The 63,095-nt window shown below is 41.1% G+C and overlaps 1 protein-coding gene across 1 annotated transcript; it reads left to right on the top strand.

Moving 5' to 3' along the window:
• Positions 14,970 to 47,283, top strand: LOC109844600 (VHS domain-containing protein At3g16270-like). The gene is made up of 5 exons (XM_020413704.1): positions 14,970 to 15,352; positions 35,595 to 36,329; positions 39,853 to 40,008; positions 45,364 to 46,266; positions 46,969 to 47,283. The coding sequence occupies exons 1-5, from the start codon at positions 15,146 to 15,148 to the stop codon at positions 47,008 to 47,010; spliced, it is 2,043 nt and encodes a 680-aa protein (XP_020269293.1). The 5' UTR covers positions 14,970 to 15,145; the 3' UTR covers positions 47,011 to 47,283.

The following is a 63,095-nucleotide window of genomic DNA, read 5'->3' as shown; positions in this document are numbered from 1 at the left end:
TAACAATTACCTCTGATAGTCAAACTCATTAGATAATGGCCTACCAGGTGATGTGCCTCTATTCCGACTACATGGATAGTGCCCCACTAGGTGATGTGCCTTGTCTACCTCTTTTTCTTTCCCTGCTAAGTCTTCATCAAGACTGGGGGTTGGTTACTTGGAATCCATTGGATTAAGAGTAACGAATCTTTCACATCGTCAAGTTAACATTACACTTCTGACGATCATCATCCCCACAGAGTATGCATTCAATTTGCATCACTCCCAATTTGTCACGTTAACAATACCCCTCTGACAAAAATCAACATTACACTTCTGACGATCATCATCCCCACAGAGTATGCATTCAATTTGCATCACTCCCAATTTGTCACGTTAACAATACACCTCTGACAAAACCCACTTATCAATCCTCGTCAATAGGATGATAAGTCCTCCACGTTGCTCCAATTGCAACACAAATCCTGTCACGTTAACACTACACCTCTGACAAAATCCGCTTATCGACTCTCTTCAATGGAGCGATAGGTCCACAAACTAGTCAAGTTAACACTACACCTCTGACAAAAATCCACTTATCGACTCTCTCCAATAGAGCGATAAGTCCTCAAAATTGCTTCCATAGCAATATTCTTCTTGTCACGTTAACACTACACCTCTGACAAAAATCCACTTATCGACTCTCTCCAATAGAGCGATAAGTCCTCAAAATTGCTTCCATAGCAATATTCTTCTTGTCACGTTAACACTACACCTCTGACAAAATCCGCTTATCGACTCTCTTCAATGGAGCGATAGGTCCACAAACTCGTCAAGTTAACACCACACCTCTGACGACCAAATCAACTTATCGACTCTCTTCAATAGAGCGATAGGTCCATAAAATACTGTTATGTTAACATAACACCTCTAACAGTCAACCCCCCAATGAACTGTTAATTCTTTCGGTGTTTCAAGCTACACAGGAAGAAATGACACCAAAAATCCATGCCTTCACGCATGGGGGACTTTATCTCGATCCCTAATTAGAGATAAGTCTGCATCTAACACATGCTGCCGGGTAGCCTATTCCCGTAATAATAGCAAAGCCTACGTATTCAATATCGTAGCAGGTCGTTATTAATAACGCCAAAATCCATGCCTTACACGCATGGGGAATTTTATCCTGAATCCTAAGTAGGGATAAGTCAATGTCTAACACACGTTGCCGGTTAGTCTTTTACCGTGAAAAGGACATCAAAATCCATGCCTCACACGCATGGGGGACTTTATCTCGATCCCTAATTAGAGATAAGTCTGCATCTAACACATGCTGCCGGGTAGCCTATTCCCGCAATAATAGCAAAGCCTACGTATTCAATATCGTAGCAGGTCGTTATTAATAACGCCAAAATCCATGCCTTACACGCATGGGGAATTTTATCCTGAATCCTAAGTAGGGATAAGTCAATGTCTAACACACGTTGCCGGTTAGTCTTTTACCGTGAAAAGGACATCAAAATCCATGCCTCACACGCATGGGGGACTTTATCTCGATCCCTAATTAGAGATAAGCCTACGCCTAATACGCGTTGCCGATTAGTCTTTTCCCGTCAAAATGACAAAGTCTATGTATTCAAAATCATAGCATCAAGACTAAGAGAGTTCATTCTCTTAGCACAACGTTACATGTGGAACGGACCTAGATAATTCACATGCTAGCCCGACTCAAACGGTAATCGGTAAAGGCTTATCAAATCCGTTGATGGCTGAGGGTTTGCCAAAAATCCTACGCACATTTGCAGGCCCATCAGCTTAATAGATGTGAGTCGAGACTTAAAACAGATGCGCCAAAGACAAGTCTCAAAGACTTAGTCAAAAATGCACGGAAGCCACTTCCATGTCTTAAGTCAAAATGTTGACCCGCGATGCAAAAAACCAAACGCCGAGGTCACACCTGTGTTCCAAATTCAACATGCAACGGTGAAACCCGCATCTCAAGTTCAAAATGCAGGGTCCACCCCCACATTCCAGAAGCAGGATTATGGCACATACCTTCACACAGGTCCTGCATGGAAAATCCGTTCAACCAAGCTGCTTTCGAAGCGAGTGCAGAGAACAACTCCTTTGTGACAAGGAATCAACAGCTCCAAGATCAGAGTTGAGATCCAAAGTATTCCGAAAATTCGTCCCAGTCAACCGCGAACTTTCGAAAACTTTGGAGGGGGTTCTGTAGGCTGTCTAAAAATCACAATAGATAGTTGATCCCCCATCAAACACCGATGATGGAAGTTACAATCTGACGACTTCCAGAAGGCTACAATTTGAGGACTTTCACGTAGAAGGTTACAATCTGACGACCTTCACAACAACTAATGAAAGCCCCAATTCAACAGCCTTCACAATCAACATCGGGAGTTACAATCTGACGACTCTCATATTTACAAGAAGCCAAGACGAAGATCACAAGAGGACGATCTGTGCAAAGTTCTAGCAAAAGAGACTACAAATTGACGGTCTCTTCATATTAGAATGCAGATATCTCTCAAACCGTGAGGAATTTGGCAAAACGGAGAAAGCGAACCGAAGCCTTTGGCTTGGTTCGGATGGCCCCGTCTCGTCGAGATAGCCGATTTTCATATGTAATTCGTCCAATTCCGACGTACGGTTTGAAAGTTATGACCTGTTCTTCGTAGCAAGTAATGTTCTGAAGTCCGTCTGCAAGACTGGACTTCGTCAGAACATTGGACTTAGCCTGAAGCCCGCCAAGCCCGCCTAAGGTTCGCCTCTGCATTACAGAGTCAAAGCGCACATGCTCAACTCTGCGTTTTCAACATCAAAACGCAGAGTTAATCTCTAAAACAGCACGAACTGTGCGTTTTCAGCCTAAAACAGGCTCAACTCTGCGTTTTCAGCCTAAAACGCAGAGTTCATCTCTAAAACAGCACAAAACTGTGCGTTTTCAGCCTTTAAACGGCTCAACTGTGCGTTTTCCGCTCCAGCTGTGCGTTTTCAGCTCCAGCTGTGCGTTTTCAGCCCAGCTGTGCGTTTTCAGCTCCAGCTGTGCGTTTTCAGCCCAGCTGTGCGTTTTCAGCTCCAGCTGTGCGTTTTCAGCCCAGCTGTGCGTTTTCAGCTCCAGCTGTGCGTTTTCAGCCCAGCTGTGCGTTTTCAGCTCCAGCTGTGCGTTTTCAGCCCAGCTGTGCGTTTTCAGCTCCAGCTGTGCGTTTTCAGCCTCAACTGTGCGTTTTCAGCCCAGCTGTGCGTTTTTCAGCTCCAGCTGTGCGTTTTCAGCCCCAGCTGTGCGTTTTTCAACCTCAACTGTGCGTTTCAGGTCCAGAAACGCACAGTTCGAGCCCAGAACGCTGTTTTCAGCGTTTAACTCGTTCAAGCACGATTTGAACGGTTCCAGAACCGTTTTCTCCCCAAGATTTTAGGGGATCACTACCCTATCATGGAGAGATTTATGGGGAGCAGTTAGACCCCATTAAACCCTCATTAAGGAGATATTTAAGGGGGCGGTTATACCCTTAACCCCCTATAAATACCTCAAAACTCAACTGAGTTCGGATCCTTTTTTTTGGAGGGGGGGAGCTGACTTTTTGGGGATCCTTGATCGAGCATCTTGCCGCGTTCTGCAGCAACAAGGAGTTTTGGAGACCAGCAACAGGAGCTTCTTCCTTGGCTTATTAACCGAACTTTCGGTTCAAATCAACTCTTTTTCAAGAGTTCAAACTCGTTCAGAGTTATCAACTCGATCAGAGTTCAAAACTTGCTCTGCAAGTTCTTCTAAAACTCGTCAGAGTTATCAACTCGATCAGAGTTCAAAACTTACTCTACGAGTTCTTCTAAAACTGCAATTTTCCAACAAACAAAAGATGGCGACTCCGCTGGGGACTAGCTTCTCTGACGAAGAAGTGGTGGCGCAATCCGACGTTCATCTCATTGGAACGACCGTTGAAACTCTGATCATCGAGTTCGATCAAGCCAAGTTTGAGAAGGCCCTCTCCTCCGGATCCTTTAGCCCCAAGGCTATGCGCAAGATCCACAAAGTTTCCGAGGAGACTAAAGCTCCAGTTGCGGCCAACTTATCTAAAGACTATCTCCCATGGGGGTTGCACTGTTCATACAGTCCCCTCGCTAAAGGAGAAGACTCGACTTCGGCACGACTCCAAAGCCGATCCTCCAATCAACGCGAACTCCGCGTTTGCGAGCCTCAACATGAGCTCTGCATAGGCCAAGCTAGACGCAACCCTCAGAGGTGCGTTTCCCAGATAGAACGCTGGCTGAACGCAACCCTCAAAACTGCGTTGATCTGGCTAAACGCAACTCTCAGGAGTGCGTCCCAGAACTAAAACGCAACTCTCAGGAGTGCGTTCCAAAATTTAAACGCAGACATCAAACCTGCGTTGATCTGGCTGAACGCAACTCTCAAGAGTGCGTCCCAGAACCAAAACGCAACTCTCAGGAGTGCGTCTCACAAACTGAACGCAACTCTCAGGAGTGCATTTCACAAACTGAACGCAACTCTCAGGAGTGCGTTTCAGAATTCGAACGCAGATCGCAGGACTGCGTTTCACTAGCAAAACGCAGACTTTGGTCTTGCGTTAATCAAGCTAAACACGACCCCCGTGTTCCTTCTTTGGAACACGATGTGATTCGTCGTGTTAAAAATGATCAACATGGATTTAAATTCCAACACGATGTGATTCGTCGTGTTCAAAATGATCAACATGGATTTAAATTCCATGTTTACCAAGAACCAGTCCCATCCTTTAACGGACAGGGGGTTCCATCTTTACCCTCACTCTCTGTGAGAGGTTCATCACAAGTCTCTGACTTGCGGGAATTGCTGTCGATGTTCAACCGACCGACGAATGTCGTTTTGCTCAATAATCGACGACATCCTCACAGGAATAAGACTTTAGAGGATGAATACCTTGGAGTCACTTCTAACATGGTTGGTAAAGGGAGATCATCAACCCTTAGTTCTGACGAGTCAGAGATAGATCGTTCTCCAAGCGTCAGAGAAATCACTAACGAGTTTGAAGGAATCTACCAACGTACTCGGACTCGAACAGGAGCCATTCCCCCTGTCAACTATCGGAGTTTGGCCAGAGAAACTAATTCCGATGACGAACACTCAGCCATTGCAGAGTCCCAGTCATCAAGCTCTTTTGTTGAACATAAGAGCTTCGCTTACATGACGGGAAACCATGAAGATCTCGCGAAGAGACTTGATGAGCAGAAGGCCATGCTCAAATCACAGCAGGAGGCCATCAATGAACTTATGGCCATGTTGACTCAAATCGTCGCAGACAAGGCCAAATCTCAAGAGACAGATCCGTCGCTTAGGCAAGAATCTTCACGGAGAGGAAAAGCGTCTTCATCCCGACCTCACACAAGCAAAGGGAAGGAAAAAGTGGTTGATGATGCGGCTTCTGACCAAGAAGCCCACAGCCTGGAATCTTCCTCTGATGAAGGAAGAGAGACTGAGAACGAGCAGAATCTTCAGTCTGCCAAAATGGAAGAATTGGAAGCCCGCCTCAAAGCCATTGCTAACAGAAGCGAGCTCCAAGATGAGGGAGTTATCAGACCCTATCCTGCCGAATGGGATGCAGCCCCTTATCCTCCAAAGTTCGAGGTCCCGACGCTACAAACTTTTGACGGCACGGGATCACCGAACCAACATATTTATCATTTCAAGTCACAGACTGGAAATATAATATCGAACGATGCCATACTGGCTCGATTGTTCATTGGCACCCTCAAGGGAATTGCCTTTGAATGGTTCAGGAAACTGCCTGCGGGCTGTATCCAAAAGTGGGCGGATCTAGAGAGACTCTTCCTGTCAAGATTCTTTGAAGAGGATACAGAAGTCTCCATCCAGACCCTTCTCTCTACTAAGCAGAAGAAGAGGGAATCAGTCAAAGCCTTCGTCAAAAGGTTTCGAAATATGGCTTTGCATTGTCCGACAGGTATGACACAGTCTACCCTAGTACAAACCTGTCGACACAATTTGCAAACCGACCTCCTAGCTCGAATAGGAGTTGCAGAATGCCGTTCTTGGAGACAACTAATCTCTCAAGGCGAGCAGGCTCAAAAAATCATTGCCAGGATCAAAGCTGAAGAACAAAGTAGGCAGGATCAGCCCGAGCAATCAGACCAAGCCCAATCATCTCCAGAGCAATCGGACCAAGTCCAATCTCATCAGTCAGAAGGGGAAGATACTACGGCCACCGGAGTCAATCCTCTTCAGTAGGATGGCGGGTCCAACAACTATCACGTTAACAGTTACCTCTGATAGTCAAACTCATCAGATAATGGCCTACCTGGTGATGTGATTCTATTCCGACTTCATGGATAGTGCCCCACTAGGTGATGTGCCTTGTCTACCTCTTTTTTTATTCCCCTGCTAAGTCTTCATCAAGACTGGGGGTTGGTTACTTGGAATCCACTGGATTAAGAGTAACGAATCTTTCACATCGTCGAGTTAACATTACACTTCTGACGATCATCATCCCCACAGAGTATGCATTCAGTTTGCATCACTCCAAATTCTTGTCACGTTAACAATACACCTCTGACAAAACCCACTTATCAATCCTCGTCAATAGGATGATAAGTCCCCAAAGTTGCTCCAATTGCAACACAAATCCTGTCACGTTAATACTACACCTCTGACAAAACCCACTTATCAATCCTCGTCAATAGGATGATAAGTCCCCAAAGTTGCTCCAATTGCAACACAAATCCTGTCACGTTAACACTACACCTCTGACAAAACCCACTTATCAATCCTCGTCAATAGGATGATAAGTCCCCAAAGTTGCTCCAATTGCAACACAAATCCTGTCACGTTAACACTACACCTCTGACAAAAATCCACTTATCGACTCTCTCCAATAGAGCGATAAGTCCTCAAAATTGCTTCCATAGCAATATTTTTCTTGTCACGTTAACACTACACCTCTGACAAAATCCGCTTATCGACTCTCTTCAATGGAGCGATAGGTCCACAAACTCGTCAAGTTAACACCACACCTCTGACGACCAAATCAACTTATCGACTCTCTTCAATAGAGCGATAGGTCCATAAAATACTGTTATGTTAACATAACACCTCTAACAGTCAACCCCCCAATGAACTTGTTAATTCTTTCGGTGTTTCAAGCTACACAGGAAGAAATGACACCAAAAATCCATGCCTTCACGCATGGGGGACTTTATCTCGATCCCTAATTAGAGATAAGTCTGCATCTAACACATGCTGCCGGGTAGCCTATTCCCGTAATAATAGCAAAAGCCTACGTATTCAATATCGTAGCAGGTCGTTATTAATAACGCCAAAATCCATGCCTTACACGCATGGGGAATTTTATCCTGAATCCTAAGTAGGGATAAGTCAATGTCTAACACACGTTGCCGGTTAGTCTTTTACCGTGAAAAGGACATCAAAATCCATGCCTCACACGCATGGGGGACTTTATCTTGATCCCTAAATAGAGATAAGTCTACGCCTAACACGCGTTGCCGGTTAGTCTTTTACCGTGAAAAGGACATCAAAATCCATGCCTCACACGCATGGGGGACTTTATCTCGATCCCTAATAAGAGATAAGTCTACGCCTAACACGCGTTGCCGGTTAGTCTTTTCCCGTCAAAATGACAAAGTCTATGTATTCAAAATCATAGCATCAAGACTAAGAGAGTTCATTCTCTTAGCACAACGTTACATGTGGAACGGACCTAGATAATTCACATGCTAGCCCGACTCAAACGGTAATCGGTAAAGGCTTATCAAATCCGTTGATGGCTGAGGGTTCTCTATTCCGACTTTATGGATAGTGCCCCACTAGGCTATGTGCCTTGTCTACCTCTTTTTTATTCCCCTGCTAAGTCTTCATCAAGACTGGGGGTTGGTTACTTGGAATCCACTGGATTAAGAGTAACGAATCTTTCACATCGTCGAGTTAACATTACACTTCTGACGATCATCATCCCCACAGAGTATGCATTCAGTTTGCATCACTCCAAATTCTTGTCACGTTAACAATACACCTCTGACAAAACCCACTTATCAATCCTCGTCAATAGGATGATAAGTCCCCAAAGTTGCTCCAATTGCAACACAAATCCTGTCACGTTAACACTACACCTCTGACAAAATCAACTTATCGACTCTCTCCAATAGAGCGATAAGTTCTCAAAATTGCTTCCATAGCAATATCTTTCTTGTCACGTTAACACTACACCTCTGACAAAAATCCACTTATCGACTCTCTCCAATAGAGCGATAAGTTCTCAAAATTGCTTCCATAGCAATATCTTTCTTGTCACGTTAACACTACACCTCTGACAAAATCCGCTTATCGACTCTCTTCAATGGAGCGATAGGTCCACAAACTCGTCAAGTTAACACCACACCTCTGACGACCAAATCAACTTATCGACTCTCTTCAATAGAGCGATAGGTCCATAAAATACTGTTATGTTAACATAACACCTCTAACAGTCAACCCCCCCAATGAACTTGTTAATTCTTTCGGTGTTTCAAGCTACACAGGAAGAAATGACACCAAAAATCCATGCCTTCACGCATGGGGGACTTTATCTCGATCCCTAATTAGAGATAAGTCTGCATCTAACACATGTTGCCGGGTAGCCTATTCTCGTAATAATAGCAAAGCCTACGTATTCAATATCGTAGCAGGTCGTTATTAATAACGCCAAAATCCATGCCTTACACGCATGGGGAATTTTATCCTGAATCCTAAGTAGGGATAAGGCAATGTCTAACACACGTTGCCGGTTAGTCTTTTACCGTGAAAAGGACATCAAAATCCATGCCTCACACGCATGGGGGACTTTATCTCGATCCCTAATTAGAGATAAGCCTACGCCTAACACGCGTTGCCGGTTAGTCATTTCCCGTCAAAATGACAAAGTCTATGTATTCAAAATCATAGCATCAAGACTAAGAGAGTTCATTCTCTTAGCACAACGTTACATGTGGAACGGACTTAGACAATCCACATGCTAGCCCGACTCAAACGGTAGTCGGTAAAGGCTTATCAAATCCGTTGATGGCTGAGGGTTAGCCAAAAATCTTATGCACGTGTGCAGGCCCATCAGCTTAATGGATGTGAGTCGAGACTTAAAATAGATGCGTCAAAGACAAGTCTCAAAGACTTAGTCAAAAATGCATGGAAGTCACTTCCATGTCTTAAGTCAAAATATTGAGATCAGACCCGCGATGCAAAAAAAACCAAACGCCGAGGTCACACCTATGTTCCAAATTCAACATGCAAGGGTGAAACCCGCATCTCAAGTTCAAAATGCAGGGTCCACCCCCACATTCCAGAAGTAGGATTATGGCGCATACCTTCACACAGGTCCTGCATGGAAAATCCCTTCAACCAAGCTACCTTCGAAGCGAGCGCTGAGAACAACTCCTTTGTGACAAGGAATCTACAGCTCCAAGATCAGAATTGAGATCCAAAGTATTCCGAAAATTCGTCCCAGTCAACCGCGAACTTTCGAAAACTTTGGAGGGGGTTCTGTAGGCTGTCTAAAAATAACAATAGATAGTTGATCCCCCATCAAACACCGATGATGGAAGTTACAATCTGACGACTTCCAGATGGTTACAATTTGAGGACTTTCACGTAGAAGGTTACAATCTGACGACCTTCACAACAACTAATGAAAGCCCAAATTCAACAGCCTTCACAATCAACATAGGGAGTTACAATCTGACGACTCTCGTATTTTCAAGGAGCCAAGACGAAGATTACAAGAGGACGATCTGTGCAAAGCTCTAGCAAAAGAGACTACAAATTGACGGTCTCTTCATATTAGAATGCAGATATCTCTCAAACCGTAAGGAATTTGGCAAAACGGAGGAAACGAACCAAAGCCTTTGGCTTGGTTCGGATGGCCCCGTCTCGTCGAGATAGCCGATTTTCATATATAATTCGTCCAATTCCGACTTAACGGTTTAAAAGTTATGATCTGTTCTTCGTAGCAAATTATGTTCTAAAGTCCATCTACAAGACTGGACTTCGTCAGAACATTGGACTTAGCCTGAAGCTCGCCAAGCCCGCCTAAGGTTCACCTCTGCATTACAGAGTCAAAGCGCACAGGTCGAACCAGCGTTATAACCTCAAAACGCAGAGGTTATCCTTGTGATATAACATCAAAACGCAGAGTTACGGCCCAACTCTGCGTTTTCAGCCTAAAACGCACAATCTAGAAACGCAGAGTTAATCTTTAAAACAGCACAACTGTGCGTTTTCAGCCTTTAAACAGGCTCAACTCTGCGTTTTCAGTCTAGAAACGCAGAGTTAATCTCTAAAACAGCACAACTGTGCGTTTTCAGCCTCAAACAGGCTTAACTCTGCGTTTTCAACATCAAAACGCAGAGTTAATCTCTAAAACAGCACAACTGTGCGTTTTCAGCCTCAAACAGGCTTAACTCTGCGTTTTCAACATCAAAACGCAGAGTTAATCTCTAAAACAGCACAACTGTGCGTTTTCAGCTTCAAACAGGCTTAACTCTGCGTTTTCAACATCAAAATGCAGAGTTAATCTCTAAAACAGCACAATTGTGCGTTTTCAGCCTTTAAACAGGTCAACTGTGCGTTTACATAAATACCTCAAAACTCAACTGAGTTCGGATCCTCTTTTTTTTTGGAGGGGGGAGCTGACTTTTTGGGGATCCTTGATCGAGCATCTTGCCGCGTTCTGCAGCAACAAGGAGTTTTGGAGACCAGCAACAGGAGCTTCTTCCTTGGCTTATTAACCGAACTTTCGGTTCAAATCAACTCTTTTTCAAGAGTTCAAACTCGTTCAGAGTTATCAACTCGATCAGAGTTCAAAACTTGCTCTGCAAGTTCTTCTAAAACTCGTCAGAGTTATCAACTCGATCAGAGTTCAAAACTTGCTCTGCAAGTTCTTCTAAAACTCGTTCAGAGTTATCAACTCGTCAAGAGTTATTTCAAAACTTGCCACGCAAGTTCTCCACAGCGTCAAATCGTGAGGAGAAGACATCGTTCCAGTGAATCAAGACGTTCGGATCGTCAACGGAGAGCAAACTCGACGCGAGCATTCGAGGGAGGCACTCCATCGCCACCGTGAAGAACCCAGAATTAAACAAAGGGGAGAATCAAATTCATTCTCCTCTCTTTTGTAATCGGAATCCAAATTGTAATTGATTTTGAGAGGAATACAAGTCAAATTTTTCTTTCATTGTCTTTTTGCATCAAATTTCCAACAAACACCTAGTAGTCGACTACACTGAGTTCAAACAGACTCTGTGAAGTTAGGATTTTTCTTAGTAGTCGACTACTCTGGTCATCAGTCGACTACTCTGTAAACACAGAAAGTCTAGAATTCAGATTCAAATCTTAGTAGTCGACTATATTGTCTAGTAGTTGACTACATTGTAATTTGACAGAAACTTAAAAAATTTAATTTAATCTTAGTAGTCGACTACATATAGTCATTAGTCGACTACACTGTATTTTTACAGAACCTTAAAAATCTGTCTAAGTCTTAAGTAGTCAACTACACTGTATATTAGTCGACTACACTGTTATTTCACAGAAACTTGAAATTATGTCTAAGGCATGAGTAGTCGACTACTATTGTCAATAGTAGACTACACTATCAAATGGCAGAAACTTAGTATTTTGATCAGTGTGCATGTAGTCGACTACAAATCTTATTGGTCGACTACTAAGGGGTAAAAATGATATGAATGAAGTATTTTAAGACTCATTCTTTAACTATAAACTCTAATGGTTAATATAGGGGATTTCTATTTTTAACCAACACACTAAGCATGTGTTAGTGTATTCTAAACACTATGTGTGTGTATGTGTTGTGAGTGATCAAAGCTTGTACAATAATTCCAAGTAAAGAAAATATAAAATTTACATTGTATATATTTAAGCACTTCATCATCTTTACTTCATATTGCCTTGAGCTCATCTTGCACTTTTGTTCACATATCTTGAGCTTATTTGAAGTTGATATCTGCATTGATATGTTAGTGCACAATAATACATATAGTGAATAAATTGTTATCATCAAAACAAGTTGATATCTGCATTGATATGTTAGTGCACAATAATACATATAGTGAATAAATTGTTATCATCAAAACTATATCTTGGGTACATGATATCCAACACAAGCGAGGTTCGCTCTCAAGTATAGTGACTATGTCCAATCCATATCTATGTCCAATCCATATCCCATTGCGAATAAAAATGTGGTCGAGTAAACTTTAATGTCCTCCAACATGCTTTTCAATAAGTAATTCCACTGAATCCTTCTCATCATTCAATATGAAGATAAAATCCATATCATAGTCACTTGAGATTTGAATGTCTCTTGTTCTATTCTCCATTATAAGTTAATTGTAAATCACATTGAGGCGATACTCATGAGGATTAGTTAATATAAGTTTGTGTAAGTTATTAACCAATCCATCAAAAGTACATGATTTGGATATAAACAATATTTTTGTCACACCTCCTTCATATGCAGGCATATTATTCTCGAGATGGTTAATCTTCCCCTCATATGAGCAAAGAATTAAGAATCGATCATCCATCATTACCTCTGAGGAGAAAAAAAGAAAGGACACTAAAAATAATATTTATAGTTAAATTTTCTAATTTTAAAATTTTACACTTAATTTTTACAATTCCCTTTTTTTACATAGGTCAAACTCTAAAATTTTTATTTCCCTAATTTTTACAATTCCCTAATTTAAATAATTATAACAATGTTCACTTTTAACATTTTAATTCACTAATTTTTACAATTTTCCCTAATTTCCCATCAAATTTCTTACAAATTTTCTTATTTTTTCTTCACAAAATTACAAAAAAATTTAAACATTGATCCAAAATCTAAACTAAAGCAAGCTATTATGATAAAATAGTTGGATTACATAGAAAATTAGGAGAAAACCCAAAAAAGTTTAAATATTTTTCTAAAAATTAGGTCAAGCCCTAAATTTGAGATCTGACGGACTCCGACAAACTTTGGCGAACTTCAACCTAATGGAGGTCAGCGACGGTGGAGATATGTGATTGGAGATGGTCAGAGTGTAAGGGGGTCAGAGTTGGTCAAGAACAGGGTGGTTGTACTAACCCTAGTTGGGGGGAGAGTGAGGAGACACACACACACACACACACACACACACACACACACACACAGAGAGAGAGAGAGAGAGAGAGAGAGACACACACACACACACACACACACACACACACACACACACACACACACACACAGAGAGAGAGAGAGAGAGAGAGAGAGAGAGAGAGAGAGAGAGAACAGAGAGAGAGAGAGAATATGTGGTATAAGTAAGTTAGGTTTGAGTAACTTCATGGGATTCTGAATCCCATGAAGTTGCAAGGTAGCTCGACAGAGAGATCGAATTCTCTGTGAGATTACCCTACAACTTCATAAGATTCAAAATCCTGTGAAGTTTGTATGGTGATCACCTCTATTGGTGGTCTAGTGCAGCTTCACGGGATTGCTAATCTCGTAAAGTTTGCAACCAAAGAAAACTTTACAGGATTGGCAATCTCGTGACGATTTTAATCTTTGTTAGCGTGGCTTAATTTTGTGCTAAACTTCATGGAATATTCTCAATCCTGTAAAGTTTTTTCCAACTTATTTAGCATTTTTGACACAGTTTCAGCCAGCTGGTTGAAACTGAGTCAAAAATGCTAATTAAAAGTGAAATGGGTCGACTTTTCTAATTAAATTTCAAAAAAGGTTGGTTTTGAAAATTTATCCTTGATATTGTAGTATTCATCTACAAGATGAATAGAAATTATTTTACTATCTTAACTAACGTGAGACTAAAGTAGACAATATATATACAATATTTAACAATAATACGAGAGGGTTCAATTCTCTCAATCCTTACCATCTATATGACTTTTAATGGATGAGATCACACCATGTAAGATATTCACTATCACAAATAGTGGTTTTGATTATAGTGGTTTTCAAGTTTATTAGTAGTTTTTAAGTTCACAATGATTTTTGAGATAATGATGAAAACCTAACGTGGTATGATCTCATCCACTAAACGTAGAATGGAGGATAAGGATAGAGAGAATAGGACCTTCTCCAATTATCACCTAATTGGAGAGGATCCGGATCCCAAACTTTACAACTAATTCTCAAGCACCAAATGTTTATTATGATCTAGATAATAGATTTTATAAAACATTATATCATGGCTAAATGGCACTTAAATATCCTATTGTTTTACTATATTTACATTTAAATTTAAATATCCTAAGTTGTAAAAAAATAGAACTCTGATAATCTTAGTTGTAAAAATGTACCACTTTAATTCCATAAGTTGTGAAAATTTGGCACTTAAATACCCAATTGTTTCACTACCTTTACATTTAAGTTTAAATACCCTAAGTTGCAAAAAGTAGCACTTACTCTATGTTGTAAAAATATAGCACTTTAATGCATTAAGTTGTAAAAATTTAGCACTTAAATACACTATTGTTTCACCATGTTTATACTTCAATATTCTAAGTTGTAAGAAAGTAGTACTTTTAATACCTCCTATTAGTTGTCAAGACATATTTTTGGGGACGTTCTCAAGACATCTAATAGAAGGTACTAATGTGTTAATTTTTTTGCAACTCAAGAAATTAAATACTACTTTCTACAACTTAGAATATTTAGTAAAGATGGTGAAACTGATAGGGTTAGCCTCTTTTTTTTAGTTATGTAATAACATATTATATGCATACACGTGCTCAAATATGCATGTTTTTTTTTATGAAAGACAAGTCATTATTCATTAGACTGAAAATCAGGTAGTTGGACATTAAATTACTTATTTATTTTTTAGGGGAGTAGATGGACATTAATAATAAACCTTTATTATTGATCTCTTTATAAGCCCTGTTCCTTGTAGCTGCCTCACACGGAAAAAAAAACGCCTTACTCGGTGGTGCTCTGTTTTTTCCCGTTAACCCAGCGCATGCCATAGTACCCTCCCCAGTTCACCTTCCCTCTCGTCTTTCTCTCTCTAGGGTTTCTCTCTCCTCAACCACGAATAGATCCAATAGGAGCGATCATATTTCTAGGGTTTTGAATCGATTGGGGTCCCCATGGATTCGAGCAGGAGAGCAGTGGAAGCGTACTGGAGATCTCGGATGATCGACGGAGTGACATCGGACGAGGACAAGGTAGCTCCTGTGTACAAATTGGAGGAGGTCTGTGGTCTTTTGAGGAGTTCTCATGTCAGCATCGTGAAAGAGGTCTCTGATTACATCCTCAAGCGCCTCGATCACAAGAGCCCCGTTGTTAAGCAAAAGGTCTGAATTTAATCAGTTAAAGCATCTCTTTTAAATTTCCCTATAGCTTATGATTTAGTAATATGAATGATGGGAATATTTCTGATTAGAGGTGGAATTTTAATTAAATAGTTGAAATATGAGTTAGGTCGACAACCTTTTAACAAAATGTGTCAGGGACAACCCCTGACCACAACCACTGCGTTCACTTCCAAACCCATTGTCCCTGACCACAGCTGTTGCGCTCGCTTCCAACCATGGTAACGACTTAAAGAGAATGGTTAATAGTAGATGAGAAAGAGGAGGTAGAAGAAATGTCATGTGTTGGTTTCAAAATATGATTGTATTGGACATGACTCGGCCTATGATGCAATCATGACCTAAGTTTTTCCCCTAGATGGCTGTATTTGCGTCTCTGGAAACATAGTGTTTATAATTTTGAGACAAATTCCATCTACAGAACATGTATTAATTCGAGTCATTAAGATACATCTATCTGAACGGAATAGATTGAAGATACATCCAAAGAAGCTACATCTATCTGAACGGAATAGATTGAAGATTCCATCTACAAAATACAAATAAGTCTCAAAGAAGCTACATCTATCTGAACGGAATAGATTGAAGATACATCCAAATTTCCAAAAATAATTGCCATGTGCGGCTGAAACATCTAACATGAAATATCTAATCTAGAGGAGAGATGAAATCTGTCAAGGAAGACTATGATTACTGCCTCTATGCCTGCTCCTGAAAGTATTCTGGGTCCTACTAAGAAAGATCAATTCTCATATCTAGGGTAAAAAAACCTCAGGGGAGTTAGAAAAGTCCCTACAAGCGTTGTAAAATGGAGGAAAAGTGCATGTGCAAGTGTGATATATATATATATATATATATATATATATAATATATATATATTATATATATATATATATAGAGAGAGAGAGAGAGAGAGAGAGATATTAATGGGTATCCTTGTCATAGGAGCGGATTTCCTCCTTGACGCCTCTAAAATCACATGATTGAGCGACATTATGGATGATCCGCTCCGTTGAACTTGATCTACATATTCTAAAACCCCAACACACCAAGTTTGGGGTGAACCCGTCGTCGTTTGACCCTTCATCCACTTGTATCAATTTTAACGGTTTTGAATGAATAGAACTTTTCCACATGGCTCGATGGAGGCGGTCAAACGACGACGGATTCACCCCAAACTTAGTGTGTTGGGGTTTTAGAATATGTAGATCAAGTTTAACGGACGGATCATCCATAATGTCGCTCAATCATGTGATTTTAGAGGCATCAAGGAGGAAATCTCCTCCTATTGACAAGGATACCCATTAATCTCTTTTAATATATATATATATATATATATATATATATATATATATATATATATATATATATATATATATATATTATATATATATATATATATATAGACAGAGGATTTCTCATGCGCACTGATGCGTACGCATCTGGCTGAGATCATCGAAAGCAAGGGTTTTTTTAGAAAAATGTCCGACAATTGCGTGATCCCATCATGAGCTCGTGACCTCGAAAGCAGGGGTTTTTAAAAAAAATTACAACGATAAAAAAAGCCCCAAAATCGTCGTCCCTCGTGACCAGTCTCATCATCAGCTTTAATCTCCTCCATTTCTCCTCAATTTCTCCTCAAAAATCCCCATCAAAAAGCCGACTTCCCCCAGATCTCCTCCTCCGTCAACAGATCGACTTTCCCAACTCGATCCCACCGCGAAAGCAGCATCACCGCCGAGGGCGGTCGATCCAGTCTTGAGCTCGAGCGCTCTCTCAAGATCCCCATTTCTCCTCCTCCATCAAGCCACCGCCTTCCCCCAACTCAGGTAAGGATCATGCCCATTCCAAGCTCGTTACAGGTTTTGATTAGGTTTTTTTTATTACAGTTGTTTCAATAGCACAAAATCTTTTAGTCTGTTAGATCTCTGGGGTTTTTGTCAGTCTTTTTTTAGGAATTATAGATTGATTACAAGAACTAGGGATTTGATGCTTGAAATGGAACAAATAGAAATAAAATCTAACTTATTTCACTTTGTGGGAAAATAGCCAACAAAAGCAGTTGGTTTGAAACTACCAAGAAAATGAGGAGGGTCAATCCCATTTCTATTTGGTTAAGAAAGCAAAATAATAAATCTATATGAGAACAAAAATTTAGCATATATGTGATGGCGGTGATGCTGCTTTCGCGGTGGGATCGAGTTGGGAAAGTCGATCTGTTGACGGAGGAGGAGAAATAGGGGAAGTCGGCTTTTTGATGGGGATTTTTGAGGAGAAATTGAGGAGAAATGGAGAAATAGAGGAGATTAAAGCTGATGAAGAGCTCGAGACTGGATCGACCGCCCTCGGCGGTGATGCTGCTTTCGCGGTGGGATCGAGTTGGGAAAGTCGATCTGTTGACGGAGGAGGAGATCTGGGGGAAGTCGGCTTTTTGATAGGGATTTTTGAGAAATTGAGGAGAAATGGAGAAATGGAGAAATGGAGGAGATTAAAGCTGATGAGGAGACTGGTCACGAGGGACGACGATTTTGGGGCTTTTTTTGTCATAATTTTTCAAAAAACCCCCTGCTTTCGAGGTCACGAGCTCGAGATGGGATCACGCAATTGTCGGACATTTTTCTAAAAAACCCTTGCTTTCGACGATCTCAGCCAGATGCGTACGTATATATATATATATATATATATCATACTCTCTTTAAAAGCACGAGTTCGGAAAAATCTTTTGGTAGACAAAAATACCCTTAAAATTCAAATACTAATTCATTAAGTAAGAGTAAGTTGATAAATTGATGAATTTTTATTGGATATACATAGTATGAGATAATAATATAGTTAAAATTAAAATACAAATTTGAATAAAATTATTAAATGTCAAATTTATAAATGTATACAAGACGAATGACTTATATGTAAAAACCAAAAAAATTAGTGAGACAAATAATGTTCGCCCCAGAGGTCGAACCCAGGAATAACACAAACCTACAAATGTACATAATATGGACGTGGTATTTGCAAAATCCACCAAATAAGTTAAAGAGACAAAATCATTCTGAAAATTATAAAAAATTTTTAAAACAAACGGCTACGATATGAGGACACAACCTGACAATTTCTCACCAACCAAAATTCAAGTAGTTCACGTTACTGCATAATTAGTTTCAAAGTTTAATTATACTATTATTATTTAAATAGAACTATATTTACAATTGTTATCCTCTCACATTCAACATCACATACCAATGTTTATAAGCCAAGAAACTATAACAAGTACCATAGCACTTTCATCTCCTTCTACATGTATATGACTTTGTTATTTTCTTCTTAGTAGATTAGATTAGATTATTTTAAAGCAATTAATTATATTGTATATTTAATCTTTTTTCATATCAAGAAATATCAATAATTTTCACAACACTTTCATCTATTTTCTTCTTATTAGATTAAATTGGATTATTTTAAAATAATTAATTATATTGTATGTTTGATCTTTTGTTTAGATATAAAATTGTAACAGCTTTCATAGCACTTTCATCTCCTTCAACAGGTACGTGTCTTTGTTATTTTCTTCTTATTAGATTAGATTAGATTGTTTAAAAATTATGAATTATAAAATTATAATAATTTTCACATCATTTTCATCTATTTTCTTCTTGTTAGACTAGATTAGATTATTTTAAAGCAATTACTTATATTGTATGTTTGTTCTTTTTTTGCAGATCACAAAGTTTAAATATACTATCATCATTTCAATAGATACTGTTTATATAAAAATCAAAGAGAATCTCACATATATTTTAGATCTCAATGTCAATTGTAATATTTACACGGGTATTGGTTCAAATAAATTTCATGTATGGGCTTAGATAATTTAATTTTTTAATACCCAAACTCTTTCACAAAATCAAAAGAGAATATCAATGCTATAGCTATATATATCCACAGGACCACATATATCTTGAAAATGAATGAAGAAAAACACACAAATAAAAATCATATTAATTATTGTTTGCGGGAAAAATGCAAAAAAAATTGAAAGGAAATGTTATTAATTCTCCTTAATCAATTTAAGAAAAGAATGAATACAATCTCTCACAGTAATCTCTCTCTAAACAACTTAGAAAAAAATTATAAATTTTCTTTATCGGTTTCCCGATTTACAAAAGAGATCAAGATCGATGAAGATCTTCCCCTTTGTTTAAAGCTAGGTTCTTCTTGGTGGGGATTGGAATTTGAATCTTGTATCCCGTTGACAATCCGAGCATCTCGCTTCGTGGAACATGGTCTATTCCTCTTGACTTGACGTTCGGAAGAACTTGCGAGACAAGTTTAAAAACTCTTAACAAGTTAAGAACTCTGAATGAGTTTAAAAATCTGTAAAAGAGTTGATTTTAGAAAGGAAATTAATCATTTTCAATTTAACCGAAATGGTTCACAAGCTAATGCACAAGCTTCGAGAAAAGCCAATTCAAGATGATCCAAAAAAGGATCCCTTTGTAACTGACTTCTCAGCTATTTATAAGGGTTTAAGGGTTGTAATCTATGATACCCCGACACTTCGTTTGAGGCCCCGTACCCGTGTCGGGTACGTTTTGGGTGCGGATCCGCACCCAAACGGCAGGGACACGGCTCGTCTCGCGCAAAAAAAAAAAATCATCGCTGAAATTTTGAAACAGGACCGATCGTCAACTATTTGAGCCCAATAGCCCAAGCCCACTTCGAAAACCCTTACCTCTGAAGCGATACTGCCTTCTCCACCTTCGACGATCCCATTCCTCGACGACGAATCTGCTCCTCGACGACGAACTCAACTCCTCGACGACGAACTCAGAGCCTCGACGAAGCAATATCAGCGCCTCGACGACGAGTCCTGCTCCGACGACGACGAACTCAACTCCTCGACAGCAAATCAGAGCCTCGACGAAGAAATTTCAGCGCCTCGACGACGAGTACTGCTCCTCCTCCGACGAAATCAACTCCTCGACGAAGCGATTTCAGCGCCTCAACGACGAATCCTACTCCTCGACGACTCCTCTGCTCGAAGACAAGGTTTGATTTATGGTTTTTAGGGTTTCGTTTTTGCTTTTTTCCCCCCTTTTCTCCCTTTTCCTCGACAGCAACATCGACGCCCCCTTTTCTCCTTTTTCCTCGACAGGGAGATCCAGCGCCCTTTTTTCTCTTTTTTTCTCCTTTTCCCTCCGATGAGATGAGAGCTGGGGGCCTTGGGGCTGTTTTGGTTTTTCCCGAACATATATAGGGGGGCTGAATTATAAATTATTTTTAATGTTTGTATTTATTTATTTAGGTAATTTTATTAGTTCTAAATTATTAATTAAAATAAAAATAGCTTTCTATTTCTTATATGTAAGTATTTTCTTGTTAATAATTGTAGAGAATTAGATGAACAAGTTCACAAAGTGAGCTAGAGGATGATAATGCTCCTCTTTGGTGATATGTCACAAAACTTGGAAAAGCAACGGGAGGTGGTGGAAATTGGGAATGGCAATGCAATTATTGTCTTGAAACTTTTAAGAGTTCTCATTCAAGAGTAAAAGCACATCTCTTAAGACATCCATTATTTGGAATCAAGTGTTGTGCAAATGTGAAGAATGAAAATATTGTTGAGATGAAGAAAGTGTTGGAGCTAGCGGAGCTTAGATTGAAGGCAAAGAAGGGCAAAAGTGTTCCATTACCTACGTCAACAACCACCACCACAAAAGAAGTTGCTAAGAAGAGAAGAAGTAAGGGGAACACCATAGAACAATCATTTAATCGTGGAGCCCGAGATCACCTACATGGTCTCATTGCCCGAATGTTTTTCACGGGGGGTTTATCATTCAATTTGGCAAGAAATCCATATTTCATTGAAGCTTTTAAATATGCCACAAGCAATGCACTTGGAGGTTATATCCCTCCCGGATACAATCTTCTAAGAACAAGCCTCTTACAAAAAGAAAGGGCACATATCGAGAAGTTATTAGAGCCCATAAAATTAACGTGGAAAGCAAAGGGTGTTTCTATTGTTAGCGATGGATGGTCCGACTCACAAAGAAGGCCTCTTATTAATGTGATGGCGGTGACCGAAGATGGAACGATGTTCTTGAATGCCGTCAATGTGGAGGGGAGGGCTAAGAATATGGATTATATAGCCGATATTCTCTTGAAAGCCATTTCTATTGTTAGCGATGGGTGGTCCTACTCACAAAGAAGGCCTCTCATTAATGTGATGGCGGTGACCAAAGATGGAACGATGTTCTTGAATGCCTTCAATGCAGAGGGGAGGACTAAAAAATATGGATTATATAGCCGATATTCTCTTGAAAGCCATTGAAGAGGTTGGTCCTCATAATGTTGTATAAGTCATAACCGATAATGCACCGGTTTGCAAATCCGCGGGAGGCATTGTGCAAGGAAGACATCCTCATATTTTTTGGACTCCATGTGTTGTCCACACACTCAATCTTGCCTTAAAAAATATTTGTGCGGTGAAGAATACCGAAAGAAATGAGGTAGTGTATGAGGAATGTAGTTGGATCACCGAAGTTAGCGATGATGTTGTTGTTATAAGAAACTTCATAATGAATCATTCCATGAGATTGTCAATGTTCAATGAACATGTGAAGTTAAATTTGCTTCGGTTGTTATCATGTTGTGACGATTTAAGAAGATCAAACGTGGTCTTATGGACATGATCATTAGTGAGAGTTGGAGTGTTTATCGAGATGATAATGTTAGGAGGGCTCAATTTGTTAAGAACAAAGTTTTGGATGATATTTGGTGGGACAATTTTGGATGATATATGGTGGGATAAAATAGAATATATAACATGGTTCGATCCGCCGACACCGACAAGTCAAATCTTCACTTAGTTTATGATATGTGGGATTCTATGATTGAAAAAGTGAAGAATTGCATTTATAAAAAAGAAGGCAAGAGAGATGATGAATATTCATCATTTTACAATGTGGTACATACTATCCTTGTTGATCGGTGGAATAAGAGCAATACACCATTACATTGCTTAGCTCATTCACTAAACCCAAAGTGAGCATTTTTTTCCTCAAATAAACTTTTAATCTACATTGGTTAGACTATAATAGTTGATATTGTTTATGAATGTTTTTCTATCTTGTAGATATTTTAGCGCGACTTGGCTCATTGAAGCTCCAAATCGGGTTGCACCACACATGGATCCCGAGATCTCAAATGAAAGAACTAAATGTTTGAAGAGTTATTTTCCTAACTCCGAGGAGCGGAGAATGGTTAATGTGGAATTTGCTAAATTTTCCGCCGCACAAGGTATATTTGCGGATCATGACTCTTTGGATGATAGGGGGAAAATAGATGCAAAGTCTTGGTGGGTTATCTATGGAACATCTACACCAAAATTGCAAGAGTTAGCATTAAAGTTGATTGGACATCCTTGTTCCTCTTCTTGTTGTGAGAGAAATTGGAGCACTTATAAATTTATTCATTCTCTTAAGAGGAATAAGATGACTCCACAACGAGCGGAAGATTTGGTATATGTTCATACAAATCTCCGTCTTCTTTCTAGGAGATCCTCGGAATACTCTAATGAGGAGACAAAGATGTGGGACATAGGAGGAGATGAATTTGAATCATTCAATGGTGTCGATATTTTAGAAGTTGCAAACCTTTCTCTTGACGAGCCGGAGCTTGAGACCGTTGTATTTAATGAGTATGAAAATGTTGAATGTTGATTGTCTTCTAACCGGTGCAAGGAATATAGATCTAACTTTTGGAATATGCTAGTGAATTGTAAGTTTTTGGGATATAGATCTAACTTTTGGAGGTATATTTGCAACTTTAAAAATATACTTGTAATATTTTGAGGGATGCTTGTAAATTTGTAATATTTTGGGGTATTGTTCTAACTTGTGAAGGTATGCTTGTAATTTTTAACTCTCGTTTTGCAAGGTAGACTTGTATTTTTGTATGCTCAAGATGAAAGTAATGAAAATTAGAATTTGATATTATCTTCAAATCAGTTACATAACTTACATTTTTCATTGATTATACAAGCCAATGTTACATAATAATATAAGTATATAATATACAAATTGATCTATTTTTCTATATGTTCCTCCTCTTTCTTGTCTTCTTTAACATTTTTGTCTTCAATTCTCCTAGAGATCATTGTCATCCCGACGTCTTAATTCACACCTGTAACATAACAAATTCTTTAGTTTTTTGTTTATAATCTCTATTTACATAACAAAAAAATGAAAATGTAATAGGTATTTAATTCAATATGGATCTAAAGTGAATTATTTTATATATATACAGCCGTGTCCCCGTACCCTACTTTTTACAAATTTGCCGTGTCCCGTACCCGTACCCGTACCCGTACCTAGGCAACATAGGTTGTAATCATCCTCTTAAATCACTCCTTAATGAGGGTTTAATGTCTTTAATTCATGGAAAACGGTTTTAAGAGGTTTAAGGGGTGTAACTGCTCCCTTAAATCACTACTTAATGAGGGTTTAATGCCCTTAATTCGTGAAAACGGTTTAGGGGGTTTAAGGGGTGTAATTGTCCCCTTAAATCACTCCTTAATGAAGGTTTAATACCCTTAATTCGTGGAAAATGGTTTTGGAACCGTTTAAAATGTGTTTGAATGGGTCAAACGTGAGATTCACGTTCTGAAAACTTCCCTCGCGTTTAGATCTGAAAACGCGATAATGAGCTCCGCGTCTTGATCCTGGAACGCGGCGATAAGCTCCGCGTTTTGAACTTGGAACATGATGGTGAACTCCGTGTTTTGAGCTTGGAATGCGGTGATGACTTCCTTGTGTTACTTTGAAGAGATCATCAACTTATAATCTCTTCTGTTAAAGTGTTGCAAGGATTGTCATCTTTTAATCCTGGCCTTTGGCTCTTTGAAATGTGAGAGTCGTTAGTTTGTAACTCTCATTTGTTGTTACGAAAGTTTTTAGATTGTAACTTCCGTCATCAGTTGTTGTGAGAATCGTCAGATTGTAACTCTCATTGATTGATATGTAAGTTGTCAGATCGTGACCTCCATCATTTGTGCTTTGTGGGGATCAACTATCCACAATAATTTTTAGACAGCCTACAAATACCCACACGCACCCACTATTTTTAAAACCGTCCTTTATCTCCGTCTATTATATATTCACATACCAAATTAAACTGCTAGAGTTTCCCCTCACCAACTACACCATTGATTAACCTTTCTTTTTTCCTTTATACTTAAATTGTATAACATTCATTGTGATGGGGACTCACATTGGTCCTCTGCCTGCCTTGAATGTCCAATCAAAAAAATAATGCATTAGGCTTTGTAGTTAGTTAATAATGAGATCCTATCATTATAAACAAACTAAGTAAAGATTAATAATTATTAAGAATGTACCACGTTCCGCTATCTTCCACTGTAAACTTGTTAATTGTTTATTCGTAACCCCAAGAAGTTTTCAAAATTAATCATCTATTTCATAATTTTTTAAAAAATTTTAAATAAAACTTATAGCAAATATAATAATCCATGTTTATAGATTTTAACTCAAAATAAATCTAACTTATTTTATAGTCAGAAATAAAATAAAAAATAATAATTTTGATATTTAACCACGTGCATTGCACGTGCACAAGAACTAGTATAGGTAAAATAGCCAGATTGGTATATTTTGTAGAAACTTAGTGACATGTTGGTATATTTTCTTTTAGTTTTGTTAGATTGGTATATTTTGTCGACTCCGGCGCCAAATACACCTTAAATTTGTCAGAGTTATCACCGCATTCCAAGCAACAACTATCATAAAACCCCATCATGCTCCTAACCCCCTCCTCCTCCCCCTCATCCTCTTCAACCTCCCCCTCTCCCTCATCCTCATCATCCTCTTCCTCCTCCTCATCCTCTTCAACCTCCCCCTCTCCCTACTCCTCCTAAATTCATCCACAGCTGCTAGTAGTTCAGCTAGCTTCTTGTTTGGGAAAATATTATCAGCCTTCACCCTTTCCCTAAACCCATATGCTGGAATCCTTGCGTTCAAGTAGGCTTCAAGCAACAACTCATGTAATTTCATCCTATTTCTGAACCCAGCAATCCTTGCGTTCAAGTAGGCTTCAAGCAACAACTCATGTAATTTCATCCTATTTCTGAACCCAGCTTGCCTTCATCCATTCTCTTTCATGCGCTTAACCAAATCTTCCCCCTCAAATAGAAGTTTATTTTTAGCATATATCCTCAGAAGAGCATCATAGAAGAGCATTATAAATCTTATGTGTTATATATATATATATATATATATTTATATAACACATAAGATTTATAATATAAATTTTATTACTACTACATGGGAACATGTTGTAAAACATGCAGCTACCTCTAAAATGAAAGTAAACTCAAGATGCTATCTACATCTATCAAGTCCCTTCATTGCCATAGTCACACATGCAGACCAGTTTGATTTTATGTTATTTGAATTTAAGGTTGAAATTTTGATGCATATAAGGCAACTACTAATAGGATCTGGGGGACACTTCAACATGAATAAAAAGTAATTATGACACTTAGCCTCATTAAACATGATCCTAAAACATGAATATCCAGATAATAGTTGTACCCCTTAAATACATTTTAGTCCCCATTCTCTAATGCCCCATTAATTAACCTAGTGATAACATATTTAATTTTCGATCGTGCATGAAATGTTATATAGTAATTTATAATTGTTTCAAGTGATTTTCTTAGACAATATCGCGACGATCTTGCCTATTTAGGCACTTGAATCTCTATGGTACATATCCGTAAAACATGAACATTAAACATGATCAAGAACATACAAAAGTCAATAATCCACGAGACGTATAGTCAATGTCACAAGCTCACGCTTATAATCCATACCTAAGTGGGATATGTATTCATGCACAATCTACCTAGTTGATGTCACTACGTGATCAAGAAAGAATTTTGTATTTTGTACATACGTCAATCACAACACCTCGTCTATCAAGAACAATATCAATCACAACACAAGCAATTATCAAGATACAATAACAATGCTTTGGTTCTAAAATTAAAGTGCACAAGCATTGAAGAAGGTTTTGGTTTGGCTGGATTGAACGAACTAGGTTTTGGTCTAGTCTAGTTTGGTCCAGACTGATCTGGTCTGGACCAAGCTACACCAAATTAGATTCTGGCTTGGTTTGGCCTGGTTCGGTCTGATTCAGATTAGTGTTGTTAACATGAGATGTGAAATCCAAGGCACAAAGTCCCTTTGTGCGCATATGTGCAAATCGCAATGCGATGCGCATGCCGGAGTGAAGCTAGGTGTACACCACACATAATTTTTCAAGCTAGATAATCAAACATGAAAGAACATGTTTATGAATTTTTACATAGAAATATGGCAAGATATATAATATCCACTATTAAATAAAAAAATAAGGTCTTAGTTCATAATGCTAAAATAAAAAATCCAGGTTGGTCTAGATGCAGAGTGCTCTACTGATACCCGCATCGTTGGGCATGAGGCGAACGCCTTTGACAACACTGGTTTAGACTGGTCTGAACTGGGTTGAGTTCTAGGGTGCAATGAGGCGCACGCCTTTGTTGACACTGGTTTAGACTGGTTTGGATTAGATTGAGTTCTAGGTTGGTCTGGTTCTGGTCTAATCTAGTCCAAACTTATCTAGAGTCTAGGATGTTCAATCATGTTCTAATGACCAATAAAGTTCGAGGGAGCTGTTGGATCACAACATATGTGTTGGCAATAGGAAGAGGTTTATATGATGATGACGATTTGGTCATTTAGCTCAAAACAAGTTGATATTTGTTTTTTGTTTAAGGTGCTCAATGCTATAATGAACTAAGAGGACAACTTTAGCAAAAGGAGTTTGAGGTCTTTTCTTAAATTCAACTAGGGGGCAAAATCCAGGTCAAGCTTAGACCTGATTACTATGGTCGATAATATTTGTTAATATTTTGTAAATTTGTTGTTAAAAAGATATTTTAAATCTTAAAACTAATTCTTGTTGAGAAAAATCTAGTTTCAGGTGACTAGAAACTCCAAAGCAAAGTAAAAACTTTTAGGAAACTAAATTAATATTTTCAAGAAATTAAAACATAGTTTCATAGTTAAAAGATTTGATTTAACTTGTCAGTAAATAAAGCCTATTGAAGTCAATTTTAAATGTAACCCTTATTTTACCAAAACATGCACCTAAATATTTTTTCCCATTTGTAAAGAGAGTTTTTATTAATTACTAAATATAACTACACCTATTTTTAGATGTGGTGAAAGATCTAATACTTCATGAAAATCTTTAATGTTATATCAAGATATTTGACTCAGAAACTTATAAATTTAAAATTAAAATTATATATGTAGAGAAAAGTGAAGGTTTCTACTGAAAACATAATTACATCCATTTTAAAAAAGAGCTTTATTTTATCATGGAAACCTCTCACTCGTATCAAAAATTTTAGGAGCTACGAAAATAGAAAATAGTGTTCAGCGGGAAGATGTTGTATATACTTTAATGTTATCAATTGCTCATCATTTTACTGGTGCTTATCTTGATGAAGGTGAAAGAATTAGGATCTTATTATAAAATTTTAAATGTCCATCTTTAACTCATTTTAGGTGGTATAAAGACACCTATTTGAGCAGAGTTATGTCTCTAAGTGATGCTAATAGCTCACATTAAAAAGCCAAATTTATTGATGGCTTACCCACATTATTTGTAGAAAAAGTTCGGAATTAAATTCGATTAGAATATGGGGGTTATATACCCTATGATAACATTATTTTAAATATCTCCGACATGGCCTGATATATCCCCCGATATATTCTTTTACAGGGCTTGCCGCAACTGATATAGTCCTTAAATATCATTTATCATATTTTAGTTATTTTGAGCTATATATTCTCGATATGACCGATATATTAGTTGATATATTAACTAATATATCCTTTTTATATGGTTTGTCGCAAAATAATATACCGTGTTTGGCAATTTTTAGGCAAGATATTATGATTTTTCTATCATATCAAATAACATTTTGGCCTAAAAAATCAGAACAAAATGTACTTTTGATTTGTACTTTCGATTGCTGTACAAGGTTGACTAGTAATTCTAAACATACATTATTTACATTTTGTTTTCCCTGATTTTATTAAGTATGTTTAGATTATATTTTAGTGCATTATACTATATATGCAAACATCCGTTATGGCATTCCGATATTTACCACATATCCCTGATATCCGCAATCCGATATGAATTTTGATCATTCGATATTTTCCTAATATCCGATGTTTAAAACCTTATATGATAATCTAGCATATGGATATTTGTCAAATGCCTGTATAAAAGAAGGCTTAGCTTTTGTAATGATTTAAAGCTGAAAAATCAATTAAAGTCTCAAAGACTTACCAAAAGAAAAGAACTTGGAGAGTTCTGTGAATAATTTGCTTATAATCAACCATATAAGGATGATAAAGAAAATATTTCTAATAAAGGAAATACTAAAAATTTGTTCAAAAAGAAAAAGAAAAAATTCTTTAAAGAAAAAGAAAGAGAAAAGCCAAATAGGGCTAAAAAGAAAATTAAAAAAGAGAAAAACAAAATACATTATTATAAATGTGGCCGTATCGGACACTATGCTAATCGTTATTATACAAAGAAAAAGATTGAAGAAATAGAAGACAAAGGTCTTAAAAGAATGTTACATAAAATTATGATTAACAGTGATACTAAAGATGAATCATATTCATCAACTTCAGAATCTGAGAAAGAAGGAAATTATAAATGTACAGTTAATGACTGTAATCAAGAAGCTGACTATTGGAAAGCTATAGTCCAAATGAATGGACTATCAATAAACATGATTAAATCAAATCATGAATTAATTGAAAAAATATTATCTGGGGATATATCCACAGAATTAAAAGAAGATCTTTTAAAAAATATAGTAAGTAAAGAAAATAAAGAAAGTCCAAATACGGACAATGTCTATAAATTTTCTGAAGTTCAAAGAAGAAGGCAAAATACTGTTCATACCTCAAAAGATATATCTTTATCCTCTCTTAATAAGAGATACAAGAATTAAAAAAAGAAGTCAAAAACTTAAAACAAGAGAATAAATACATTCTCTCAAGATTAGAAAATAATGACGAAAATTCTAATGTCATAGTTTAACATAGTGAACATAATGACAGTGATACTGACACTAATGCACTGTTGCAAATATTATAACAAGTTACATCTCAAAAGTGGTATATAAAGTTATTTTAGTAATAGCTAAACAAATGTTTATCCCAGATCTTATAGCTCTAATCGATAGTGGTGCAGATCTAAACTGCATAAACGAATGCATAGTTCCTTCTAAAATCTTTGAAAAAAACTATTCAAACTTTGAGTAGTCCAAATGGTAATCAATTAGAGGTAAAATATAAATTACCACAAGCACATATATGTGTTCAAGGGATTTGTATACCAACTCCCTGTATTTTAGTAAAATATTTATCTCAGCACATTTTACTTGGGACTCCATTTTTGCATAATATAATGCCTATTAGTCAAATTGATACTACTGGCATTCGTGCTAAATATGAGGATAAAAAAATCATATTTGAATTTATTACTAATCCTCAGACAAGAATGTTGAATGAAGTCAAGAATATAATCTTGAAAGAAAATCAAATGAATTTTCTTAAAGAAGTAGTATTTGTTCAAGTTGAAGAACAAATAAAGAAACAAAAAGACTTAATAAGTCAAATTTAAAATAAATTTAAACTCACTATATGCAGTGATGTACCAAATGCATTCTGGAACAGGAAACAACATATTATTTCTTTACCTTATATTGAAGGTTTTAATGAGAAAAACATTCCGACAAGGTCAAGACCCTGTCAAATGAATCAAGAATATCTTGATCTATGTAAAAAAGAAATATAAACTCTTATAGAGAAAAAATTAATAAGAAAATTATATTCTCTTTAGAGCTGCACAACCTTTTATGTGAATAATACAGCTGAAAGAGAAAAAGGTGTACCTAGAGTAGTTATAAATTATAAACCTCTAAATACTGTCCTTAAATGGATAAGATATCTGATTCCTAATAAAAGAGATTTATTAAATCGCATTAATAATGCAAAAATATTTTCTAAGTTTGATTTAAAATCAGACTATTGGCAGATTCAAATAGAAGAAAAAGATAAATATAAAACTACCTTTGTAGTCCCATTTGGACACTATGAATGGAATGTTATGTCATTTGGACTTAAAAACGCCCCTTCTGAATTTCAAAATATTATGAATAAAATTTTTATTCCTTATACGGATTTTATATTATCATATATAGATGATATCCTTATCTTTTCTTATAGCTTTGACCAACACATCAAACACTTAGAAATTTTTAGGAATTTGGCTATCAAAAATGGGTTAGCTATATCTGTCCCAAAAATAAAATTATTTCAAACTCAGATTAGATTTTTAGGTCATAATATAGAAAAGAGAACTATAATTCCTATTGATCGTAACATTGAGTTTGCATCAAAATTTCCTGATGAAATAACTGATACTAAACAGTTACAAAGATTTTTTGGTGCTTTAAACTATTACAAAGATTTTTAGGTGCTTTAAACTATGTAGCGGATTTATCGATCTAATGATTTTTCATGTAGTAGTTTTCCATTGTTTTAAGTGTTCTTCTACAACTCCTATTTGAGTTTCTTGTTTTTGAATATATTTTTTTAAGAACCAAGGTACAAAAGATTTAAATTCTTATTTTAACCTTAATACTGAATAGTATTCATCTATCCAGTTTAACGGGTTTCTTTTAGAATTTTTTTAAAAAAAAAAACCATTTTCTAAAATTGCTATGTTTTTCTAGGTAAAATTCTTTATTTAGAATTTTCCTTTCTTTACTACCTTTTTCAAAATTTATTTCATACGAAAGCTCATCTCCGTATTAGGAGGAGAAAGTTTATCCTTATATAAAGGATGAGGAATATTATTTTCGGAGATATTTACTCCTTGAACAGAACTGGTTCTATAAATCCAGATCTTGATAAAGAGTTTCTGGCTGATGTAGTCGCATCAGATATTCTGATTGTTCTAGATGGATTAAATGTTATTTTAACTTCTCCATCTGTAGTTTGTATAATTTGATCAATATCTTGATTGACAATAGGTAAAGGTTGTACAGCATTAGGTATAACCTAATTTTCTGGGAAATTCATTCATCCTATTTTATATGTTTATTAACAGCAATATTAGAAGATAGAACATTAGTTTCTACCAGGACTGTTTTACCTGGTTTAGACTGTATCTTAGCCTTAGGGGCTAAAGTATTTAATACTTTATAATGGATCCTATAAATAGTAGCATTCATTTCAGATCCAGGTATAAAATTATAACCATGAGTCTTAATATTAAGACTTGTTGATTCGAGTATATTCGGACGAGTCAGAGATAGACTTAAATTTGGATAAACATTAAAATATACGGGTTCATTACAAAGACTGGTTTCCATTATACCCATTAAAGATTGGGTCCAATTTAAGCGTCTTGAATCTCTAAGGCAGACTAATAAAGATGCATTAAGACTAGATAAAGTCAAAGGCCTAAAGGCAATTTGTATTAAACCTATATGTAGGTACTTATACTTATCCAAATATGAATTTACATCTGTAATTCCTAGCAATTGAATTGTCTCTTCATCCCTATCGACTGTAGTAGTCCGTTCTAGGATCTTGATATTAATTAAGGATTTATAGTCTAAAAAGGTAATTTTATAGATGTCTCTATTAGGAACATCGGGTATAGTCCATTTATTAAGTGATTCAATATCAGTTTCATATTCAGTTAACTGAGCATTTTTAACTTTTTTCATTCTAGTATAACTGGATTTACAAGCCGAACTACTCTCGCCAATGTATGTCATGTTTTTTCTTTCAAGTTTATCTTTTGATTATTTAAACCTCTAAGGATGCTGAATTTACATTTTTTTTATTCTCTACGAAACAACCTAGCAGAAAGCTTACACGTTTGTCAACGACTTACACTATCCTCAACAGCCATCCCGACAACAACGGGCTTTACACTGTGCGACTTAGATGACGTCTCATAAGCATGCAAACTAAGTTCTTAAGCAGAGAATGAAAAAAACATATATAAATTTTACATACTTAGAAACAAACAATCAAAAAGATAAACTGTAAGATCAAACTTAAGCAGACATGAAATAGTTGAACATGGCTCTGATACCAAAAGTAAGCGGAAACAAAAACAGAAAGAAAAAAGTAACTTACAGAGTTCGTCGGCCGATTCTCAAAATATAATCTTTATTATCCAAAATATTTTACAAGGGGACACACTTAATGAGTACAGAAATATATATATATATATATATATATATATATATATATATATATATATTATATATAGAGAGAGAGAGAGAGAGAGAAACTGAGTATGCTTGGTATCAAGCACAAATTTTGTGCTTGGTAGTGAGGTATCTCACATCTACTCATTCAATGGGGGGACCACATTACAACCCATGTAAATGTGGTCCCCACTTGAATGAGTGGAAGATAAATAGCCAGCCACTACTACCAGCACAAATTTTGTGCTTGGTACCAAGCATACCCATATTCCTCATATATATATATATATATATATATATAATATATATATATATATAGAGAGAGAGAGAGAGAGAGAGGGCGGGGGAGGGAGGGAGGGAGGGAATAAGATAGAGGAGGAAGAAGTGTTTTAGAGGGATAATATGAGTTTATATTCATGTATAATCCCTTCATTGCATTTCATTTGTTATTAGCATATTGCATGCTCTAGTGAGCGAGAAAAACAAAAGAACACAATTGCTTTTGTCACGTGTTGACAGTTGATTCCTTAGCTTTGCTACTCTAGCTAGTGTAAGGAACTGGATACCTTTAGATCTCGAACAAAGACTTTGACTTTAGAGTTTCAAGGAATACTATTAACCTTATGATGAAATAATAAGAACAACACAAAATAAACACAAGAAGATTCTTTTGAGAATATCTAATGGAACACAAAATAAACACAATGTAGAGGGAGTAATGTGCCCACGTCCATAGGAGAAGGGAGAGTATAGTTTATTAAGTTGAAGAAGAAGATACATGATTGTTTTCCTCATTGATCTCTCACAAGAGTAGTTCATCCGGCTTATTATAAATCCTCACAAAAATATAACTTTTCACTTGTAAATCCTTAGACGAGCAATCTCCTTTTTTTCTTCTTCATCTTCTTGATCTGGCTTGGCCTTTGATCTATTTATTATGGCCCCCTTTCCTCTCAACCCCTCTCTCGAACGCGGGATATGAGAGAACACCCTTTTTTGTAGGGTAGAAGTCTTGGGCCCCAAGAAACTATGTATTTTAGTCAGAAAAGAATTCTAACTGCAACAGGAAACCTGATCCAATAAGGACTCTAAAACCATGTAGGAAAAAATCTGTTGGCGGTTAGACTGGCTGGTTTGATTACTCACCTTCATGTTGCTGCTGCCTTTTGTTTTTACCTGCATGCTTGACGTGTTGTCACTTTCATCGGTCATTGTAGAGCTGCTTGCCTTCAATTGCGAGTCGTATATAACAGCTAGCTCTATTGCGGCAACGCCTCTACTACCCTGCCATTGTTCTCTGTAACATTGCTACACTCTCCAATACCTAATGATTCAATCAGTATGATAGAGGATTTCTCTTAATGGGCCTCCTAGGGTACAAAGCATGACATCCATCCAGTAGCATTGTTTATCGTATAGGCTAATTAGGCTTGATGAACTTAGACTGTATTAGTAGTAACCTGACAATTCCTCCCCTCTACATTGGGTTCATCCTCGAGGTCAAATGAAGGAAACTTCTTTATGAAAGAGTACTACTTCTCCCATGTAGCTTTGCTCTCATCTCTTCCCTTCCATTTTACCAATTTGTAGACTACTCCCTTCCCACTTGCTTGAGTTGTTGGTCCAAGATTCCTTGGAGAACATGCTTATCAAAGACCCAATAGGTGGGTATCTCTTGAGATACTCCTGGGCTATGTCCAAAACAAGACTTCCGTTGAGCAGTATGAAACACAGGTGAATTTTAGATCTTGGTGGAAGCTATAACTGGTAAGTAGCTTGCCTCACCTTAGCTAAGACTATGTATGGCCTATAAAATCGAGCCACTAGCTTCTGAACCCCTTGATTTGCCACACTCATATACTCATTGTTTTAAATATCCCCGACATGGCCCCGATATATCCTTTTACAGGGCTTGCCCCAACCGATATGGTCTTTAAATATTCTTTACTGCTTTTTGGCTATTTTGAATGATAAATCCCCGATATGACCGATATATTAGCCGATATGTGGACCAATATATCTTTTTATATAGCTTGTTGCAAAATAATATACCGTGTTTGGAATTTTTGGGCGAGATATCAAGATTTCCCCATTATATCAAATGACATTTTGTCCTAAAAGAAGCAGATCGAATCTTGTAACGTTGCTTTGCACTTTTGTTTGTTTTAGAAGGTTGATTAGTGATCCTAAACATATATTATTCATATTTTGTATGCTTAAATTTTATTACATATGTTAAAATTACATTTTAATGCATTATACTATGTATGCAAACATTCATTATGGCATTCCGATATTTACCACATATCCCTGATATTTCCCCGATGTCCGCAATCCGATATGAATATGAATTTTGGCCATCTGTTATTTCCCCGATATCCGATATTTAAAACCTTGCATATACCTATGTGGCTGGAGTTGGAGTAAGAATTTGTTACCTATAATATTTGTAGTTGATATCATTATCAGCTTAGAGAAAAGTATAGCTCTTTACTTCAAGCGTATGATTTGATACACAATACACATGACTTGTTTAGTTTTGAACTGGAAATTCTTTTACAATCTGCTCTGAAGGTTAAAAATTGCATGAGAAAAAAAGTATATGCTGATTGTAATATGAGTCATTATCATCTATCATTTGTCAGCTCAGCTAGTATTCTTGTGTAGAACTCATTTTGGAATGAAGAAAAGCTCTCCACACTCCGTTTATCTTCTGGTGCACCATAGTTATTTGCGGACATTACCTTTCATAGTAGGATGAATTATCAGAAAATGTAAATGTTTCGTCCAAGCTGTAATGTATGTGAAATGGAATTTTTAACTCTATATTTGTATTTTTCATAGGCATTACGGTTGATCAAGTATTCTGTGGGAAAGTCTGGGACAGAATTTCGAAGGGAAATGCAACGTCATTCAGCTGTGATGCGCCAGTTATTTCATTACAAGGGCCATCCAGATCCCCTTAAAGGGGATGCCCTCAATAAATCTGTTCGAGAAACAGCTCATGAGGCTGTATCAGCTATATTTGCTAACAATGACAACGCAGCAATGGCGCCGACAGAAGATTTTCAGAAACGCATCCAGGGTTTTGGCAATACAAACTATGAAATGCCTACCGAAGAGAAGAAGTCTTTTCTCAGTGAAGTGGTGGGCGTTGGTCTGAGCACCATTGCTGCTGCTAATTCCATGAGGAAAAATGACAGTGGGATTGGGTGTTACAAGAGCCCGAACTTACAAAGATCTCTAACTGCAGAAATAGGTGGTCGAGATAGATATGAAGGAGGTAATTACCTCAGTGGAAACTTTTCCTCTTCAGGTCCTAGAAATGAAGCATCGAGAAAGTATGGCCAAGATTTGAGAACAGTGGCAAGTACAACAGCTAATGAAGATGTTGCTCCAAGTCATACAGGGATTAAGAGTTGTGAGGAGAGGCTTTTGGAAACTATAGTTACTTCGGGGGGCGTGCGTTTGCAGCCCACACGTGATGCTATCCAGGTTTTTCTGTTGGAGGCATTGAAACTTGATCCATTGCCTCTGAGTCATGCGCTTGAGGTGAAACTCCAATCTCCCCTGTGGCAGGTATGCTCTCCTTGTCCAACATCGTTGATGAATTCTACAAATATTTGAATATTGTGCACTCCAAAGTATAACAGGGATGTGAAGATTTATCTGGTTTGAATAAATTTGGGTAAAAATATTTTATAAGTTGGAAATCGTATGTATCTCATTGTTTCTGTATGTCATAAAACATGTGTCCTTATATTTTTGTTTAATTTTTTTTTACTAATAAAGTTTAGAGTCAGTGACATCCAAGATGAAACTCATGGTCAAATGTAATTGCTCGGTCATTTCTAAAATCTATTGTTTATGAAGCATCATCAGTAAATTCGAACTCCATAAGGTCATTAGTTTCTTAGCTTTCCAGGTATCCTTTATGTATGGAGAGAAGGAGATGGGCAGGAAGAGTGTATGCATAAGCTTTTGGTAGGGACATTGACAATAGATAATCCGTTATTTTGGGCTTTTGGGTGTGTATGATTTGTGATGCTGTACATTTTAGGGTTAAGAATAATTAGTATTGTAGGGTAGGTTATTTAATATTTCTAAAACAATGTCGTAGGAGGAATGGCTTTAAGGGGTTGTTTGGTTCATTTCCCATTGAGAAACATCATTCCATGTGATAAACCCATTTTTTGGGTTTTCCAAAGTTTTTCATGAAATTGATTGTTGGTATTTGGTTCACACATAAAACATGGTGGGAAACAAATTTCACATTTTTCCTTTGTTAGGTTGGTATGTAAAGAATGGGAAAACTTTTGGTTGATTAGACTTTTCTCACTTTTCTTGTGTTTGATTGGTAATGAAGTTTGTAGGGGAAAATATATATGGTGATCATGGTAAATTTACCTCTCACTAAAGACAAGTTTATTTGTGACCGTTGTGGGTGGTAATCTTACCAAAAGAAATATCTGAAAAGTAATTAATCAAGACCAATCAAACAAACTGAAATATCTAAAAAGAATTTTAGAATGAAATGAACAAAATTGAGTACGTGAGTTTGCAGACCCCTAAGTCAAGACAGATCCAACAAAGCTGCAAGCCATTTTCAGAGAAATCCCCAAATTCAAAGAAATCCCCAATTTCAAGGAAATTTGTTTTTTACTAGATCAATCACAAAACCAAACTTTTAGAGCAAATTTCAATCTACATAGACAAATTAGCCAAGAAAAGATCAAAGAGCACAAGATCCCCAGTTTTCGACTTTGATCCCACAAGCCTTTCATAAATCTCCATCACAAACACAAATGAGAAGAGGGGTTATTAGATTTGGCGATAATAAATCATGGTTAGAGAGATGGAGGCTGGAAGAAGAAAGGAGGAAACTCTAGTGTTGCCCTTTTTTTTCCAAAAAAATCAACCCGAGCGAAGAGATGGAGTGTTGTCAGAATTGTAATGGGTTTCATCCCACTTCAGCTCAAAACGAGTGGAAATGGGTGTTTCCCGTTTGATGACTTGGAGGACCAAAACTGAGCCTATTTCTCATTTTTACTACTGTGAACCAAACCAAAGAAAAGAAAATCCCAAACTCAAAAATGCTTATGTAGACTAGGTTGTTAGAGTGGGAATTGGGTTTCTTGGCCCATTTTAGTGAACCAAATAGCCCCAAAAGTACAAAAGTATGTTCCTTAAAACTTTGTTATTGAGATGTGTTTTGCCAGATAATTGAAGCAGAGGAGGACAAAATGATAAAAATAAGAACTTAACAGTAGGGAATTAAAAAGATCAAATGGAGTGTAAAAGGATACTAGAACGTGACTGAATGTTCAGATATATTATTCTTTTCCTAAAAGAATTAAAAAATTCAAAATGTCAATGATATAACTCTATGGTGTTCTTTTCATTACATTGAAAATTAGAGTCCCGACTCCACTTGGAAGGATTAGATATTTGTAAGATAATCATGCGTTGTTATTCCGAATTCTTAAGCTTGAATAATATCTATTAAGTAGAAATATAATTTTTTTATCAGTTGTAGATGAATTCTAAATTTGATTATACTTTACAATTCCCTCAGGTTTATTCAACATAGATATCACTACCTATTTTGCTCGTACGATGCACTTGAAAACATGTCATAAGTGAAACTAGTTAGATAATAAATGGCTAAATTACCAGATTAGCATTAAAAGAAGTACCCTATGACCAACAATGTATTAAAATTATCTTCGGCGACAACAATGTATTTAAACTTGCACGATAAAACAAATATGCCCAAAAATATATTTTTTGACCATTTTTCTGGCAAGCACTCAGATAATCTGCCACATGTGCTTAGGTGACATGTGTATGATAACGTGACAACTGTAGTTATCCTCGTTCAACCCATTAGGAGTGATTTTCAAATTAGAATAAAAAAAGATGGATTTTTTCAAATTTGGGACTTCTTCCTTCAAATTGGTGATTCTTCATTACTTGAGCTCAACCAATCCATGTTCTCAAGCAATGGAGAACCCTAATTTGATAGAAGGAGAAGAAGCTCCCAAATTAAAGAACCCCTCTAATGATTTGAATTAGGCTAACAACAGTTGCCATGTTATCATAAATATGTCGCATAAGCATCTTGTGACAAATTACATGAGTGGTCGCCGGAAAAGTTGACCGGAAAATTCAATTTTGGGTCTGTTTGTTTCATCGTGTAAGTTGAAATACCTTGTTATCGCCGGAGATAATTTTAATACCAATCTGGTCATTGGGTACTACTTTTGATACCAGTTTAGTAATTTAGCCGATAATAAATAATAAAATAAAGACTTTGTTACACAAGCAAACTGCTCCTCTACTACAATATTCTGGATTTCATTGTCCTTTGTGTGACAACATGTTGTGATTAGATTGATGAAATGAGTGCAGCGGAAAAATTGAAATAAAAGCACATCGCAAGACACAGATTTTACATGGTTCAACTCTATGACACGGAGGAGAGGAAAGGTTCACTATCGAAATCAAGTACAAAGTAGAGAATAAAGGTTACAAAAATGACGACACTCTAATTCTCAAACAATATTTGCTTACCAAAACAAAAGAAGAAGAAACCCTAACTGTTCTTTTTTCCACTGAACAAACAATAACAAACAATCTTATGTCCCTAACTTTTGTTCTCTGCTAGACTTGGCTCTCACAGGCTCTCCATTGTCTTCTACATTATTATTTTTTTAAATCCTTTGTTACCTTTATAAAAGGGTAATCGACAATTGCTTTTCAAATTAGAATACATAGGAAGTGGCTCCCACGTGCTCACTTTAATGAAAGGGATACTATTACCAGCTCACTCCTATTTCCATTATCATGCAAAACCAAACGATTATGTTTGTGTGGCTCTTTGCTCGTGTGCGTTGGCTGGGAATAGCAAGGTACCAAACTACTGAAAAAAGAAGGAAAAAATGCAAGTCGTTCATATTGTTAGTCATACTTATTTTCATTGAACGAAAAAGTATCACAATTATTTTACAGCTTGCCTCTAATTTAAGTTCTATTGATTTTCTTTCGTTTCATTTCTAACAATCTCTGGTACCTAAACAAATAATATGTTTGGGTTTGCTAGGTCCGCATGAAGGCATGTTGTGTCTTGGAATCAATTTTAAGGAAAAAGGATGATGAACATTTTTCCATTGTAGCATCTTATTTTGGTGAAAACAGAGATCCTTTGGTTAAATGCTCTGAGATACCCCAAGTTTCTCTGAGGGAAAAGGCAAGCAAGGTAAGTAATCTGTTTGTTGTTTTAATGCTAGTCTGAGTTATTCTACCCCCTGCAGGACATCTTATTTTTCGTTACTCAGCATATGAAAGTGTTTTTCTTTTGTGTCCTACCTACTTCCATATAAATATACTTGTATCTTACTATTTTCTTAGGCCATTTTATATGTGCAAGATTTTAAAACAGGTGAGTACAATATGATTCACATATTTAATGCTCTAAAATTTAACAAATGTCAGGGTTCAAGGTTCGATCCATCTTGTATATTGATTGGGGAAAAGAAGTAATGATGTACATCAGATTCCTGATAAAATAAAAACCAAAGGATCAACTAAAACTTTTATTTCCTTTTTTTGTTCTTGGTAACGACAGACCCAACTGGTCAGAGAACACGAGATCAAGGGAGCAAACCCGACTTCAAGCCCCATCCCAGCTGTAAAACCCCGTGGAGAGTGGATCCGACCTTAATTCTGCCTATACCTTAGTTTAGTGTGAGGATTTGACCCAAGGACCTGGGCATTGTGGCAGGAACAGAACTGCGTCCCAGACCACTAGGATACCCTGCGGTGGGTTAACTTTCTTGTTAGTTGAAGAGGTTGTTGATGTCAGTGTCATTATAGAACTTTTTAGTTGAACATTGCTGATAAACAAATTCAATTTTGACTTTTTGACATATCCAGAGTTCAGGCGGTCAAATCATATCATGGAAGTTCCATGATACTCTAATAGATATCAAGTCATGAGAAGTGTATTAACATCTCTCTGACATTTCATGTAATAGTATCATTCCTAGAGTGTCTCAATTCATCATCAACTGACTTTTCTCACTTAAAAATTTTCTCGTATATAGATTGTTCCTCCATATTAGAAGAAAATTTTTATGATGGGCTGTTAACATGTCAAATCCTCAGTAATTAATTCCTAGGTAACAAAAGCTACGGACTAGTTGATGGGGGTCAGGGCGGGAGCTCCAATCCGAAAGTAGATGGTTCCCGGATGTGTTGCCTTCGCCAACCCAGATCCGCTAGAAAAGCACGAAATTCTCGATACTGTGAATTTTGGTGGGTGCTCGAATTTGAACGTGATCTGAAAGGGGGAGACAATAGATTTTTCGGTCGACGATAACTTTTCAGAGCTGTATTGTAAGACATTGGCGGCAAGGGATTATAACTCATTAAGGGACAATTGAAAGAGAGTCGGCAATGGTGATATTCAAGCAATGGTCGTCGTTGAGATACGCAATAGGATTCGAAGGATTGTGGCATCATCAAATGCGAATGTTTTCGGATCTCAATGTTGTGGCAGATATTGTTCATCCGTGAACAGGAACTTTTTTTTTGTGACTTGCGGTTGAGATAGGATGACTAGGATTGAAAGTAAAGAGATTTTAGATAATTAGTTAGGCCTTACACCTAGGAGCTTCATATCCCAATAAAAGGCAAATCACATGCCAAAAAACACACCTCACATGCTCAATAGAGAATTCTCAAACTCAATTTTTTTATTCATCAATGTCTATCTCTCATGGAAAATTACATCTCTTATTTATAGGATAAGAAAGCAACTAAACACTAAAGAAAGTAAATAAAAATCCTAAGTAAATCAAAACGTAACAAAACTAAAAGATGCAATCAAATAAAATTCTAGCTAAATAGAAAGAGATTTTAAAATCAAATCCTAAAGAAATCCTAACTAAAAAGAAGATTACATAAAGTAAAATAAAATCTTACCAAAAAAGAAAAGATTCTAATAAATCCTAATCGCATTACATGTCCACGATTGTACTGCATCAAATCTCTCTGTGTTTGAGAAAACTCGACTCCGAATTTTATAATCAGAGAGCGTAATGTTTGACTTGATTAGTGAGAAGAATTCTATTGTAGATTGCAAGATCTTAAAGAAGAGCTTTAAAACCCGATATTGAGTTGTTGATGGAGGGTTTGGAATAATGAACTCAATAATCAGATTCTTTTGAAATTTGCACCGCATATCGAACTTAAGTTCAAATTCTAGGCTTTTCTTGAGCTCTGGGTTCGATTCAAGCTTGAGTGTTAGATTGACCTACTGCCTTGTTTTTTGTTCCAACTCTTGTTTAAGCTTGGGCTCTGGATCTATCTTTTGATTTGCTTCTTGCGGCTGTAGTTTAGGCTTGCACTCTGTATTAATCTTTTGATCTACATCTGATTCTGGGTGACGCTCAGACTCGGGGTTTGGTTCTTGATTAATTTTTGTATCTCTCGTCTGACTCAAGTTGAGGTTTCAGATCTAGATTGAAATTAAATTTTGATTGAAGATCCACATTTGACCGGAGTTGAGAAATTTGTGTTGGCTTTGCTTTAGAATTTGAAGAGAAACAAAATCTTCTAGATGGTGGACTAGAGTACCTCTTCTCCAAAAGATCTTTGATAGTTGTTCACGAACAGATGTTTGAATGATAATAGTTTCTATACCACTAATGTTTTGCCTCTCTCTTCAGCCTACACTCAGCATAGAAATACATTTTCAATTCTGACGTATCATAACTAGAAAATATATCTTCTATATTGAAAATTCAGACGTCAAATTCATAAAGCTCCTCAAATCCATAAAAGTAAGCTAGGGTACCAAATACTTGGTGAAGGAGATAGCGCTATTTTACCCTTGACAACTATGGATCCTTTGGCTCTGATGATACCAAATGATTGGTTTAAGGCAGGGGCTCCGATCCGAAAGTAGATGGCTCTCGAATGTGTTTCCTTCGGCGCTAGTCCGGATCCGATTGGAAAGCAAGAGATTCTCGATACTGTGAATTTTGGTTGGTGTTTGAATCTAAACGTGATCTGGAGGGGGGATAATAAATTTTTCAGTCGTCGATAACTTTCTAGAGCCGTGTTGTAAGACCTTGGCGGCGACAGATCATAACTCATTAAGGAACGATTGGAGGAGAATCGATGATGGTGATACAAGCATGGGTCGTTATTGGCATACGCGATCGGATTCGAAGGATTGTGGCATCATCAGAGGCGAATGGTGTCGGATCTCAAGGTTGCGGTGGACACTGTTCATCCATGAACAGTACTTTTTTTTTACTTGTGGTTGAGATCGGATGGCTAGGATTAAAAGTGGATAAATTTTAGATAAATAGCTAGGTCTCACACCTACGGGCATCACACTCATGGGCTTCACACCCCAATAAAAAGCAAATCACATGCGGAAGAGCAACTCACATGCTCAAGATCAAACTTAATTTTTTTTTATTCATCATTATCTATCTCTCATGGAGGAGTACATCTCTTATTTATAGGATAAGAAAGCAACTGAGCACTTAATGAAGTAAATAAAAATCCTAATCAAATCAAAACCCAACAAAACTAAAAGATACAATCAAATAAAATCCTAGCTAAAATAGAAAGAGATTTCAACATCAAGTCCTAAAGAAATCCTAACTAAAAAGAAGATTACATAGAATAAAATAAACTCCTACCAAAAACGAAAAGATTCTAATAAATCCTAATCGCATTACATGGAGGGTCCATGATTGTCCTGCATCATAGGGTCCTTTCTATGTGGAAGGATGCTCTTTGCTCTTATGCACCGTACAAACAGTGAATAGTAAACAAGTTTCTCCTACTCTAAGGAAATAAGAGAAGGTAAATGATAAGATTTCTCTATGAGCAATTAAGGCATGAACACGGGGAAGGCCAGTTGAGGTCACAGCTCTAGGATAATACCAATTAAAAATCTTTCTTTTTTTTTGAAAGCGCAAATTTATTATGTTGAACAATGCATAAAGTTTGGTCAAGCAGACATTTATTGCACAGGTGTACATTTCTGCTTCTGCATAAACCTATGAATTGTCATGTTTACACATGGTTCCATGCCATATTTTGTTGACATTAACATGGATCATTGCTACCTTGAGTTGATATCTTAAACTATCATTTCAGCATGGAAGTTAGTTTTACATCATACTCTGCATTTCCTTATATTTGAAAAAGTTGTATGCCTACTAAAATAGAATATAAAGATAGAAGGAAGAGTTAGTCTTTGAATAACTATGCACCCATCCCTACTTCTCGAAACACATACTCACACACTAAAAAAAGATTTAAGTTACTATTATATGGCACCTGGTTATCAGCTGAAGGGAGATCCCTTTGGAAGTCTAGATCTTACTGCAGTCTCCTTTCTGTCCTCGGCACTGCTGAGCATAAACTTGGTTCTTTCTTTGGTTCTCCCCGAAATCATCTGTATGATTGTCTAGTGCTTGCTGAGTAATTATTTATCAACTCAAAACGAAACAAGACAAGATTGTAGCTGGTTTCTCGAATGAACAAGCATTAGTTTGGAAGTATTCTCTGAAAGACGTTTAGATAAACAAACGCACTGGATTTCTCTGTCATGAACTCATGATATCCATAGATAAGGAGAAGCCTAGGATTTCTTTTTGTCATGAATTCATGATACCGAAGATATTCTCTTTGACTAAATATTTTAGGTTTCTCGACTATTTCTTCTAGTCAAACACAATTTCTTATTTTAACTAGTTTCTGAAACAAGTATTAAATAATTCCTTTCTATGTAGCACGGACACGGATCTGACACGGCCATCCGACACGCCGACACGAGGCAAATCCTGAAAAATACATAGGATACGTGTGTTCGACACGTGTGTCTGACACGGACACGACACGACACGGCTTCATGTTATGCGTGTCCGTGCTTTATAGATTCCTTTAAGCTAGATACTTGAGAATTGGGTAAAATAAACCTAATCATGTTATATAAAACTTCTCTATTCCTGTAAAAGATAACTTGTGATTACTTTTTGCCAAAGAATAGTTCCTTTCTGTGAGCCCCTATGATGCATCTTTTGTAACAAGATGCTGAAGAAGATTCTAGATTTTAAAAATGTTATAACTTCTAAAGCCACCTAAAAAATAACAGCAGCAGCAGCAACCTATGTAGCACGGACACGGATCCGACACGGCCATCTGACACGCTGACACGAGGCAAATCCTAAAAAATACATAGGATACGTGTGTTCGACACGTGTGTCCGACACGGACACGACACGACACGGCTTCATGTTATGCGTGTCCGTGCTTCATAGGCAGCAACAATAATAATAACAAATAAAAAAGAGTGAAATTTAAACACTTCAACTTATCACCATGCCTTGTCAAATCTAGTTCACTTCCCATTGTTAACAGTTCAATTTTCTGTGTTTGCTTGTTACTTTGTTTACTATTGTATTTCTCTCTTATTTCCTGATCAAATTTATATAAGAATAGAAGCAGCTTGTTTTTTTTTTGTTTTTGTTTCTTCTTTTTTAAGTGAGTTATTATGATGGTCAATTTAATTACTGTTGATGTTTAGGTTTTAAGCCTTCTGGATGGAGACTGGGTTCCTGGAACAGGGAACCAATCAGAGCCATCTAGTGCAACATCTGTTCCAACCCCGGTTGTTCAGATGCCTGACTTAATTGATACAGGCGATGCCGATGATTATAGAACTGAAGCTTCAATCGAGGAGCATGTTCCCCAAAATATTGAAAATCTTATATCCTCTGGTTCTTTGGTTGATTATCTATTTGCAGATGGCCCTATTGCAGGGCAAAGCAACAGTGAGAATGAAAATGAAGATAACCCATTTGCAGATGTATCTTTCCATGTGACCGAGGAAAAACAAAATGATGACATATTCTTAGGGTTAATTGTTGACAATAAGACACCAGAGCATGAGAAGCAAGTTGGTAAAGAATGTGGGTTACTTGACACTTCTAGTTCAAACTACGATCTCCTACAAGAAACAGAAACTAATAAGAGTAATATGAATGACTTGATGGTTGGCCTGTCTCTTAATGATACCATCCATGGTAATAAGCAACCTGAATATTCTGGCGTTCCCTTCATGGGTGGGATCAATCAATCAAGCCAGGTGCCTACAAATGGTGCTTTGAATGGGACTCTTGGTTCAAATTCTTTTTTCCCGGCTTCGACTCAGTATATGCAACCAAATATGATGTTCAATCCAGCTTTTGCAAACCAGCCAATGAACTACGATGCTATGGGGGCCTTCATTGCTCACCAACAGTTACTTTTTCAAAATCTTGGTAACCTAAATACGCGTTACAGGCATGCTACTGAGAATGTCATTGATGGAGGTCACTCTTCTCCGCTGCCTGACATTTTTCAACCTTCGAACATTCCCGTACAAAGTAATGCTGCAGCGCTAACCAACAGAAAAAAGGAGGATACAAAAGCGTTTGATTTTGTTTTGGTGAGTCTAATCTTACCTTTTATTTTTTTAAATTTCCGGATGAGTCAGGGTTGTGTTTGCATGAAATATCGATATACAAAACATACTTGGAAACTGTTAGATGCTGACGCAAAAGAATTTATGTATGTTAATCTGAATTTTCATGTACATCTGATTTTTTTCAAATCCTTTTGTTAAAATATATTTATATTGCAATCACTTTATAGCACACTACTACTTTTTCTAGTCAATGCAGAAGTCCAATATTACATACAGTCCTACAGCTTGGCTAAGCAATGATTCCATGTTGGTCTTAACAGAAAATGAGTAAGATATTCTCCTAATCCTCTGTATGTGATTCCATGTTGGTTAAGACCTGACTGATTCATGGCGGGGTGTTTTTGTCATCCGTTTTCTCCATCTGATATTCTACTGCAAAATGTAACTGGCAGAAATTTAAATTGTTCTAGCCTCTAAGTTTGTCCGTGCTTTTCCCCCGTCTTTTCTCCTCTTTTCTGTGCAGTTCTCAAGGTCTATTTTTGCTGTGGCATGAGGCAATTAATGTATTGATTCCCTGCAATCGGCTCCTACTTGGATTGAATTCCAGTGTGCCATTTGCTAAGTTTTTTGATGCTGAGAAAACTAGTGATGCAAATCTGAACCTTATGTTTCATATCATTAAGATACAGACAATACTTATTTGGTTTATGGCTTATGTTGCAGGATCATTTGTCAGCAGCCCGCGACTCAAAAAGAGTTTTGTAAATTTAATACAAAAGCAGATGCAGATATTTCTTGCTAGGAGCCCCACCCAACAACCGCCTGGCGGCTAATTCTTTTGCAATAATGCATCAATTGCACGAATTATGGTAGATAGCCATTTTCCAAATGGATATATTTATTAATGTGTGTAGGTGTAAGCATGAGTCAGATATGGAGAAGGGACGTTGTAATATATAAGTGAATTGAAGCCACACATCTATGCTTATAATATCTATTTGTCTTCCTTAATAATAGCTGTCTCTGGGGCTTGAATTATTATTTTTCTTTAGTGATAGTGCAGAGCTTCATCAAAGTGTGATCACAGACCAGGAATGCTGCTTCAATGAGTCTGTAGATGGTTCCTTTGTTGCGTTTGGTCTATTGTGCTTGTCTCTGAAAGAACTTCGGTTTAGTTTGTAATCTTCAGACGAACTTGGTTGTTAATAATTTATATGTTAGCATACAGTGCTTTTGACAGCTTACTGTAGGGTGAAAATTTGATTCTTCCGAAGAAAGGAGTTTCGTTTGTATTTATAAGAAAGCTTATTACAAACTAACAAATCAAATGTTTACAACAGAAGCAGAGGGAAGGCCCTCTTTGTTTTTGTGTGGGGACTTTAGGTGGCTATAGGACGCTTCGCTCGATGGTCGGGTCGAGTCTGCTTCCCTTGGACCGTTTGAATGAGGTTGCTGGAGAGCTTCAGTTCGCAGTAGAAGCTCGGGGCAATGGAGTTCGGGTCTGCTTGGTTCGTCGGCGATCGGAGCCCAGAACTAGGCAGATGTGCTGTAATGCAAGGATTTGCTAACAGCTTGGTCTCAACTCTTTTTCCTCCAAGTTTTGCGACCTCTCTTCCATCGTGCTGGAAGGGGTTTTTAAATGAAAGAAGGACAACTTGACTTCTCCTTGAATTGTGGGATGTGACCACATCCTCTTCAGAGACGTCTCGCCGTTCCTCGATACCATGAACGGTCATTTCAGGGATTGTGTTCTATGTCCTGTCACCTACGATGGGAAGGCCCATTCTAGTATGTGAGGCAACAACCGACTGCTATCCGAGTGGATTTGACCAGCATTAATGAACCGCATTTATGAGTTCGCAGATCGATGAAGTGTCTGTCCGATCACTTGTACTGTGCGTGACCGCCCGGCGTGCTTTGAGCACGATGCTTTCTCCTTTCCGGCCAAGAGAGGCGGTGAAGTAGGTACACAGTACTCGAGTGGGTCTAGCCAGCTTGCCGAGTGCCGGCGGATCCAGCTCTTGGCTCAGACATCCGAGGTGAGTCGCATTTATGAATGCTCAGGTTGACTCGACACCTGTCCAGTCCCTTCGCGCTGTGCGCACTGCGAGCGGCCGTTTGACGGTCCTGGGGTACTGTGCTCTCTCTCCCTTCGGGTCGAGAGAGATGGGAAGGTCCATCTCAGCACGTGGGGTAGTGGATACCCAGCTGTACTGACGGTTTTGGGGCTTGCTGGCGGATTCGACTCCGAACTCGGGCAGGCGAGTTGAGCGAAGAGCGAATTTCCGCCATCCTGATCGACCCTGACTCATGCTGGCGAGTCGACCGTTAGGCGAACCTGGACTTGAGTACAGTCGACGTCTACGCGGTTTAGGTCCGTGCCAGAGAACTGGGCGTGCGAACTCTTCTCGTAGGCAAATTTCCTGTAGACCCATAGAGGTATTTTTTACCGTCTACAAGACCCCCTTCAAAGTTTTCAGACCTAAACTGGCTTGCGTGTGGTCTGGAATACTTTGAATGAAGAAATTGTTGGCGAAGCAAGTGCCTTCGATTTCTCTTAGGATTTTTAGCAAATCCTCAGCTATCAACGGGTTTGATGTGCCTTTACCGATTACCGTTTGAATCGGGCTAGCCATACTATTCTCCTCAGTATGATGAGTTGTCGAACAGTTTCTCTTAGGCTTAATGCTAAGATTTCTGCTCTAACCCTTAGCCATCTGGGGCGTGGGTTTCAACCGTTTAAGCAAGGTCATTCTTTTGGCTTTGTTCGTAATTTTACCTTTGAGGGCGAATGCATCGCCAAGGCGAAATTAGTTTTTTTTGAGAGCCAATTTTCGCGCGACTCGTGGGGGTTATGCCCAGTATTTGCAGGCGAAGCCCTTCCTTTTGTAGGCGGAACCAGATCTGACGGGAGATGAGCCACGTGTTCTGCTGATAGAGCCTCGCGCTTCCCGGCTAAGACATTGGATCGTGGCGATCGTGACTAGACAGCACGATCTTCGTGCGTTTCGCCCTGCGACGTATCGTGGCCGTGGTTCTCGGACTCAACCGTCGGATTCAACCGCCAATCTCGGTCCCTTCGATGTACTGAGGGTGATCTGGGCCGTCGAATTTGATCGTGGCCCCGTTTCCTGTCCGTTAGGGTTTTCGCCTTTCGAGGGCAGTCGTGGCCACGTGGACAACTCCGCCCTTCTAAATCAGCCGTTTTCCTCCATTGGGAGTTACCGTGCTTTCAAATCTTGAAAGGGAACATCCAAGGAAAGAATTCCCGCTTCCTCTCGCAATGGCTCCGAAATCCAAGAGGTGTAAAGTGAGGGGTGCAGGCCCCGGACGTTACTCCGACCGTCTTTCTGCCGGCATGCCTGCCGGTGCTATGGAGTCGCGCCCAGGTACGTTGATGGGTTTGCTGGATGTTCTCTTGTAGGTCTCAGGCGCCGGATTTGGGGAAACGAGCGTTACTCGTTAAGCTTGGTAGCCTTCCCGATTTGGGGCAAAGTTTGCCCTGTTTGCCCTTAGAAGACGATTACCGTCTCCGCGGGCGAGCCCTTCAGCGGGAAGGAGGCGAACTCCCTTTTTGTAAGGCGAGTCCGGCCCCTTCCTGTTAGAGGGACGTCTAGTCTGTAGGGGCAGACTTTATTCGAAGTGGGTTCCTCTTTGCGATTTCGCCCTCCTCTGTTTGATGGGCGATTTTACCCCTACCGCGGATTTTGTCTTGATTGACCTTCTTCTTTTCTTTTTGTTGCAGCGACCTTTTCCGATGAGGCTTTTCCAGAGGGTGTGGCCGTCGGCCACGTCGGGGCTACGAGCTACGCAGCACCTTCTCGGTTTCCCTCTTTGGCTCCAGTACCCGTGTTCACCGCTGATAAGCCGCATGGTCTGATACAGAGGGTCTCGGATGGTCATCATTTGACCCTACGCGAGCTGACAACCAACGCGGCGCTGACAGATGAGGCCAGGGCAGAGCTGCCGAAACCTCAATTTTTGTTTGGCGACTCCATGACCGACCCTTCCGCCCTGCTGCTCAAAGAGAGCCGGTGGTACCGCACGGTAGAGGGGACCCATTACTACCTCCCCAGCATGTCGAGAGGGTTTTCGATTGTTGAGCTGCGGTCCCTCGCGATCCCTCGGACGATGAACTGGGATTTGACCCCCACTCAGGACGGGGTCACTTGTGGCGTCTTTACGGGCTCTACGGCTGGGTATGGAGTGGAGAGCTCATGTAAGCGCGTGACGGGTCTGCGCCCTGGCTTAGTGTCTGAATGCTGACCTCAAGGGCACAGAGCTGTATGTGGCCCTCGAAGCCACTCGACATGGCCTGCGGATCAACGCTTCTCAATTCCATAGCATTCTGGAATTGTATTGTGCGGAAAGCGGCACGTTTTTCACTCCCAATGGTGAGCTTGGTATCACCCCCTTCGAGATGCACGACGTGTCGGGGCTGCCTCTGGGAGACTTTCCTTATGAGGAGTACGTCCCCGATCAAGATGAGATCAATCAGCTGTCGGACCATTCCCCTCTGGCGGTTGAGACTCTGTGGGAGTTACTGTGCCACTTCCACATATGCCTCAGTACCTTAGGGGCCTCCGATCATAAGGGGAAAAAGAAGAAGACCCCTGGGATCAGCCACAAGAATTGGGCTGATTATCTGTTCCCGGGGAACGATGTCAAGGGTACGCCTGCTTTCCCGTTAGGCGCCTGTGATGAACCCGAAGTGGAGGCGAGGATAGCTAAAGAAGGAAGCACCGTGATTCTCGACCGCGACGAAGGCGGATTTAAGTCTGGTACGGTTCTTCACTCATTCCATCATCAGGCGAAGTTTCTCATTTCGGGGAAGGCGCTGCTCGCGGGGTACCTCATGTTATGGCTGAAGAGGTGCGTAATCCCCACTCACTCCTTCGAGGCTCTTCCTATAGAGGTCGTGTATCCGGCGGTTTGCCTGGCTCACGGGAAGTCTTATTCCCTGGTATCGGCGACGATAGCGTGCATCCATCGGGGGCTCCGTACTCTGACGAGCCAATTCTGCCGTGTGTCGGTCCTCGACGAGGGGGAAGGAGAAGTTATCAGAACCCCCAATCCTAGGGTGGGGCTACCGTATACCTACTTGGTGGCATGGTTCGTCTATCACTGCGAATGCTTGATGAGTGCCCCGGCAGCGCTTCAGGGAGACAGGTTTGTCCCCTTTGTCCAGCGTTTGGAGAGGTGCTCCTGGAAGTGCAAGGACATCCCCGATACGAGGAAGACGCTCTCCCACTTCGGGCACTATAATTTTCGTCGATCTTTTCCTTACTTCAGCGGGGGTGGATATGGAGAATCTCTCAGGGATGCGCCGACGGCGGATCACCACACAATCCTTTCCCGTGGTGCCTTTCGCTGGTTGGTGGACATTCGACCGGGGTATCACGTTCTGAGAACAGGCTCCACATGCTATCTCGAGCCATACATCCCTTGCAGGTTTGCCCGCCAGTTTGGGTATGATCAATTGTATGTGGGCAACGTCAACCCTCGCCTACACTTTGAAGGAGGACTGGTTGACGGCGCTCGGGGGTGGTTCTGGACCCATGCTGGAGGTACTCAAGCTCGTTTTGAGTTGCCTGCGAAGGACCGCGATTTACACCACACGCTCTTGTACTGTCGGTGGTATCGGGGTGCTAGTGCTGACCCCGCCAACTTCTGGTTCCAAAGCTCATGTCTGGCGGAACGCGATCGTCCCATCAGGGGCTCTCTCCGTTCTTCAAAGAGAAGGGGCCACCAAACCGCTAGGGAGTTGTTCTCGGAGGATCCAGTGGAGGACTGTGAGAGCTTCGATGCTGGTGGCGAATCTGAGGTTCCCGATGTTCAAGCTCCGGTTCAGAGTCCGACAATCGGACAAATGGGGGCACCTTTGCTATCCCCGAGTAGCTCGCTTCTCTCGAAGCGTCAGCGGGAGGCGGTGGCCGAGAGTTCCAGAGCGGAGGCGGCCAAGAAGGCCCGCTGTGATGAGACAGTCGGGACCATCCAAGTGACAGGGGGTCGGGATGACGTTTCTCCGATAAGGATTCCTGGAGTGGCTCTGTCCGGGTCTGGAGTGGCTCCGTCTGGGTCTGGAGCCGTGTCGCCTGCCTCACCTGCCGCATCGGGGGCAGTTCAGGAGACTCCGAAGGACATTCCTCTGCCGTCCGACGTGAGGTCATCGTCGGGAGTTCCAATGGTTTCTTTGCCCGCATCACGAGGTAGTCTTTGCAACAGTACCCTTGATTGCAATGTTGCCCTTGCACCTTCTGATATCGGTAATGGATCTATGCAGGTGCGGTTGAGAAAGTGATCTCCATTCCTTCCGACGAAGAGGAAGAAGCTGGAGATGATGAGGGGCTTACGGGCTTAGGTAAGTATAGACTTTAGCATTACTCGTTCTTTCATGCCTCACCGTAAATAGGGTCCCTTACGAGGGGTCTCCGTTAACTCTCTTGGTGCATTTATAGCCGATTCTGCCCGCGAAATCGCCGGCAAAGAGGGTCCTTCCTCTTGGGCGAATCGCTCGTCTAGGGAGACGGGTGAATCTGAGGAGAGTGACGACAACGCCTCAATACACGAGGCCCTGTCGAGTGAGGAAGAGGATTTGATTCATGAAGATGTGACTGGTCAAAACGCCTCAATACACGAGGCCCTGTCGAGTGAGGAAGAGGATTTGATTCATGAAGATGTGACTGGTCAAATAGGGGGATCCGCCGCTCCTGCGGCGGTGTCTGCCGAGGATTGTTCCTCAGTGCGAGAGTCACCGCTTCAAAGAGAGGTTTCTGCTCAGCAAGTGATCACCTCCCTGTCGGGGGCCGCCGTTGATGCCGTGATTGCTGTTCCGAAGTCATCATTGGTCACACCGGCCCTGGCGACGCCAATTACTACTTACACAGTTATGGCCACCGGTACTTCGACCGCGGTTCCATTTATGATGGAAGAGGCTTCCCTCTCTCCCTTGGAGCGCGAGCGAAGAAAGAGTGCGGCACGATCCGTGGCTGAATTCCATGACACTATGGCTGCCTACATCAGGCTCCATTGAATCTCGCCAGCAGCTGACTGCCGATTCAGTGGAGGAAAAGGAGCGAGCCCATAAGGAAGCCAAAGAGACCGTTCAAGACTTGGCCTCGCGTACAGATGAAGATCTTCGCCGAGAGATTCTAAGGAGGCTTGAACTTCGCCATGCCGAAGAACTTCGTGAGGCAGAGCTGCGGTTAAAATCTCTGTAATTCGCTTTTAATTTTCCGATTATAATAGGACTTTCCTTTCACGAATGAAATTATCCCTCTTGTTTCTGGCACATTGCCATTTGTGTGTGTTTCATTTCGCAATCATGCATTGGTCGGAATTTGGTCGTAAGAGAATCTCAACTATAGAGGAATTCTTGTCGGCGAGTTTCTGCTGCAAGTTCACCTCATTTGCAGGCGAATTTCGCTCGCAGGCGGATTTGCAGGAGCTAATAGCGAACTTGGCTCTGAATGGGTTCCGCTTTCAGTAGTCCACGTATCAATCCACGTGTACGCCGGTTAGGGAGACGTGGGCTAGCCGTTCCGCATTAAGTGCGAAGTAGTGGGCCTCTTCGTCTCTCGCGCCCGATTCGGGCCGTTGTTGCAGATCGTGGTCACGAACCATCAGATCTCGTCCGTCCAGATAAGATCCGATCTGTTCGACCTTACCCTTCAACTGTTCTAGCCTTGAACGGTCTAATCGAGTCTCGAGTAACCGCCTAGGACTCATAGGTATTTAATGCCCTCGTCCTCTGTTAAGAGAATCTACAGGCCTCCCCGGAGTAAACCCGCCTTTCCTCTTCATCATACCCCCAATGGCGCCGAAGGTGAAGAGGGTTGTTTCCAAGAAAAGGAAAGAACCTGGTTCTTCAGGTGCTGCTGAAGCCGGTGCCGCTGAAGGTATCTTCTTGCTTCAACCTTTGTGTGAGTTTAGTAAGTGTTCCTCCCCCAATTGTTCCCTGTATCGCTTGTTGCGTCTTACAGGTCGAGAGGAGGTGCCGGCTGCCGAGGAGCATGCGGCCGATCCCATTCTGATTTCAGACGACGAATCTGAAGGCCGTGCGAACTCCGCTGCTTCGGATCCCGCTCCCCAGCCGGGAGCCGAACCTTGCCTCGAAATTCCTCCCATCACGGCGCTTGCTCCAGGCCAGAGGTCTGTTCCCTCCGAGTCTCAACCCTGGCAGGCCCGTATTGAAGAGTTCGAGGGCGCTGTAAGGCAGGCAATTTCCCTCGTCGAACTCGGTATGGGTAGCTTTGACGGCTTCAGGCAGTCCCTCTATGATCGCGTGGCCGATTTACGGCGATCAGGTGAAAACCGTCTCGCTACCCGTTGCGTGCGTGAACTCCGTCTCTTGGAGCCACGCATGATGGTGCTAGAGGACTTGCTACGGGGAGGTCCGGAGGCTAAAATGGCATCCTGTCTAGCTCACTTCAGGCGTCAGGAAGCCCTGGAACAGGAAACCCGCTCCAAGGAGATAGCGGATTTGGAGTCTGTGGCTAACTTTTGGGTGAGCCAGCAACGTTTGCTAGAGGAGCAAGTCATTGATCTCAATCATACCATGGCTCGCCTGAGGGCCGAGTTAGGGCAGGCGGAGGCGAAGTGGAAGGCGCTCCAATCTGACGTGGTCAAGGTTAATGAGAACGCTGAGGCGGAGACTCGGCGCCTGCTGGCTTTGCGTCAGACAGATGCTGCCGCCATGTCGAACCGCGAAGATCGAATTCAGAAAGCCGCTGAAAATAAGGCTCGGGAAGACCACGCGAGCCAGGTAGAGGCAGTCAAAGAGGAGATCTCCACCTTCAGCGTGTCCGACTAAGACTTCTGCCTCAGGATTGTATTAAGACATTTTGTTTGCTTGTTTCGCATTTGGAACTATGCCATGACTCTTAAAGTCATAACTTTGTTCAAATGTATTGTCTTGAAACGCTGGGTGTATGTTTTGCTTCTTTGAACATGTTATTATGACTTTCGCAATTTGCAGAAAACATAACTTTGTTCAAATGTACTGTCTTAAAGTATCAATGAGGTTTTGTGTCCGCTCATTGCTTGTGTATTGGCGAGATTTAATTTGTTTTCAGGCGAGATTTTGACCGCGGCGAGTTCCGCTTGGAAGCTAAACTAAACTGTTGGCGAGTTTCGCTTGGAAACGCAACCCAACGGCTGGCGAGTTTATGCTGTGTGCGAGACCCGTATGATGGTGGGCTTGTGTTGAAAACCCGACCCGATTCGCCTGGCGAGTTTGAATTGTAGGCGAAAACTCGAGCAGTTAGCGAGTTGATCCAATAGTCGGGGATCCGACTGCGGGCGAAACTTGTGCCACGTGTCGGTCGGCGGGCCCAAGTGCTTGCCAGCCAAGACTCTGCAGGCGCATTAATGCCCATTTATGGTGAAGCGACCGGTCGCTTCGCCTCTCGTGCCCAATCCGATATGTCGGTTTGGGGTTTCGAGAGCAGCCTTAAAGGCGCTGAGTTCGAAGCGTCGCAGGGCGTTCTGACCGTTTGATCGCTCGGGGTGCCGAATCTCAGCCGTTGGGCTTCTTATAATATATATCCATACTCATCTCTCTCCAGCAGAATCCTTACTGCTTCAAGAGAAATCCGCCAGAAAGAGCTTTCCCAAGAACTTCTCCCTCTATGGCTTCTTCTTTCGATCAAAGTGATGCTGAGGGAGTCGGGCGTTCTGACCGTTTGATCGCTCGGGGTCCCGAATCTCAGCCGTTGGGCTTCTTATAATATATATCCATACTCATCTCTCTCCAGCAGAATCCTTACTGCTTCAAGAGAAATCCGCCAGAAAGAGCTTTCCCAAGAACTTAAGAGTGGTAAGCGGATTTTGTCAGAGGTTTGATGTTAACTTGACGGGGAATGTCGTGATTGGAACGACTTTGAGGACCCACCATCCTTTAGAAGAGGATTGGTAAGTTGATTTTGTCAGAGGTTTGATGTTAACATGACAGAGGATGTCGTGATTGGAACGACTTTGAGGACCCACCATCCTTTAGAAGAGGATTGGTAAGTTGATTTTGTCAGAGGTTTAATGTTAACGTGACAGGGAATGTCGTGATTGGAACGACTTTGAGGACCCACCATCCTTTAGAAGAGGATTGGTAAGTTGATTTTGTCAGAGGTTTGATGTTAACATGACAGAGGATGTCGTGATTGGAACGACTTTGAGGACCCACCATCCTATAGAAGAGGATTGGTAAGTTGATTTTGTCAGAGGTTTAATGTTAACATGACAGAGGATGTCGTGATTGGAACGACTTTGAGGACCCACCATCCTATTGAAGAGGATTGGTAAGCTCGACGCACGACTCTGTGACGTTTGCGGGACGCATCGCCACCAGAGGAGGAGGAGGACAAGTACTCTTCGTACTTGGCCTGGTCGAACTCAATTTCTAGGGACTCCACTGTCGTCCCTACAGCAACCTCATCAAACTGAGCCACCACCATTTCACTCGATGAAACAGCTTCTCCCACTGTGGTCGCCATCTTCTGTAGGGTGAATATTTGATTTCCCGAAAGAGGGAGTTTCGTTTGTATTTATAAGAAGGCTTATTACAAACTAATGATCAAATAGTTACAACAGAAGCAGAGGGAAGGCCCTCTTTGTTTTGTGTGGGGACTTTTAGGTGGCTACAGGATGCTTCGCTCGATGCTCGTGTCGAGTCTGCTTCCCTTGGACCGTTCGAATGAGGTTGCTGGAGAGCTTCAGTTCGCAGTAGAAGCTCAACTTGAGAGAGTTCGGGTCTGTTTAGTTCGCCGGCGATCGGAGCTCGGAACTAAGCAGTGGTGCTGCAATGCAAAAAGGTTATGCAGAGAGCTTGGTCTCAACTCTTTTCTCTAAGTTTTGCGACCTCTCCTCCAGTGTGCCGGAAGGGGCTTTTAAATGGGAGAAGGACAACTTGACTCCTCCTTGAATTGTGGGATGTGACCACATCTTCTTCAGAGACGTCTAGCTGTTCCTCGAAACCATGAACGGTCATTCCAGGGATTGTGCTTTATGTCCTGTCACCTACGATGGGAAGGCCCATTCTTGTATGTGAGGCAACAAACGACTGCTATCCGAGTGGATTTGACCAGCATTAATGAACCGCATTTATGAGTCCGCAGATCGATGAGGCGTCTGTCCGATCACCAGTACTGTGCGTGACCGCCCGGCGTGCTTTGAGCACGACGCTTTCTCCTTTCCGGTCAGGAGAGGCGGTGAAGTAGGTGTACAGTACTCGAGTGAGTCTAGCCAGCTTGCCGAGTGCCGGCGGACCCAGCTCCAGACTCAGACAGCCGAGGTGAGTCGCATTTATGAATGCTCAGGTTGACTCGACACCTGTCCAGCTCCTTCGCGCTGTGCGCACTGTGGGCGGCCGTTTTGACGGCCCTGGGGTACTGTGCTCTCTCTCCCTTTGGGTCGAGAGAGGTGGGAAGGCCCACCTCAGCACGTGGGGTAGTGGATACCCAGCTGTACTGACGGTTTTGGGGCTTGCTGGCGGATTCGACTCCGAACTCGGGCAGGCGAGTTGAGCGAAGAGCAAATTTCCGCCATCCTGATCGCTCCTGACTCATGCTGGCGAGTCGACCGTTAGGCGAACCTGGATTTGAGCACAGTCGACGTCTACGCGGTTTAGGTCCGTGTCAGAGAACTGGGCGTGCGAACTCTTCTCGTAGACAAATTCCCTGTAGACCCATAGAGGTATTTTTTACCGTCTACAAGACCCCCTTCAAAGTTTTCGGACCTAAACTGGCTTGCGTGTGGTCTGGAACACTTTGAATGAAGAAACTGTTGGCGAAGCAAGTGCCTTCGATTTCTCTTAGGATTTTTAGCAAACCCTCAGCTATCAACGGGTTTGATGTGCCTTTACCGATTACCGTTTGAATCGGGCTAGCCATACTATTCTCCTCAGTATGATGAGTTGTCGAACAGTTTCTCTTAGGCTTAATGCTAAGATTTCTGCTCTAACCCTTAGCCATCTGGGGCGTGGGTTTCAACCGTTTAAGCAAGGTCATTCTTTTGGCTTTGTTCGTAATTTTACCTTTGAGGGCGAATGCATCGTCAAGGCGAAATTAATTTTTGAGAGCCAATTCTCGCGCGACTCGTGGGGTTATGCCCAGTATTTGCAGGCGAAACCCTTCCTTTTGTAGGCGGAACCGGATCTGACGAGAGATGAGCCACGCGTCTGCTGACAGAGCCTCGTGCTTCCCAGCTAAGACATTGGATCGTGGCGATCGTGACTTGACAGCACGATCCTCGTGCGTTTCGCCCTGCGACGTATCGTGGCCGTGGTTCTCGGACTCAACCGTTGGATTCAACCGCCAGTCTTGGTTCCTTCGATGTACTGAGGGTGATCTGGACCGTCGAATTTAATCGTGGCCACGTTTCTTGTTCGTTAGGGTTTTCGCCTTTCGAGGGCAGTCGTGGTCACGTGGGCAACTCCGCCCTTCTAAATCAGCCGTTTTCCTCCATTGGGATTTACCGTGCTTTCAAATCTCGAAAGGGAACATCCAAGGAAAGAATTCCCGCTTCCTCTTACAATGGCTCCGAAATCTAAGAGGTGCAAAGTGAGGGGTGCAGGTCCCGGACGTTACTCCGACCGTCTCTCTGCCGGCATGCCTGCTGGTGCTCTGGAGTCGTGCCCAGGTACGTTGATGGATTCGTTGGGCGATCCCTTGCAGGCCTTAGGCGTCGGATTTAGGGAGATGAGTGTTGCTTATTTCCCCGATTTGGGGCAAAGTTTGCCCTATTTTGCCTTTAGAGGATGAGTACTGTCCCCGCGGGCGAATTCTCCAGTGGGGAGGAGACGAACCCCTTTTTCGTAAGGCGAGTTCGGCCCTTCCCATTAGAGGGGAGTGTAGTCCGTAGGGACAGACCTCGTTCGAAGTGGGTTCCCCCTTTCGATAGGCGATTTCGCCTTCCTATGTTCGATGGGCGATTTCACCTCTACAGCGGATTTTGTCTCAATTGACTTTCTATTTCTTGTTGCAGCGACCTTCCCTGATGAGGCTTTCCCGGAGGGTGTGGCCGTTGGCCACGTCGGGGCTAAGAGCTACACGGCCCCTTCTCGTTTTCCCTCGTTGGCTCCAGTACCATTGTTCACTGCTGATAAGCCGCATGGTTTGGTACAGAGGGTCACGGATGGTCATCACTTGACCCTGCGCGAGCTGACGACCAATGCGGCGCTGACAGATGAGGCCAGGGCAGAGCTGCCGAAACCTCAATTTCTGTTCGGCGACTCCATGACCGACCCTTCTGCCCTGTTGCTCAAAGAGAGCCGGTGGTTCCGCACGGTAGAGGGGACCCATTATTACCTCCCCAGCATGCCGAGAGGGTTTTCGATTGTTGAGCTGCGGTCCCTCGCGATTCCTCGGACGATGAACTGGGATTTGACCCCCACTCAGGACGGGGTCACTTGTGGCGTCTTTACGGGTTCTACGGCTGGGTATGGAGTGGAGAGCTCATGTAAGCGCGTGACGGGTCTGCGCCCTGGCTTAGTGTCTGCTGAACCGCCCGTGGGGGAATCGACAGCGGTGGCGGAGACCTTCCGTCACCGCTTCTTCCGAGTCGGTGGAAGCTTTCCCCCGAAGGACTTTAGAGCCCCGGGGTGGGTTTACTCTGCACCTGGCAGTGACACGTGGTGGTCCAAGATCACCGACTATGTTTTGGCCGAGAATGCTGACCTCAAGGGCACAGAGCTGTATGTGGCCCTCGAAGCCACTCGACATGGCCTGCGGATCAACGCTTCTCAATTCCATAGCATTCTGGAATTGTATTGTGCGGAAAGCGGCACGTTTTTCACTCCCAATGGTGAGCTTGGTATCACCCCCTTCGAGATGCACGACGTGTCGGGGCTGCCTCTGGGAGACTTTCCTTATGAGGAGTACGTCCCCGATCAAGATGAGATCAATCAGCTGTCGGACCATTCCCCTCTGGCGGTTGAGACTCTGTGGGAGTTACTGTGCCACTTCCACATATGCCTCAGTACCTTAGGGGCCTCCGATCATAAGGGGAAAAAGAAGAAGACCCCTGGGATCAGCCACAAGAATTGGGCTGATTATCTGTTCCCGGGGAACGATGTCAAGGGTACGCCTGCTTTCCCGTTAGGCGCCTGTGATGAACCCGAAGTGGAGGCGAGGATAGCTAAAGAAGGAAGCACCGTGATTCTCGACCGCGACGAAGGCGGATTTAAGTCTGGTACGGTTCTTCACTCATTCCATCATCAGGCGAAGTTTCTCATTTCGGGGAAGGCGCTGCTCGCGGGGTACCTCATGTTATGGCTGAAGAGGTGCGTAATCCCCACTCACTCCTTCGAGGCTCTTCCTATAGAGGTCGTGTATCCGGCGGTTTGCCTGGCTCACGGGAAGTCTTATTCCCTGGTATCGGCGACGATAGCGTGCATCCATCGGGGGCTCCGTACTCTGACGAGCCAATTCTGCCGTGTGTCGGTCCTCGACGAGGGGGAAGGAGAAGTTATCAGAACCCCCAATCCTAGGGTGGGGCTACCGTATACCTACTTGGTGGCATGGTTCGTCTATCACTGCGAATGCTTGATGAGTGCCCCGGCAGCGCTTCAGGGAGACAAGTTTGTTCCCTTCGTCCAGCGTTTGGAGAGGTGCTCTTGGAAGTGCAAGGACATCCCCGATACGAGGAAGACGCTCTCCCACTTCGGGCACTATAATTTTCGTCGATCTTTTCCTTACTTCAGCGGGGGTGGATATGGAGAATCTCTCAGGGATGCGCCGACGGCGGATCACCACACAGTCCTCACCCGTGGTGCCTTTTCGCTGGTTGGTGGACATTCGACCGGGGTATCACGTTCTGAGAACAGGCTCCACATGCTATCTCGAGCCATACATCCCTTGCAGGTTTGCCCGCCAGTTTGGGTATGATCAATTGTATGTGGGCAACGCCAACCCTCGCCTACACTTCGAAGGAGGACTGGTTGACGGCGCTCGGGGGTGGTTCTGGACCCATGCTGGAGGTACTCAAGCTCGTTTTGAGTTGCCTGCGAAGGACCGCGATTTACACCACACGCTCTTGTACTGTCGGTGGTATCGGGGTGCTAGTGCTGACCCTGCCAACTTCTGGTTCCAAAGCTCATGTCTGGCGGAACGCGATCGTCCCATCAGGGGCTCTCTCCGTTCTTCAAAGAGAAGGGGCCACCAAACCGCTAGGGAGTTGTTCTCGGAGGATCCAGTGGAGGACTGTGAGAGCTTCGATGCTGGTGGCGAATTTGAGGTTCCCGATGTTCGAGCTTCGGTTCAGAGTCCGACAATCGGGCAAATGGGGGCGCCTCTGCTATCCCCGAGTAGCTCGCTCCTCTCGAAGCGTCAGCGGGAGGCGGTGGCCGAGAGTTCTAGAGCGGAGGCGGCCAAGAAGGCCCGCTGTGATGAGACAGTCGGGACCATCCAAGTGACAGGGGGTCGGGATGACGTTTCTCCGATAAGGATTCCTGGAGTGGCTCTGTCCGGGTCTGGAGTGGCTCCGTCTGGGTCTGGAGCCGTGTCGCCTGCCTCACCTGCCGCATCGGGGGCAGTTCAAGAGACTCCGAAGGACGTTCCTCTGCCGTCCGACGTGGGGTCACCGTCGGGAGTTCCAACGGCTTCTTTGCCCGCATCACGAGGTAGTCTTTGCAACAGTACCCTTGATTGCAATGTTGCTCTTGCACCTTTTGATATCGGTAATGGATCTATGCAGGTGCGGTTGAGAAAGTGATCTCCATTCCTTCCGACGAAGAGGAAGAAGCTGGAGATGATGAGGGGCTTACGGGCTTAGGTAAGTATAGACTTTAGCATTACTCGTTCTTTCATGCCTCACCGTAAATAGGGTCCCTTACGAGGGGTCTCCGTTAACTCTCTCGGTGCATTTGTAGCCGATCCTGCCCGCGAAATCGCCGGCAAAGAGGGTCCTTCCTCTTGGGCGAATCGCTCGTCTAGGGAGACGGGCGAATCTGAGGAGGATGACGACGACGCCTCAATACACGAGGCCCTGTCGAGTGAGGAAGAGGACTTGGCTCATGAAGATGCGACTGGTCAAATAGGGGGATCCCCTGCTCCTGCGGCGGTGTCTGCTGAGGATCGTTCCTCAGTGCGAGAGTCACCGCTTCAAAGAGAGGTTTCTGCTCAGCAAGTGACCACCTCCCTGTCGGGGGTCGCCGTTGACGCCGTGATTGCTGTTCCGAGGGCATCATTGGTCACACCGGCCCTGGCGACGCCAATTACTACTTCCACAGTTATGGCCACCAGTGCTTCAACCGCGGTTCCATCTATGATGGAAGAGGCTGCCCTCTCTCCCTTGGAGCGTGAGCGAAGAAAGAGTGCGGCACGATCCGTGGCTGAATTCCATGACACTATGGCTGCCTGCATCAGGCTCGCGCTGGAAGAGAGTTGTCCTTTCGAGAGCTTCGAAGAGGATATCGACTACATCATAGGCTTCTTAATCAAGAGGCTAAAGCATTCTGGGGCGCAACCTTATTTCCAGCGTAAGGAGGCGGTGAAAGAAGCCATCCAGCAGTTGCTTGCTCTTCGCGCGAAGAGTTCCACTCTTGTGGATCTTGCATCCGGCGAAGTCCGAGCGGTGGTGCAAGAGCGGGATCGCCGTCTGAATGAAACTATGTCACTAGAGGCGAGATTGTCGGAGGAGTTGGAGCAGGCCAAAGCTGAGAATGAACGGATGGTCTTTGAGCGACAGAAAGCTGACAACCGCGTTTCTCGCTTGTCTTAGGAGGTAGAGGCTCTGAAGCAGGTCATAGCTAAGGCGCGGGCCTCATTGGCTATTCAAGAGAAGGCTCGTGAGCAGGCGATCAAAGAGTTGGAGAACATTGAATCTCGCCAGCAGCTGACTGCCGATTCAGTAGAGGAAAA

The sequence above is a fragment of the Asparagus officinalis genome, chromosome 6 (genome assembly GCF_001876935.1).
Source record: "Asparagus officinalis chromosome 6, Aspof.V1, whole genome shotgun sequence".
Classification (NCBI taxonomy): domain Eukaryota; kingdom Viridiplantae; phylum Streptophyta; class Magnoliopsida; order Asparagales; family Asparagaceae; genus Asparagus; species Asparagus officinalis.
This window is presented reverse-complemented; position numbering and strand designations above follow the sequence as displayed.

What these genes read in the sequence shown, in the direction of transcription:
- LOC109844600 (XM_020413704.1), top strand. Translation starts at nt 15,146, where the DNA reads ATGGATTCGAGCAGGAGAGCAGTGGAAGCGTACTGGAGATCTCGGATG. An exon ending in TGAGGGAAAAGGCAAGCAAG is followed by an intron (nt 40,009 to 45,363) that starts GTAAGTAATCTG and finishes GTTGATGTTTAG; the next exon opens with GTTTTAAGCCTTCTGGATGG. An exon ending in AAGCGTTTGATTTTGTTTTG is followed by an intron (nt 46,267 to 46,968) that starts GTGAGTCTAATC and finishes CTTATGTTGCAG; the next exon opens with GATCATTTGTCAGCAGCCCG.